Source organism: Amborella trichopoda, chromosome 4 (genome assembly GCF_054954075.1).
Source record: "Amborella trichopoda isolate Santa Cruz 75 chromosome 4, AtrichopodaSantaCruz75HAP2 v2.0, whole genome shotgun sequence".
In the NCBI taxonomy this organism is placed as follows: domain Eukaryota; kingdom Viridiplantae; phylum Streptophyta; class Magnoliopsida; order Amborellales; family Amborellaceae; genus Amborella; species Amborella trichopoda.
The window spans coordinates 48,485,876-48,539,705 of NC_142339.1; the positions used below are offsets into that span (position 1 = coordinate 48,485,876).

The 53,830-nt window shown below is 34.7% G+C and overlaps 2 protein-coding genes across 4 annotated transcripts; one reads left to right on the plus strand and one right to left on the minus strand.

Moving 5' to 3' along the window:
- Window positions 1–14,743: 14,743 nt before the first annotated feature.
- LOC18431032 (protein CURVATURE THYLAKOID 1D, chloroplastic) lies at window positions 14,744–52,029 on the minus strand. Of its 3 annotated transcripts, XM_088865421.1 has the most exons (7): window positions 51,922–52,029; window positions 49,369–49,446; window positions 48,688–48,760; window positions 22,100–22,287; window positions 15,372–15,476; window positions 15,192–15,263; window positions 14,744–15,111 (listed from the first exon to the last, which is right to left on the minus strand). In XM_088865421.1, exons 1-7 carry the CDS (start codon window positions 51,991–51,993, stop codon window positions 15,040–15,042), a joined length of 660 nt encoding a protein of 219 aa, XP_088721547.1. In that variant the 5' UTR covers window positions 51,994–52,029; the 3' UTR covers window positions 14,744–15,039. The 3 variants fall into 3 exon arrangements, with proteins under 3 accessions (XP_088721547.1, XP_006841228.1, XP_011622169.2); XM_006841165.4 differs by lacking the exons at window positions 48,688–48,760; window positions 49,369–49,446; window positions 51,922–52,029 and adding an exon at window positions 24,581–24,936; XM_011623867.3 differs by lacking the exons at window positions 14,744–15,111; window positions 15,192–15,263; window positions 15,372–15,476; window positions 22,100–22,287 and adding exons at window positions 42,875–43,353; window positions 43,482–43,555.
- LOC18431031 (Pentatricopeptide repeat (PPR) superfamily protein) lies at window positions 33,906–36,505 on the plus strand. Its single transcript, XM_006841164.4, has one exon. It carries the CDS (start codon window positions 34,463–34,465, stop codon window positions 36,008–36,010), a length of 1,548 nt encoding a protein of 515 aa, XP_006841227.2. The 5' UTR covers window positions 33,906–34,462; the 3' UTR covers window positions 36,011–36,505.
- Window positions 52,030–53,830: the final 1,801 nt, after the last annotated feature.

Consider the following 53,830-nt stretch of genomic DNA (forward strand, 5'->3'; position numbering starts at 1 on the left):
TTATTGGAGAAAATTTTTATAAGAAAGTCATACTCTCCATGGAGCTGCCCAGCCTTTTATGTTGAAAAAGCGGCAGAACTAGAAAGAGGAGTTCCAAGGTTAGTAATCAATTATAAGCCATTAAACAAAGCTTTGAGATGGATTCGATATCCAATCCCTAATAAACGGGATTTACTGAATAGATTATTCAAAGCTAAGGTTTTCTCCAAATTTGATATGAAATCAGGATACTGGCAAATCCAGATCGCCAAAAAAGATAAGTACAAAACTGCATTCACAGCACCGTTTGGACATTATGAATGGAACGTAATGCCTTTTCAACTCAAAATGCTCCTTCCGAATTTCAAAATATTATGAATGAAATTTTTAATCCATACACGATTTTTACAATAGTTTATATCAATGATGTACTGATATTCTCTGAATCTATAGAGCAACATTGGAAACACTTGCATCTTTTCTATAAAATTATTATGCAAGCAGGTTTGGTAGTCTCAGCCAAAAAGACTAAGCTTTTTCAAACTAATATCTAATTTTTGGGACATAATATTTCTCAAGGTACTATAACTCCTATCGACAGAGTTTTGCAATTTGCTGACAAATTTCCTGATGAAATCAAAGATAAAACTCAATTACAAAGGTTTTTAGGATCCCTCAATTATATTGCAAAATATTACAAAAATCTGGTGTTTGACTGCAAACCCCTTTTACAAAGACTTCAAAAAAATTCGTTAAAGAAACTGATAAATCTTTAACTGAAAAATCCCAATTTCTCAATTTCGTTAACTGATCCCAACCTTTTAAAGGTTCTAACATTAAACCTTAAAACTCACGCGTTTGATATGGAATTTAGTTCGCAAAACATCTGGCGGCTGATTAAAAAGGGGTTTGCAATCAGCGGCCAGATTTTTGTAATAATCCGCAATATAATTGAGGGATCCTAAAAACCTTTGTAATTGAGTTTTCCTATATATATATATATATATATATATATATATATATATATATATATATATATATATATATATATATATATATATATATATATATATATATATATATATATATATATATAGCAAGAGAACCCCCTGCATGGCTACCAAATTATCACATGAAGCCTCCTAAACTAGTAAAGTGAATCTGCCCCTAGATAGTGAAGATACTAAAGAATTAATTGCAAGGTTAATATACAGGAGGCAACCATAAATGTGACAACCTTCTTTGGGGATCTTGTGCAGAAAAATTGCATTAAGCATGTATAGGGAAAAAAAAAAAGGGATTTGTCAAGGATTATTTATAAAGCACGAATGAAAAAAAAAAAAAAAAAATTGCATGAAGCATAAGTACTGAAGATCCCATGGAAGACCCATCAATGCATAAAAAGATTGCCACTCTCGTTTGCCTTACAGTGCAGCTTCCTATCTTACATTATTATGAACCATTCTATCTAAGGAATGACTTCTGTAGACACAATAATTGGCTCAAAGTCCAGCAACATGCATATGAAGTATGTTAGTTACTTAGACCAAAGAACTAAATTGACTCCCACAAAGACGCATTCAACAAGAACATCGCACCCATCCTACTTCTGTGGCTTGGTGTGGTAAGTGTAGAAAAACTTGGATCGAACAAGATTTTTAAGATGGACGCAACCTTTGTCAAGTAGATCCAACAACTTTTCTTCTTACATGGATTTTTGTATTTAGTGGGCATAGTCCCCAAATATAGGATTTTATAGAGGATTTTATAGATAAAAAAGAAATTGAAACCTAACCCAATGAAGTAAATGAAACTACAAAAGCAAAAGAATAACAGATAACTCACAAAACCAGCAAACAGAAACAAACAAGAAGTTGAGTACATACACAATTAGAACATGGCAGAGTCTACATAGACAGTAAAGACAAAACATCATCCCTTCTCCAAAGGGGGTACAGTATCACCATCATTTTATTTAAACTAATTATCAAATAGCTTTTTCTATAATATCTGGTGAACAAATCACTTTCTGGACATAAAAAATTTTCAATTACTTACAGTAAACAGCAATGTAAACTAAATAATTTGAAGCATTAGAATAATATGTGCAATCATAACGTATATAAGAAGGCAATCCCGGTGCACAATTTCACTTGTAAGAGTAAATATGACTGCAAATAATGGTCATATATATATATATTAAGGTAAAATATATTGACAATAGTTCAACATTCACAATAAAGAAACCCATTATAAGTGTATATCGTCATCCATTCCATTTATGATAAAAATTTTATTCTTTTCGCTTCAAAATTTATAAACTTCCAATATTTGGCTTATTAAAGAGAATATACATACTAAAAATAAAAAAACACTTATATTAACCACAAGCACAAAAATGTAAATTCATGCAAAAAAAGAAGCATTGGTCTCGAACCAAATCAGCCGCACCTTATGATCAGCTGTGATGGCTAATTCGAAAGTTAGGGCTTCACAGAGAGATTGACGCGTGGGTATGTAACTTAGAGATGATCTGCAGTGGTATAGAGAGAGAGAGAGAACACTATGGCCAAGTTCAGGGAGGATGAGAGAAGAGTGAGCAGAGAGAGAGAGAGAGCAGGAAGAGAGAGAAAGAGAGGTTAGGTTTTTGGGGAGGGATAGAAGGCCTAACTCCAAATTTATGAGGAGTGCGCACTTCCAGCACCTCAACTTCAAGGCATGACCAAACAACAAACTGTAATGCACGGCCTTTAAAGGCTCGATTGGTTTGTACAAAATAGTCACATGTAAAACAGTTTTCCTATATAAATAGTTTGCTATGAAAGAATTATTTAATCTTATTTTTTTTTCACATTTGATTCACATGTCTGGAATTTGTGTGTAACCTATTTAGAGCTCATTTGGTTCATGCGTAATAGTTTCCATATGTAAAACAGTTTTCATATGTGAACAGTCCCGTGTGCAAGAATTTTCCAATCCTATTTTTCCCAAGTTTGGTTCACATGTGTGGAATACTTGTGTACCCAGTTTTTTATGTTTGGTAACCCATTGGTAAAATATCTCCCAAAATCTGGATTAATACCAACTTTTAATCGTTCTATTGCAATATAGATTATTTGATATCGATGTCCATCCAATTAAGATGATTTTTTTAAGACATTCAACATATAATATGTTTTAAAAAATTGGATGGTTTAGATCATAAGTTTGGTTCACTTTATTAAATTAAATAATGGTGGGGCATGATATATGGTGTAAGTTGTGACTACAGATGCATTGAAAAGAAAAGAAAGGTTCCATGCATCTAAAGAAAATGGCAACCATCATTATTAACAAGAATCATGCCAACTAAGTTCAACATCCCTTTTCAAATATTACCAAATAACTTACATAGGATGGCCCCCAACACCTCCCCAAGGAACAACAAGGATGAACTCGAACATACTGGATGAAATATATACTTCCTCCTGGTGCAAGATATTAACAATATTCAAAATGGAACTTATAGGGCTTGTTTGACAATCGGAAATTGGCAGTATTTAGAACCTGGAAGTTCCTTCTCCTTGAGAAGCTAGATGATCTTTCTCCTTATAGTAGAAAATACTGTGTTTGGTAATTTTTTTAGAATTTAGAGGGAGCTGAGAAACTTGTGTTTGGTACCACCTGGAAGTTATCAACTTGGAGACCGGTTAATTAACTGATTTAATCCATAAAGAATTTGTATTGGCAGTTGTATTAATTTACTATTTAGATCATCCATAATAGACCAAGGATCATGTTGAGCAGTTTTCCCAAGCATTCATCTTCTTCTTCTATATGTTAAGAAAATGACAATCACCATATGTTGGGACAAATTTATGGATTCCTCAAATCCTGGATCAGTGTGTGAAAATTATTTTGTCTTCGTTTATCAAGTTTGGATTCAGACACATGAGGTAATTGCCATGGAACACAATATTTCCTTGTTAGTAAAAAAAAAAAAATTCAATATTAAAAGAAAAAAAAGGAAGAACTGGTTAACATATCCTGCTAAAACCACAAGAATTAGTATTGAAGGAGCAAGTAACAGATGAATTGGTATAGGCAGCCTTGTAAAGAGAAAATTAAAATTATCAAAGGAGGTAACCAACTTTCCAATATTATATTACTCCAATTTAGTGGATTATACACCATTGTCAAATAACTCATACCTCAGTCTAGTGATCTTTTGAGGTTCTACATTACAGTTTTCCATGAGTATTACTGCTTGTGTCCATGATACAAAATTCAAAAATTAAAAATTTAATTAATTGTATAATTGAATAAGGCCAAATAATTGCCAGCCACGTACTAAATTGCAACATCATGCTTTCCCATAAATTCAATTTCATTATCATAAAATTTAGCCTAATTCATTCATCAGGGAATTCTTGTAAAACTGAGAAAAAACCACTAACATTTTAACATGTACAAAACAATAAAAATTCCCCAATCATAAATCAGGACAGAACGAATTGAAAATGATAAGACATCAACCTTCCATATCCCTAGCTGCTTTTTTGGAAATCCAAATCTCTCAAGAGAGAGACCGGTAAGAAGCAGGCGTCAATAAAAAGACGGCTTAGAGGTTGCTTCCATATCCCAACTGCTTTCTTGAACATCCAAATACTCCCTCTCTCTAGAGAGATCGGAAAGAACCAAATGCCTTCGCTTTCTCTCTGTAGTTTCTAGAATCAGACCTCAAATCATTGCTTGTCAGTGCGATATCATCAACCTATTGCGTGTCTCACCGTGTGAGATCAGAGACAACGAGGAAGGGGAGGAGGGGCGAACAAACTCTTGCTTTTTTAGGGTCAAGTTGAGAGGGAAGGGAGTAAAAATGGTGAGGCCTTAGGTGCACCTTGCTCGTGGTTGACACCTCATATTAAGTTTTTTTTAAAGTATACAGTTAAGACTGGTTTAAAAATTGGATTGGTGTTTGGGATGGGATACCCTAATAACCCATCCGGATTGGTGAATCATCAATTTGGATTGAAAATCAGTTAAATTGATCGGATTTAGCCTTAAAATAATTCAAAACAACTATTAAAATTCATTATAAATATTGAATTTTAATAACCAAATAAGAAATGAGGTAATCCATTAACAACTTTCATTTTTTGCATGAATATGCGAATATTGAAATGGTTGATTTTTAGGAATCCAATAAGAAATGAGGGTTATCCATTAAGAACTTTTATTTTTTTGCATCAATACGCGAATATTGAGATGTTCTTTCCTTGCATGAACTACGGTTGACCATTAAATTTACATCACACAAAATGATAAGCATAGAATTATCATGGATGAAGTATATTATCATACATAGACTACAATCAATAATAGATTAAATCAATTAAAAAATAGCCACAAACATCTCAAATTGGCGGAAAACCTTAATCCACTAAAAAATACCCAAAATATTACAACCTAACTAACTATAATCCAAAATTATTACAACCTAACTAACTATAATATTATATACTTAAATTAAAGTTGTTGGTTTACATTTTATAATTATTTTACTATACAAATAATAACAAATCCAAAATATCTTATAATATAATCTAATTTTAAATATATTATTAACAATTGTAAGAAAAAATAGTACTTATAATGCAATTTTTTTTCAAAAATCTAGTTTTTTAAGTTTCTAGAATAAATTTAGTGGAAGAGATTTGTAGTAGAGAAAGAGATTTCAATCAGCCTCATTGTATGAACCTTATCTTTAAATTAATATTCTTAAATTTATGTTAAAGACCACCATGTTATAAAAATAAAAAATATAATTAGACCATTTATTCCTAAGTAAAAAAAAAAAAATCTAACGATAGGTATTTATATATAAGAGAGAAAAAAAGAGCTAACAAGCTTCAAGCCTATATTGTATTACCTTTACATATCTAATTTAAGCTAACGATAATCGCAGCTAAAGAACTAGCATACTTCAAGCCTATATTGTATTACCTTTACATATCTAATTTAAGCTTACGATAATCGCAGCTAAAAAGCATGTTTGAAAAACATGATACTTGTTGTTTTACCTTTTATTTATTTATTGGCAAGACATACTTGTTTTTATTTATTTATTGGCAAGAAATACTTGTTGTATTACATTTTCTTTTTTTTTTACAAGAAAAATAAGAAGATGGTGTTGCCCATGTACCTTTTATTTTATTTTTTGACAAAAAAAAATATTTTTGGACAAGAAAAATAAGAAGATAATATCTTTTATTTTATTTTATTTTTTGACAAAAATAATTTTTTTTTGACAAAAAAAAATAAGAAGATGGTACATTTTATTTTATTTTTAACAAAAAGTTAGTTTTTGACAAAAATAATTTGTTTTTGACAAAAATAATTTGTTTTTAACAAAAATAATTTGTTTTTGACAAAAATAATTTGTTTTTGACAAGAAAAATAAGAAGATGTAACCTTTTATTTTATTTTATTTTATTACTATCAACAAAATTTGTTTTTGACAAGAAAAATAAAAAGAAGGTACTTTTTATTTTATATTATTTTATTTTTTGATAAAAAGAATTTATTTTTGACAAGAAAAATAAGAAGATAGTATGTTTTATTTTAGGGAAAGGTTTTTATACTTCCCCTACAGCATAGAAGTTTCCCCTACCATCCAGCCGTCCAATTTTGATCAAGAGAGTCACTCACCGTTTGATCTTAGATATGACGTTTCAAAGTATTATATTTTTAGTTTTTTTATACAAAATGTACGAATGTGAAATTTGGTACGTGCCTTCTTCTCATTGGGGCACACCTATAAAAAATATTAAAAATAAATTTTTGATAAAATATGATGACCAAAATACCCTTTGAAACTTTCAGGGATATTTTGGTTGTTTTATTTTATTGAAAATATTTTTTTAATATTTTTTACTAGTGCAAGTTTAATAGATGAATGGACATCCAAAATTTGGTATCAAAATAGTTTATAAAAAAGAATTAAAAACAAAATAATGGATATGTGACATTGTGATTGGGGTAATCTTAGCCCTCCATTCAGAATGGACAGTTGGATAAGGGGAAGTATATAAGTTTTATACTGTAGGGCAAGCCTAGAAAGCTTGTCCTTTATTTTATTGGTACTTTTTATTTTATGACAAAAAGAATTTGATTTTACAAGAAAAATAAAAAGATGGTACGTTTTATTGTTTTTGACAAGAAAAATAAGAAGATGGTAAGTTTTATTTTTTTAAAAAAGCTTGCCCTTTATTTTATTTATGGGTACCTTTTATTTTATTTTATTTTTTGACAAAAATAATTTATTTTTGACAAGAAAAATAAGAAGACGATACTTTTTTTATTTTATTGGTACCTTTTATTTTATTTTATTTTTTGATAAAAATAATTTGTTTTTGGCAATAAAAATAAGAAGATGGTATATTTTATTTTTAAAAAAAATCTTGCCATTTATTTTATTTATTGATACCTTTTATTTTATTTTATTTTTTGACAAAAATAATTTTTTGTTTACAAGAAAAATAAGAGGATGATACTGTTTTATTTTTTTAAAAAAGCTTGCCCTTTATTTGTCCTTTATTTTATTTATTGATACGTTTTATTTTATTTTTTGGCAAAAGTATTTTTTTTTACAAGAAAAATAAGAAGATGATACATTTTTTATTTTATTGGTACCTTTCATTTTATTTTATTTTTTGACAAAAAGAATTTGTTTTTGACAAGAAAAATAAGAAGATGGTACGTTTTATTTTTTAAAACAAGCTTGCCCTTTATTTTATTTATTGGTACCTTTTAAATGTTTATTTTATTTATTGGTACCTTTTATTTTATTTTATTTTTTGACAAAAATAATTTGTTTTTGAGATACGTTTTACTATTTTTAGAAAAAATGTTTATTTTATTTATCGGTACCTTTTAAATGTTTATTTTATTTATTGGTACCTTTTATTTTATTTTATTTTTTTACAAAAATAATTTGTTTTTGAGATACGTTTTACTATTTTTTGAAAAAATGTTGTGTAGGTTCAAACTAGAGACCTCTAGCGTGTAAAATATACTTCATAACCACTACATCATAACACTACTTTATGTATTAAGTTTCATAATAAAAGGCTATATTATCTTTTCAAACTATTACAATGGGAATTGTCCCGCATCGAAAACTTCAACAAAAATTAACGTGTATAAAATATATGAGGACCAGCACATTAATAACAATTGAATGGGGCATGGGTCTCGCGATGATCAGTGTGGTGACCTCAGCTCGTAAGGATAGAGTCCCCTTATTTTGAAAAAAAAAAAAATATCAATTACTCTTGCAAAAAAAATTGATTTATCAGCGGAAGAGAGGAAAAATAAAGTCTGGTTTTAGAGAAGAGAACCGAACAAACCAAACCGGGCGATCGTGGAACCAGACAATCGCGCCATTTTAAATCACTAATAAAATCTGGTTCTAGAGAAGTCAGTTTGGAAAATTCTTTGAACACAAGGAAAACTTCTATTTTTTATTTCATTAATATACCCAAGTAGCATAAGACTAATCATCAATAAAAATAACAAAATATTTAAAGTGGGCATAAAAATCAACTGGGGTTGGTCCCCACACATAAGAATGTATCATATAAAAGGGGTTCTTTTAAAACATGCATAGAGACTGAAAAGGAAGTCTTGTATGTTTTGAAAATTTAAAGACTTCATAAGAATGAGAGTTTATAGATAGAGAGCGCATAAAATTTTTTAAAACTTAATCTGAGAGGTGTTCAAATCTCCAATGACACAATTTATTAATATCAGAATTATCTTGAGTGACCACTAAAGCCTTATTCTTCTGATTAAATAAATATAGCCCAAGAGACAATTTTCCTTCACTAATCTTCCTCCCCGTAGCTCTGTCTTGGAAATTTACAGAGTTTGGAGAAAAAATAATACTACAATTCAAGTTCTGAGTAATTATTAACCAGCATCAAGTTAGATAAAAATGATGGTATAAACAGAACTTCAGAGTTATGAGACTTGGAAAAAAAACTTGGTATTATCAACACTGTGGACGTGAATCAATTAACCATTAGCAATAGACACATGGTTCATATTTCTATTATTCTTTAGGTTAGGCACTGTAAATTGTTAGTCATATGATCTGTGGCCCCTGAGCTTATTATCCAAAGAAAAAATATCATGAGAAGACATAGAAGCATAAGGGTTACTTGCGTCCGAGAATAAAGAAGGAGGATCCTGTGTGGAGGAAGAGCCAATGTTGTTACTTGGTTGTTGATAACGATCATAATTATAGTGACAGGTTTGAGTGGTTGTGGTCTGAGTGGTAGATTTGTCAGCCGTCCTATTATTAATAGGCCTTAAGTGTTGGTATAATACCTAATACTTATCCTTCACATGTCCTATATTGTTGCACTGGTCACATTTACGACGTCCTGTATTACTTCGACCCCTTCCACCATCGCAATAATTGTTAAGTCCCCTACCTCTACCATTATTTTGAGACTTTTTTATTTCATATTTCTCATTATTAACAACCAGAGAATATTTCTCAACACTTTTTTCAGAGGCTTTGAAATCAAAATTCATAATTTTCTTCATAGTTATGAGTCAAAGTTTAGATTTTCCAAAGAAAGAATAATCAATAACTTTCGACCAAACAAGATAATTAAGTCCATTTAAAAAAACAATATTAAGCTTCATGCTAGAGTTAGGTTTTGAATCTCTCATCACAAGAGATAAAATGTAGTGGAATACTGACCTGATCAATAGAAAAACATAAGAAATTGTTTATTCGAAACCAGCCAAAGACCCAGTGATGGTTGAAGTTGTAGCCGAATATTTTCAACGGCTACAGATGAAAACACGATCAAGACTACAAAAGTTCCCTTTGCATCGATATGGCGATAGATCAAGAGACGCATGGGGTTACCACTTCACAGAGCGCTTGATGAACTCCTCAAGATTTGCTTATGTGCCAGTGAACCCAATCCTTGCTAGCAATCATGGATTTAAATTTTCAAGATTTGCTTATTTGCCAGAGAACCCAATCCTTGCTAGCAATCATGGATTTAAATTTTTTTTAGCAGCATCTTCAATCGACAATTGAGCTCAACTTGCAACATAAATATTCGACGTGGTCAAAACTTTGTGCTCAAGTTTGCAACATAACTATTGCGTTAAAGATAACATATCAAAAAGCTTTGCAATATGCTACAAAGACGGTGAAGATACTTCTCAAAAGCTTTGCAATATACTCTCTCTCTATCTAGGGCGTGCTCAATGGACCAACAAGGATAACAATCAATAAAGTTGTTGAAAATAGACAAGAATTTGATAAGAACAAAAACCTTGCTATAGAGCTATCAACCGCCATCAATAAATCACCTCATCTGATATCATGTAGAATTTACAATAAAATCAATAGAGACGAACGAGAGAAACAAAGAGAATTGACAAGACATATACGTGGTTCGATAATAGTACTTACGTTCACAGAGGATAAACCACTATCTCATTTATAGGGATTATTCTAGTTTATCAGATATTTATAGAATTACAATTCTTATTTTTTAAGAAACAAATCTCACTATAATAGTAAATCCCACAAAATAGGAAACTCAATATAAAAAATTTAATATATTATAATATACAAGAAACTCAATCTCTAGTTTCTATAATTATCAACAATAATTTTATAATAAAAACATTTGAACTGTTTGTTTCAATTGTTTTTTGATGGACCACCTATTTGCATCCATGTGTAAGATGGATGCTTTATACCTTAGGACCGCGTATTCAATCTTATTTTCAGTACTTAAACACTTAAATCTTGCCATCCAAAAATTGCACCATTAATATTCAATCTTGGTATTTCAATTTTTCATGCACATAAAGTATGCAATTTAAAATATATTTCTTTTGAGGGAAAAATTAAACAAACAAATAGATAATATGCTCTCTTGTTTATTTATTTATTAGTTTGGATCAATGGTTTAAAAAACGGATCGGTGACCCGGATCGGGCACCTCAAAAACCGATCCGAATCGACGAATCGGCGATCCGGATCGGGAATCGAGTGAATCGGTCAGAATAAAGCTTCAAAAAAATCCGAAAAATTTATTAAAATTCATTATAAATATTGTTTTTTAATAATTCAATAAGAAATGAGGGTACCCCATAAAGAATTTTTATGTTTTTGCATGAATATGCGAATATTGATATGTTCTTTCCCTGCATGAACTACTATTCAGCATTTAATTTACATCACACAAAAGGATAAATATAGAATTATCATGGAATAAGTATATCAACATACATGGACTACAATAAAGCATACAATTAGTAACATACGATCTACAAATAAAATGACAGACGACGTTGTTGTTCTTCTTGGTCTTTAAAAAATTCGATCATGGATTAAAAAAAAATAATCACAAAATTTCAAAAAATTCGATCATTGATTACAAAAAAAATTTGATCATGGATTAAAAAAAAAAAATCACAAATTTTCAAAAAAATCGATCATGGATTAAAAAAAAAAAAATCACAAATTTTCAAAAAATTCAATCATGGATTAAAAAAAAATCACAAATTTTCAAAAAATTCGATCATGGATTACAAAAAAAAAATTGATCATGGATTAAAAAAAACAAATCACAAATTTTCAAAAAATTCAATCATGGATTACAAAAAATTCGATCATGGATTACAAAAAATTCGATCATGGATTACAAAAATTTCTATCATGGATTACATAAAATTCGATCATGGATTACAAAAAAAAAACAAAAAATTCGATCATGGATTACAAAAAAAAAAAAAAACAATTCGATCATGGATTACAAAAAATTCGATCATGTGGGATTCAGACCTGAAAATATAATATGGGACTTGAACTCGGACCCGATCATACCCAAAGATCAAAATATCTATATACTTAAATATAACCCTTTACCCTTAAACATATTCATATTCGGTCCATAGGACCCCAACTCTTGACTGTTAGTTTATACTCGTATTGAGATTTGGATATCTATAAGAAAATATAACCGGACAACCGGTAAAAGCACCCAATTAGCATTTATATATTTTTAAGCCTATTTGCGCTCCTCCGGCCCAACTTCTCCCTCTATCTCCACACTAATGGAAGAAGTAGGGGATTGGAAGCCCATTAATCATCAACCCGTTGAATCAATCGCTCATTCAGTGTCTCACACACCAACAAACGGTTTAGAGGATTGGAAAGAACCCCCCTTCCTCAACCCATTGAATCAATTGCTCTCTCTCTCTCTTACCCTCTCTACCAACACATAGATTAGGGTTTCCAAACCCCTTAAATCTTCAGCCATTGACACCAACTTGAGGATTAGGAGTTTGGAAATCCCTAATTCCTCAGCCTATTCAATCATCCTATCTCTCTCTACCAACACAAGAATTATGGTCGTTGGAAACCCCTTAAATCTTCAGCCCATCGTCTTTCTATCATTGGGTCAATCCCTAAGGAGAGCTTTCCTTGGGTAATAGGATGCCCATCATTGGGTCAATCCATAAGGAGAGCTTTCCTTGGGCAATAGGATGAAAGGTGTCTTACCTTATCATCCCATAACACTCGAGAAATGAAAAAAAGGAAAATTGTTTCATGAGGGCTGGACCGCATTTCTACATTACGGTCTAGAAAGTGTAAAGCATCTATTTTAAAGATGTATGCAAGTAGGTGTTCTATCTAAAAACAATGGAAACAATCAATCCAAATGTTTTCTTACTAGAACTATTATTTTTAGTTTTTAAAATTTATTTATTTATTCATATTCATGATCGTCATATTAGAGATTACATGGACTTAAAAATTACCTTAAAATCCATCTCAAGAATAGATTTATTAAGAGGCTTGCATTTCTACATATGCGGGCTTGGCCGCATAAAAACCAAGTGCATGAAAAAAATAACTAATGAGGATGCGGCTAAAAACGAGAGAAGCGATCTCGGCATTTGGAGAGAGATAGCAAGAGCCGAAGGGAGAAAGGGCAGTCGGAAAGAGTAGAGGTGGGGGCAAGTAGAGAGGAGATGAAAGGTCGTAGAGTGAAAGGCAGGAGGAGGAGGAGGAGCAGGAAGTTAGATGGACCGCATATTTGCATCAGTCTTTCAGATGGATGCTTTATACCTTTGGACCGCATATTGTAGAAATAGGGTCCAATCAACATGAAACAATTTTCCTATGTTAAATATATACATTTATTATTTAAATATTATGACTAAAAATATAATAGTCATATTTAACTAAATATTATTTAGATATCATATATTAATTTTTTTAAAAATATCAATACTATTCAGGTCAAGTCCAAGTTAGGGCTAGATGGACTAACACCCGTACCCAAGTAGTGTTTACATCCAAGATTTGGACTTGGATCCCACCCATCGAATCCAATTGAACCATAGCCGAACCCGGGTCGAGAATACCGGTCAGGTGATTACCATCCCTAATTAAATTAAAAGAAACCATTCATGAAACAACCGGCTTTATGGGTTAGGAAGATAAGGTATATAAACAATTTTGTAGATAACGGTACCTGACCTTTCACAACGTTATCCTTTAAATGGGATATTAAATGAGTAGATTAGATCATTGTTGTTTATAATATCTCATTATATGTGGTTTTATTTAAATGATATATTACTAGCTAGAAATAACTTAAAATGATTGATAAAGCCTCTAGGAGCGGTATGCATCCCTATTTCCTTGTAAGCGAGGCTATATTGGATTTCCTTTTGCAATATTCTGCGCAATTAGCACAAACGTACCTCCTAGATCTGCATGTCATTCTTTCATTAACCTAAATTCATGTTAAATAAATTATTATAAAATGTTTGAATATCACTATGACCATTTTCCAGCATTAACTCATAACGATCCACAACAAATGTGATTTTTCTCACGAAGTATATTAACGAATTGCTATACTCACCCAAGTTTTTGCTAATCCACTGGATAAAAAAGAAAAAAAGAAAAAAAAAAAAAAAACTAGCATTCAAATGCTCCATGCCAAATTTTTAGTGGCCATAGCGGTTACTTATCAGTATGGACTTGGGAGTTAGGAGCACCAACTAAATACAGGTCTTATCTTTTTGAAAAGTCGTTTCTTCCTTTATACTAAGTAATCTACTGAAACCCACATGCTTTTCGATAGAAATAGCTGAAAATTGTTATAAATCGACAAATAATATTATATATGTATCAAAGAGCTAACATAATAATATGGGTAAGGTTTGTATAGAGCCCAGGTTCTAAACAATCAAATTAAAGCCTACCATCAAGTAGTGTAGAGATATGTGATTTCATGAAAATCTTTGTGATGGTCTTAAAATATATTTTCATCTTTATTTATAAAATTTAAAGCTTCAAAAATAATGTAGATCGACAAATCTATGAAAACTTGAAAATCCTGAAAATTGACGGTCCAAATATGCGTTACAAAATATACTATTTCCAAAATTTGAAATCCATTTTTTTTCTCGTGTCCATGCATCTTGGTGTCAAGATTATCAATTTGAGGATATTTGGGCATCAAAACAACCTCTTCTAAAGAAATTTTTGAGGTAGGCTCTAATTTGATTGTTTAGAGCCTCGGCTCTATATAAACTTTTCCCTAATAATATTGTCTAGATTAAACTGGTATCAGATAATTGTCATCAAAAGATGCCCTAATGCAAATTTAGCAGAAAGAGAAATGCCAAAATAGACCCATTCAAGAATTAAAACAGAGTAAAATGTGATAAATGACTTCAAATTGCTAAAAGATCTGTTGATTGTCTTTCCTTGTTTGGGCTTAATCTTGGTCTGGGCCATTAATGGAGAAAATGGAAAATAGAACATGAACATCCCCATAACAGGTTAAGAGCCAAAAGAATATCATGCTAAAAATAATTTCAACTAGTGAAGATCCAGTTGATGAAATCATTCGAAAACCATTCTTCAAAAGATGAAGCTAAATGTACATATGGGTGCGCAGCAATTCTCAGACAGGAAGTCGAAAGAGCCAAAATTGATAGATAACATTACTGTAGTCAATCATCAGGTGACCCTATAACCTGCTGCTTCAGTTCTTCAATTCTAACCAACAGCTCGTCCCTGCTTTTCTGTTATATGGACACATGTCAGATTGATTACAAATAATGAAAAGTCGACTGTCTAGAAAGGTTTGCAATTGAAAGACCACCTTAAAAATCAGATAGCGGTAGCTGAACCAAGCAGTGAAACCAAGGCCTACAACTTCCATCACCTGTGGGAACTGAAACAATATTCAAAATACCAAAAAAAAAATCATCAACAAGAGCCCTTGTAAACAGAAACGGTGCCCAATGGAGTGATAATTGCCTGCACTACTCAAAAGACATACCAGAGGAATAGAGTCTAGTGCTCTAACAATGACTGATGAAATCCATAAAGCCAACAAAGCTCCACCACCATAAAGGAAGATGCTGTATGTGTTTTCAGAGTCCAGCTACATGGGAAGAAAAAACAATTCAGTTCTTATGCAAATTCTAGTTCCTAATTTTCACACTGTGGCTTAAACCCGAAATCAATGTCATGAAAGGAAAGAGAGAAGATGGGATGGAACATATTCAACTAAGAGAGAAAATACTAGACCATTGATTTTCATGTGAATATTCATCCTACCAATTAGACATGGCAGAGTGAGTGTACAATGATGAAACAGTTAAGCTCCATAGCATGCCACGTGATTCTTTAAATAAATCCATAAATTACATAGGAAACAACCTCAACCTGTTCTATTCCCTCAAATCCATCCAAACACCCTCCATGAGAAGTTTTAATTTGATTTGTATATTAATAATCTAGCATTGGCTGTTTTTTTTTTTAATAATCTCACTGAGGATACCTTGATAGAGCAGAATGGCGGAGCAAGATTTGTGTAGTCAATCCCTAGTAGTTAGGAAAGGCCTCTGATGATGATGATGATGCCGATGATTTGCAAAGTTGGGTTAGCAGCTTCTGTTCCTAAGTAAACCATCAAGCCGAAATCGAGTATGGAGACAGATAATGAAACAATAGAGAAAGTGGAAGAGAGAGGCAATTAGCCCAAAGGTATGGGATCCCCTAAAGAAAATGGTTTGTAATTCATCATCCTCATATCATAAACTTCTCTGAGAATGTGGCTAAAGTGAACTCGACTGAACAACTGCAGTGGATGGTCTCCTACATAAGATGTGACTTATAGGAGTGCACTAAACCTCCCAGGCCCAATTGTCTACACAGGTGCACCTTAGAAAAAGTGCAATGCACTCCTTACAAATATATTAAAGGTATGGTTTATGTGCGTCAGGGGACACATAATGTGGTGAGTCCACCCTTCCACAATCCATCTACGAGATGGATTTTGAATCCAAAATTCTACAGGTAATCTCAACCGCTCATGAATCTGAGAAAACAAAATAAATACAAAAATAAGTTGAGCTTAAAAATGATCTGTCTTGTACCCTCTCTTTCGACTGTACATTTCACTCTATCATAGATCATCAGATCTGCACTGTTTTTGGACCCCCAAATTCATGAATTTGAGGTGGGCGATGGCAGTGATTTGGAGCTCCAAATTCATGAATTTCACTCTAAAAATTTTCCCTTAGTTCACATACATTATGATTGAAGCTCAAAACAGAAGAAGAATGCAAGTGATGCATTTCCAATATCGCTCTTAGAAGTTATACCAACCAAGTCTGCACAAACCAGCTCAACCATTGCCTTAGTACAATCTTAGTTTTTGGAGGCTATATCTATGGAATTGAAATTCCAGCCCATAAAGAGTCACTCAGAATGGAACATTATCCTCCATTATAAATATTTTTTTACAATCCATCCTATGTTAAAAACATTAAGGAAGGCCATCATTTGACTCTGTATTGAAACAATAATTGTGCAAGAATTTTATCCTCCTACCAGGGCCCACGTGCAAGGCAACAGAAAACTATAAGCAACGGTGGCAACAGTAAACATCAGATGAATCGTGATTTTTAGCTTCTTGAATGAAATAAATTATCATCAAGGAAACAATGTCTAAAGACTAAATAGTGCCAATTCAAGAATGCCTCAGGGGATGGAACAAGTAAATTCATACATAAAGAAGTTCAGTCGCCTGAATGGTTGGTAAAAAAAATTATCATCAAGGAAACAATGTCTAAAGACTAAATAATGCCAATTAAAGAGGATTTATTAAGCCATTAACAACTTAGAGAAACCTTTAACAACAAAAATGAAGCAATCTAAATTGCCAACAATGAACATTGAGGACAAGGTGAAGACTGTTGTGAATGAATGAGGGGGTGGCCTAATTTGGTGACCTCACTTCAAAAGGAATCTTGGGAAGGGAGAAACAACAGAGCTTTATCAGTTGGTGGTTGAACAAGGGACATGCTTCACTTGTGGAGAAGATAGGGATGACAGTATTTTATGGTCTTGGGACACTAATGGGGAATTTACTATTAGAACACTCCACAACAAATGTCCTCCTATGTGAAGAAATCATATTTGGGCTCCACCAAAAATTTGTTTCATAATTGGAGATTATCTCCATGACTATGGACTCCAATTCCCCTGTATGTGTTTAATGTGCTGGGCGGGTAAAGAGATAGTTTCCCACTTTCTCATTCACCTTAAAATTTTGAAGAAGATTCTTTGGAAGCTTTTGCTAAGGTGAGCCCATGGACCCATGCCCATCTGGCTCGTCATAGTGGCAATTCTTAGGAACATAGTGGCAATTATTAGTAGGCTATAGGTTGTGGATGGTCTCAGAGAGGACCCCTGAGATTCCTCATTTCATGGGCTCTAGATGTGGATGACTTTCAAGGATTTTATGATGCAAGTTTTTGAAAAAATTGGACCTATAGTATTGACCAATAGTGACCATAAGAGTCAAACAAGAACCCCCACCAAAAGGAAAACTCAAGCTTAATTTTGATAGAATTTCTATAAGTAACCCAGGAACTAGTGGGCTGGGAGGAGTTATCGAAGTGTGGAGATGATGAAGATTTCCTTGAGGTACAGAGAGCATTGAGGACTCTACTGTTTCAAAGAGTTTTAACTCTTCGTTCTGGCCTTAGGAAGATATCTTCTCAATACTCAGGCCCCATTATTGTAGAAGGGGGTTCTCTTAAAGTACTAATATAAGCCATTGGAGAGTAACAATATCCCTTAGAAGGTGGCAGACAGCTCAGCAGACCTACAAGGTCAAAAAGGAGTTTAGGGACCACATCGCTAGAGAAGTTACAGCAGTTAAATTTCCCTTTTTCTTTTTTTCTCTTTTTATTTTTAATATCTCCCTTTGTCTTCTGGCTTTTCTCTACCCCACCATCAATAATATGTACATCTCGTCTGTCAGTACTCCATGCACAGCCTAGTGCATATATTTTCAAAGCAGTGAAAGACCATTCACTATTAAGAACATGTCAGCCATTAAACTCTTTACAGGTTTGCAGCCAATAAACACGGTTGAAGAAGTTTGCCGGACAGAAAATTGTCACATTATCACAAGAAAAACTATGTGTGAGGGCCGATGTTCAAAAATGCGAATTCGGGCGCCTAGGCCAATGTTAAAAAATTATAACTTGTAAGACATTAAAATGCTTGAAATCCCAAATATCATTGTAGGAAACTAGAAGTCTAGACTCTAGACTAGTAACGATACACAAAGTCAACAAGGCAAAATCAAAAAACAAATACATCAAGTTATCAACCAAACATATAAATATATCGTAAAAGAAAAAACACATGATTCGCAACATAATATGTTGTAGCAAAATAAAATCAAAACCCTCTTTCAAATATAATAATACTTTAAAAATATCAATATCAGATTGATGTCGGTGCAAACTTCGTCTGTTGGGTCGCCAAAAATCCTCAAAATCAACTACTAGAAGCTCTAAATCCACCCATGAACTATTGCCTTTGTTTTGGGAAGAAATCGCAAAAGTCAAAACTTTATCGATCTTTCGATAAATCATAAAAGAGTAGTTTTTTGGAAAGTTTTCTTACCTTAAAAGCCACGGTTTTTGCTCACCTTAAAAGCCACGGTTTTGCTCACCTTAAAAGCCACGGTTTTGCTCACCTTAAAAGCCACGGTTTTGCTCACCTTAAAAGTCACGGTTTTTTTTGGCCCTTCTGCAAACTATCACTGGGCAGTGCCTAGGCGGGCGCCCAGACTGTAGCACCTAGGTGGCGCCTTGCCCGCCTAGGTGCGCATCTGGAGACAGGCTGCATAATTCCACCGCCCAGACAGCACCTAAGCGTTTTTTGAAATTTTTCGCCTAGGCGGTCAGGCCGCCGAATTTTTGAACATTGCGTGAGGGTACCATGCAATTTCTAGGACTTCATTGTATTCGTTAACACACTATGACACGAAAGTTTATGTTTTTCCATAAAAGCATACCATCAAGCATCCAACCATTTTTCAAATGTTGTTCAACTTGGTATTCAGTTTGTGAAATAGGTTTCTGTTTACCATGGCTTTCGAAAATTTACATCTTCTACTCCCATCAGTGTAGCAAAAAGCGCCAGGCGGGTCCTAGGCGACCTGGGGGGTCCAGGCCACCCAGCGCCTAAGCGGGCGCCCAAAACCTGGGCGGCTGCCCAATTGACAAAACATACCAAGTTACCAAATACCATATTCCAAGTTGAAAAAAAAAAAGATAGATGTCGAGAAGAGAATTTTGATAATCCATATTGTTAAAACAGAAAACTGCAAAACCATACAAGTATAGGATATAAAAGTCAACACTCAACACAACAGAAATATACAGAAATTTAGAAAATATACAGCCTAACAAAAGTCAACACTCATGACTCAACACAACAAACAACACTCAACACTCAGAACCAAGAGGCAAGAGTCTTCAGTCGTCGTCATCATCATCATCAGAAGGAATATCAATAGGGCAAGCCTTATCATATGCATCAGAGTCGAGGCCATCATCATCAGAGTCATCTCCCTCTTCAATATAACGCTCGTCCTCCTCTGTTTCTTCTGAATCTGCCTCTTCCTCCTCATCTTCTTCTACCTTCCTCTTACTAGCATGTGCAGTCTGTGCAGATAAGGCCCTAGGAGTCTTGGCTGCTCTACCATTTTCTTTGTGCTTCTCTGAACTCAAATATTGTATAATTTTCTCCCTGGTAGCCTCAGAAACATTTTTACATGGGGCAACATCCCCCTTAATACTGGCAAGATATTTTTTAAACCGGTAAATGCCCCCACTAGTATATTTTCCACAATAATTACATTTAATACGATTTTTATCACTTGAATTCGAGTTATAACCATACTTCCAACCCGGATCACCACTCCAACTAGAACCTGGAGAAGATACTTCAATAGAACAAGGCTTATTTTCAACCTTTTCTAGTTCATCTAAATTCAGAAGATCTCTAATCTCATCCCAAACTGCTTCAGGAACATTTGTACAAGAAGCAACATTACCTCTAACACCAGCAAGGTGTTTTTTGAATCGGCTAATACCCCCATTGGTATCTTTTTCACAAAAATTACACCTTAGACAATTTTTATCATTTGGTTTTGGGTTGTACCCATACGTCCAACCCGGATCACTTCTTTTAAACGTAGCAGAAATAGATCTATGATAAGGATTTTGTTCCTGTTTTTGTTTTCTAGAACTCATATATTGCTTAATCTCCTCTCTGATAGCTTTAGGAATATTTTTACAAGGGGCAACATCCCCCTTAATACCAGTAAGATGTTTCTTAAACATGTTTATGCCTCCTTTTGTATCTTTTTCACAAAAATTGCATCTAACGCAATTTTTGTCATTTGGATTCGGCTTGTATCCACATTTCCAACCCGGATCTCCACTCCGACTAACTCCTCAAGAAGACATATCAAAATAAAACAATCAATCTTAAAAATAAAGTTTTGCACTTACTTTGACTGCTTGAACTCCAAACTTTGAGACACTTCAATCCAATGAAATGTAGTTTTCTTGAAGTTTCTTTCTCTCTAAAAGGGGTTCTTGTAGGTTTAGGTTTTAAATGAACCTAAATCCCCTCCTTCTAACCTTTTATATCTTTAAAAAAAAAAAAAAAACATTTCCGCTTCTAGGCGGGGCGCAGGCCCTAGGCGGCCACCCAGGGACCACCGCCCAGTTTGGCCGCCTAGGCCTAGGCGATGTGCCCGGGCCTTCTAGACCGCATAGGCACTGGGCGGTCCATTACCCTTTGATAATGTAAAGGGTAATGTAAAGTTCAGTGTGTGATCATTCCCATTCATGAAGTTAAGTGTGTGATCATTCCCATTCATAAAGTTAAGTGTGTGATCATTCCCATTCATGAAGCAATTTGTGGATTCTGTTTGAAGATTGTTGAGGATACTGTGATTCAGTTAACTATGTCAGACACGTAATGCCTGCATTTAAAAACTTGTAGAATGAAAAGCAAGCTTCAATATGGAATTGGAAGAATCCATAATTACTTGGATAGCACTGATTTAGTTTTTTCTTTTTTTTGTTTTTTGTTTTTTGTGTTGAATTCGAAACACATCAAATAAAACCAAGAACACCTCAAAGGGGGATTGGAAGCACAAATGTTCCAAAATTTAATTTCTCATAAACAACAGCACCATATGATCATTTGGGGGGGGAGTTTTAGGAGCATGTAGAGAAGGGTAGCTAAAGCCACAAAAATAAATTTGGAAATAGACACAAACTGGAGGCAAGGCAACACTACCGACAATGAATTTGGGGTCATAAAATGCGCTCCAAAGGGAAAAGGAATCCATGGGGAGAAGCATGAAGAAAGCATTTTCCAGAACAAACACTTACAGATATCCCAATAAAGAGCTTGTTACTTTTCTGGATTTAAAAAATCTAAAGCAATTCCCTGTTTCCTTTTCCACAGAAAAAGTGAAACATAATTGTTTTACAGAAAATTTGGAAAATCTGATGTATCTAGCCTGGAACTAATTGACAACCAATCAATTAAACAACATTAGCTCACACTTGGCGCTTCTTTCATAAATGCACAACAATTGAAAGATAGAATTAAAAATTAATTTTTCATGGGTTTCATTCAGCCACAATACGAAAAAAAACTTCTAAAAGCACCAACCTTTAAGTTAAAGGCATCCAAAAGTTCATTAGCTTGGAAGTCACTGCCAGCAGAAGCGTCTTCAGGGATTTTTACTTCCTTAGTAGGTGCAGCTCCCTCAGATGAGGTGTCTGGCTCTTCTGAGGTTGTAGTTGAAGTCTCTTCTGATGTACTGGCTCCAGGAAATCGAGAAGAACAATATAGAAATCCTAAGTAAAAGAAGAAACAGTCAGCACTTGAGGTCACAAAAGATGCTCAACATATGGAATTCCAATTTGCAATTTGTGATGACACATCCTTAATCTTGAATGCTTATAGAGCATGAAATCAAAGAAAGATGCTGTTTAAAAATAAAATGCTTTCTGAAAGACCCCTCTTTGAAAGTAGCATCCAACAGTATAAAAGATAAACAGAAAACACAAAATGTGCATAACAAACTTTCAAACACATACAAAAATTTGCTACGAACAAGTGCTGAAGGAGAAATGCCATAAAATTCACCAACAAGCATAATCTATAATTGCCACAAAGAACACATGATGATCACTAACGTTATTTGGTTTTATGCTTGAGCTCCTATGAAGCTCTTTGGAACACTTGAATTCTCTCTTTTTACTTTCTGCAGTTAGAACTTAGATTTTCGTATGGAAAGATGAAAATAGTGTGACAAGTTGATCATCTAAGTCTGGTGATACAGTGCACCCTATCTCAATGACAGGGTTCAAGACTGAATCCCTGATAGAAACAATGAAAACATAAGAATGTAAGAAAAGAACAACAATACTGACGCCTTATAGTAAAGACAGAGTATTCGCTTCTAGAGAGATCAGCAGCAAAAGAGCAAGATGAAGCACTTGAAATGGAATATCTGTCACTGGCTGACATGGGGACTGGCCTCAGTGAACAAAGTCAGATAGTTAATTATTTCTTAGGCAAAGGGGGATACAAAGTGTCTTTGAGTGTTTCGGTGACTCTGTTTAGAGCCTCTATTCGTATCTCACTTTTTCATATCATTTGTTGCATTGCATTTATACATAAACTAAGATTCCATTAAATTGCAACTCAGGGACCTCACAATACCATTCTGTTCTATAAATTGAATAACCTTATAGACCTTCTATGCACCATAATAGCAGAGAAAACTGGCAGTATGTAGAAAACATGTTATCAAGAAACATATTTCAGAGACCACTATGATCTTATATCCCAACTTTAGAGAAACATACATGTTCTGCTTTCTACCCTATTTCTTAGAATCAGCTCTCATTTCTTCAAGGATAATGCATTTAAATTTACTATGCTGTACAATGAATGTAAATACACAGATTCCATGTATTTACTTATGGCTACATTCCATCAAACATTCAATTTTGAGTTAGTCAGGTGTAAATTGACCATTCATAGACATGTAGGGTGATTTTGCAGCTCTCTTTTCAAATCCATTGCTAGTTTTTTTTTCTTTTTGTGTTAGTTGAGAACTAATTCCATATAAGAAATGATAGACACCATCTGTTCACTTCATTATGACACAGTAGAGAAAGCCACAGGCCCACATCTACATTTTCCTTAGCAAAAAAACACACGAGAAGAGAAAACCGCATACATGTTCTACAATGATCTTAGATCACAGTAATTTGGACACTTTCAGGACAATTAACATCTTAATAAAATTAAAGATCCATACTATTTGGAGTACTCCTATCTAACTCAGACCATGTTAGAGACTAACATAAATTTCCAATGAGAAAAATAACTCCAAAATAATCAAGTTTCATAAAATTCTTTATTTCCACATCCCCTCAATCACTGAGAAGTGAGTAACAAGTGAGAAGAACTATAGAAATTACTTACCTATTCCGTCAGTCCTAAGAACAGCAAGTGAGAAGAACTCTTAAGAGCATTAAACCTCATTTTGATAGGAGATTTTTTTTTTTTGAAGTACTACATTTTGATAGTAGAATTGAAAGAGCTGATTAACAAAAAAACACAGTACACACAAGCTTTTTTGACATATATCATCGGAAATTGTCCAATTTAAAAGGGCATGGCAGTCTTGCTCAAGATAGTTCACGAAGCCCCCAATTGTGCAGATTGTCTCAAACAAAAAAAATCCAAAGGAAAATAAAAAAGAGAATGAAAACCGAATCACACGAGAAAAAGGATTTAGTCCATCGGCATACATAGAGTAACTAATCCCAGGGCAATCAGATGAAAATACAGAAACCGCAAAATATTCAATGAGACACCAAAGCAAAATAGAGAACAATTCCTGGCTCCTATTGATGCTATTGATCACAGTGTCAACTAGCAACTAGAGTTAAGGAATAGGAAAATGGCAATATAAAATACCAGAAAAACGTCAAGAAAAATAACAAAAAAAAAAAGAACAAACACAGAAATAGCTAGAAGGGGACGGGGAGAGAGAGAGAGAGATTAATATGATGAAAAAAGCGGAAACTGAGAATGGTGAGATAAAGTTAAGGGGAAAGCATGAGAGAGTACCTGGTTTTTTGCATGATAGGTTGGGTATCTCTCTATGGAACAGTGGTGTAGAGAGAAGAGAGAGAGATGACGGAGAGCGAGAGGTTTTAGGGTTTACAAGGAATGGGGTAACGGCGATGATGCGAGGTGTACAGGAAGAAGCCATTAGTGAAGCAAGTCCTAAAATCAAAGAAACGAGCGGGAGGTTTGGGAGATAGAGGGTCGTTTACCGCTCATTGAGAGGCTAAAAACTGACAGGACTTAAGACAGTGGTTCATCAGAACCGTCAGTTTATGCCATCGAACAGTTTACGGGCAAGAGGACTGAAAAATCAGTGGCAACGTGAAATGTGTGCGGTCTAAAGTCAAATGAGTTCCTGTTCCCGCGAGAGTATACTGGCTATTAGGAATCGACCTTGGACCGGAGTGCTGCTACCTGACGGTCGGTCAGCAGGCTACATCTCAAGTTCAATTCTTATATCCAAATCATTGTTTAAAAAAACGCCGAGTCGAACCGGACTCGTCCGGTTTGATTCGGGAATCGACAGTAGGCGTCTCAAATCATTCAAAAAATCGGGAATCACCCAGTTCTAGAGAGAACCGGGCGACTCTGTACAGTGACTCGCCGATTCACTGTACGGAATCGGCGAGTCCCGTGAAAAACACGAGGCTGCACAGTGTTCTTCACGGGATTCTTCAAAATTTGTCATTTTTTTATCATTTTTCTTGTTTTTTTGGCATGTGATCTAATATGCAGGCTTTAAACAGCTTTATTCAGCTTTTTCACGAATTAAATGGTTGAAAAATTTTGTGTTTTTTTATCACGAAAGTTGCACTTTTAGGGTTTTCGCCTTTCCTTGTGTTTCATGCCAAATAGGGCATGAATCTGTCAAAATTTGTAGGCATTTTGATCGTAAAGTTGTTCATCAAAACTTTCTGTTACGAATTTGTGATAATCGTTGAGAAAAACAGAGTTATTTGAAGATTGAAGGCTCCGGTTCACAAAACCAGGTAAGAAGTTTGGGTTTTTTTTTTTTCCGCCATATGATTAATATCACTGCATATTTTGAAGATAATGAGTTCAATTTGTATGGTTTTTAATCTTTATTGTGCCTATTATGATTTAACATATTCAATTTTATGTAATTTGATCAATTACAGCATGAATTTTTAGATGAACACAGAGATGTCTGTGGAAAAAAAATTCTACTGTTTTTTTTTTTTTTTGTCCGCCTTTCGATTTTTTGTTCATGATATATTAGAAATAATGTGTTAGATTTCTAACGTTTTTAATCGTTATTAGATGTATTCAATTTGATCTGATTTATTCAAATTGAGCTTCATTTTTTAGATTCAATGACTGTTTGTGAAGAAAAGAACTGCGTTTTTTTTTGTGCTCAATTTAATCGATTTGATTTGATTTATTGATGATAATGTGTTCAAAATTTATGGTTTTGATTCCTTATATTGTTATTTATCAGAAAATGTACTCAATTGGATGTAATTTATTCACTTAGAGATGGATTTTTTGGTTAAAATGGCTTATGTAAGATGGCTATGTAAAGAACAATTTTTTTTTTTTTTTCAGGTCTGGATCCAATCCCGACACAATCTTACCTAACCCAACCCATTGCCACCCCTATATTAAAAAATGAATCTTAAACCCATTTGGTATTGTTAAATGTCATAGTGAAGACCAATTTTCAAAATTATTCTAATGGATATGAACTTAATTCTAATTGTGTAATAATGTGAACATGACTCTCTTTTTTTGAGTAAAACTCTTTGAAACTAACTGAGCTTTGATATTATTATTTGAAGGATGCAGTTTTTATAGGGCTGCAGCCCTATTAATTGGAATTGGGCTGCAGCCTTCTGACCTGCTGATTTAAATAGGCAGCGTCTATTTGTCACACAACCCAACAAAAAAAAGGGCAAGCTATATATGCTTCCCCTACAACATAAAACTTATATACTTCCCCTTATCCAACTATCCATTTTGAATGGAGGGCTAAGATTGCCCCAATCACAATGTCACGTTTGTACACATCGAATCCTCTATTAAACTCACACGAGCAAAAAATATTTAAAAAATATTTCTAATAAAATAAAATAACCAAAATACCCCTAAAAGTTTCAAGGGGTATTTGGTCATTATATTTTATCAAAAATTTATTTTTAATATTTTTATAGGTGCACCCCAATGAGAAGATGACATGCACCAAATTTCATATTCATATAATTTGTATAAAAAAATTAAAAATAAAATATTTTGAGACGTTGGATCTAAGATCAAACGGTGAGTGGCTTTCTTGATCAAAATTGGACGATTGGATGGTAGAGGAAGCATAAATCTTTCTATGAGGGGAAGGGGAAGTATATAAACCTTTCCCATAAAAAAGTGCAAAGTGAAAAACCCGAAGGCCCGGTGTTAGCGCCTTTGTCATTTTCAAAACCCGCTTTTCTTTCAAACTTCACTCTAGCACCCATTATTTCCGGTCCACCAACTCGCCCAGTCACCTGCCGAGATGCCCTACACCCTCTCTCTCCAAAGCAGGGTTTGAAAACTCGGCGAGTCGAACCGGATTCGCTCGGTTCGACTCGAGAATCGGCATACCCCGTGCCGGTTCCACTTGAATACCGGGAATCGCCCGTGTCTAGATAGAACCGAGTGATTCCCAATAGTAAATCATCGAGTCTCACCATTAACTCGCTCAAGAATATGGGTTGCACAGTGTTCTTCACGGATTTCATCTTTTTTTATCATTTTCTTATCATTTTTCATCTTTCAGTCAATAAAAGGTAGTAAAAATCACCGATTTTGATCAAAAAAATTTGGATCGAAGAGTGAGTTTTAGGGTTTCCGCCATTTCACTGATTTCAAGCGAAAGAGGGCATCATTTTTTTGTAAAATTTCAGGGTGATTGATCGTAAGAGTGTTGTTCAGAAGTTTTTGTTCATAAGTTGTGTTTATTTTGGAGGAATAAATATCAATTTTGAATTCGAAGGCACGGGTGCAAGAAAAACAGGTAAGAACTGTGTTTTTTTTTTTTTTTTCCCCGCCATTCTATCAAATTCACTCAATATTTTACAAATAATGTGTTAAATTTATAGGGTCTGATTTAATTATCATGTTGTTTATCATCACATGTATTTAATTTGATTTTATTTATTCAATTCGAGCTTGAGTTTTGAGAAAAAGGACTGATGTCTGTGAAGAAAAAATAGACGGCTGTTTTTTTTTTTTTTTTTTTTCTGCCATTCTATCAATTTTACTCAATATTTTACAAAGAATGTGTTAAATTTATAGGGTTTTGAATCCTTATAGTCTTGTTCATCATCACATGTATTCAATTTGATCTGATTTATTCAATTTGAGCTTGATTTTTGAGCTTGAATGACTGATGAAGAATTGGGTTTTTTTTTTTTCCCTCAATTCAATCGATTTTATTTAATTTTTTTAATAATAATGTGTTAATATTATAGGGCTTTAATTCCTTATAGTGTTGCTTATCAAAACATGTATTCAATTTGAGGTAATTTATTCGATTTGAGGCGGATTTTTTAGTTGGAATGACTGATGTTAGGTGGGTCTATGAAGAACTGCCTTTTTTTTTTCTTTTTTTTTTAATTCATTATTAATTTTTTTGAAAAATCGTGATTTTTCGAAAAATTGTGAAAATCGTGACCAGGTTTTGATTATCATGAGGAATTAAACAATATTTTAAATTTTTATTGTTAAATTTTTAGTTCAAAAAATTGCATGTTGATAGATTATTTATACAAAAAAATACATGTTATTATATTTTTTAATGCAAAACTATATTTTTAAATTTGTCGTTAATGCAAAAAAATACATTAACAAATACATGTTGTTAAACTGTATTATATTATTAACGCAGTTTTGAATTAAAAAATGTATTTTTAATTTTTTAAATTTTTAATGCAAAAAATACATGTTGTTAAACTGTATTATCATGAGGAATTAAAGTGAATATCATTGTAAAAAAATCATGGCATGTATGATAATTATATTATGTTATATTTTTCAATTTTATTATTAAATTTTTAATGCAAAAAATGTATGTTCTTGATAATTGAGTTGTAGCCATGTTTGGAGCTTACATTTTTTATTATATTATCTTGCATATTTGTAATTGAGATGTACGACTATTTGTGATCATTTCAATTGAGTTGGGATTGTGCCCACTATATCATTGTAAATTTTATTTGTGGCATTGTGAATGACTATATCATTGTAAATGTTTTTTGTGTCAAATATACGTGTAGTGGCATTATGGATGACTATATTATTGTAATTTTTTTCTTGATTCTAAGTGTGACTTATACAAACTTTTTTTTATCTATAATGTTGCATAAATAATTTTTTTTTCTCAGTAGGAACTAATTCATGTTTGTCGAAATGAAGATTTGTGACAAGTCCATATGTATTGGCATTGTGAATTATTATACCATTGTAAATATATTTTTTATTGATACTATATGAATGTAAATTTTTTGTTCTATATGTAGTGGCTGATATAGGCTATCTTTATCTATAATATTGCATAAATAAATTATATTTCACAATAGGAACTAAAATATTTTTATCAATAGAAATATTTTGCATTAACAACAAATATAACTTCATGAACTACCCCTATATATTATCACTATACATGGTGATTATTTTTCATGTTGAACTGCAGGTTAATGTTTAACCATTTACATATTGAAACAGTTGAACTATGGCAAGATCTGTGGAAGACCCTGCATGGCAGCATGGAGTCAGACTTGATCCCAACAAAAAAGACAAATTATTTGTAATTACTGCTAAAGAGTGATAAGTAGCGGGGTACATAGGTTCAAGCAACACTTGGCAAGAGTTAAGGGAGATGTTTCTGCGTACAATAGTGTCCCTCATAATGTAAGAAAGGATATGACGGCATTTCTCAAGGCTACCAAAGGCAAAAAAATTGTAAAACAGAAGATGGATGATGAGATAGCTAGTTTATATACGCTATCAAACGGGAATGATCCAAAAGAACAATATAATAATGACTTGGAGATGGCCACAAGAATGAGTTTACAAGAAACATACCAGAGGGAACACGTCTTTAGAATGCCTGGTGGTTATGACATGGGCATGCATGGTGGGCCTAGCTTAGACCTGCATGACGTGGCTTAGCTCGAGCATGTATGGCGGGCCCAGCTCAAATATGTATGGAGGGATTGGTGGCAATATGTATCAAGAGGAATCAGATATTGAAGAAATTGTTTCTAGCTTATCTAGGAGTGCCAGTATTGCAGGTCAGGTCGTATAGACCCATTTCTCTCAAAACCTAAGTCAGAACAGATGACCCTCAAAGGCATGGTGACAGGTACGGGAAACATGTTGGGCAGATATGTTGTTAAATGATTCTACAATAAAGGGCTCCCCTTTGATGCATCCAATAGCCCATACTTTCCACCAATGATCAACGCAATCCAGAGAGCCGGGCCCGGGGTAAAACCTCCGACGACATATGAGCTCAGTGGGCCAATATTGGATGAAAAGGTGGAGGAAGTTAGAAAGTGAATTGAAGAATATAAACAGAGTTGGCCAAGAACAGGCATTACTCTCATGAGTGATGGTTGGTTAAATAAAGTTAGCAAAAAAGAGTTTTTAAACTTCTTGGCCTATTCCCCAAAAAGGTTTAGTTTTTTTGTCTAGCAAAGACGTATCAGGGACGAAGAAGGATACAAACTTCTACGTACGACTATATGATCAGATAGTAGAGGAGGTGGGAGATAAGCATGTAGTCCAGTTTATTATAGACAATGCGCACGCATGTGTTTCTGTGGGCAGTAAGTTGATGGATAAGAGAAAGCATCTAGTATGGACCCCGTGTGCTGCACATAACATTGATCTTATGTTAAAGGAGATCGGTGAGATCAAAATTGTAAAGGAGACTCTACAAGAAGCGAGATTGGTGTCAAGAATTATATATAACCATTATAAAATTTTATTTTTGTTTAGATATCAGTCTAAGAAAAAAAAGATAATCAGGCCAGGCATAACCCGATTTGCAACATATTACTTGGCTGTGGACTCCATTCGAGAATTTGAAGGTGCAATAAAGAAATTGTTTACCAGTGGGGAGTGGTTACATAACCGCCTCTCGAAGTCCAGTATCGAGTTAAAAGTCGGCATAGTCTCAAGTAGGAGGTTCTGATCTCGATGTTCCAGTATCGTAGAGGCCACTGTCCCTTTGGTCACGGTGTTAAGAATGGTGGATGCTGACAAAAAAGCTACCATGGGCATCCTTTATGAAGGTATCGAGATGGTCAAATCAACTATTGGGGAGAAATGTAGTTTTGCTAGTAAAGTGATCGAGATTATAGAAAGAAGGTGGAACACTAAATTTGGACGTCCAATTCATTATGCAGGTAAATATATAGTTATATCATTAGAATGTTTCATTCTAAATTATTTTTTTATGAAATTTTAAATGATATTTCTCTATCTATATATTTTCTCGGTTACTACTTCAACCCAAAATTTTTCTATTTGATACCTGAATATCCCCATAAGATTATGGAAGGGGTCAGATACATTATTGCCAGGTTGGAGAGAAGCTATCGAAACCAGGTAGCAGCAATACAAGAGGTATTATTTAATATTTGGGTAAGAACTTGATTGAGTTGTTATATTTGTGAGGAATAATACACTAAAACGAAATATTTTGTTTTAGCTTGCAATGTATAAGGATGTTATAGGATCTTTCAGAACTAGACTTGTCAGGAATTCTCGAACTAAGATAGATCCAGGTTATCCCCCAACTAATATTTTGTTCATTCATATATGTAATCTTATGAATTGTTCTTGCCTTTACAATGCTTTTTGCATTTTAATCCAGCTGAATGGTGGGAGATATATGGTAGTGATGCACCTCACCTAAAGAGGATAGCAATCAAGATGCTCTCGCAGACATGTTCTACTGCTGGCTGTAAACGAAACTGGAGTACGTTCCAATGGTTGCACACTACTAGTAAGAATGGACTCGCTTCTGAGAAGCTTCATAAACTAGTCTACGTTCATTACAACTTAAACCTCTGAGAGAGACAAATAAGAAGGAAGCTTGAAGACTATGGGCCGATAGATTTTGACACAATATTTGTCACAAACACAACAGAACAATGGGTAGTAGAAGAAGACGAGCTAGTGTTGTACAAGAGAGCGTTACTTGAGGCTATCGGTGAGGAAGATCTTGAAGAAGGTGATGAGCAGCATGAAAGAGGAAGCAGCCCGCCAACATATCCACAATTCGTCGGAGCTGTCGGTGATATTACACCTAATGAGGGAGAGTGGGAAGGGGGTCCAAGGGGAAATGAGAGAGATGATGATTCTGAGGCCACCCAATCCCAGCTAAATTATTGACATATCGAGTCCCAACAACAAGAGGGTAGGGATGAGCACGATAGTGTAGATGAGCATGAAGGATGGACAAGCTTTGGGGATTTTGGATTAGGACCACAAAAAACACTAACACTCAAGGATTTGGGTATAGTCAAGTACCCACTAATTTGGATGATTCGTTTTTAGAACGAGTCAATGAATTGTCACGCGAATTCAATCAATGGCACCAGCGTGACCAAGATGAAGAACGACGTCGTCTGTCATTTTATTTTTGGATCATATGTTACGAATTGTATGCTTTATTGTAGTTCATGTATGATGATATACTTAATCTATGATAATTCTATGTTTATCATTCTGTGTGATGTAAATTAAATGGTAAATAGTAGTTCATGCAGGGAAAGAACATATCAATATTCGCATATTCATGCAAAGAAATGAAAATTCTTAATGGAGTACCCTCATTTCTTATTGAATTCTTAAAAAACAACATCTATAATGAATTTTAATAATTTTTTCGGATTTTTATTAAGGTTTAATCCGACCGATTTTCAATCCAGAATGCCGATTCGCCGATCTGGATGGGTTTTTGAGATATCCGATCCGAATCACCGATCCGTTTTTTAAACCACTGCTCCAAAGTGTCCACTTCTCCTTTCTCCTGCCTCTCTCTCTAAATTGTCCGATGAAAAGAGCCTTAAAAACTTCTGCAAACAAAGAGACCCAACAAAATGTATTGACGCACAATCCACCAGTAAATATATTTTACTAAAGAATGCCAACTCTGTATGGTTTTTCTATTGAAACAAACGGATACTGGATAATGACCAGCATAGGAGGAGCGATAATCTCAAGAGCAAGCGTATAATTCAAATTTTAATTGAAGATGGAAGAAACAATCCTCACTGAAATAGTAAAACAGAGAAACTCAAATTCTCAGATATTTATGTGCTCTAGAGAGACTTGCACTTTATACGATCCTGTCTAACTATTTGATTCTAGAGAGACTTGCACTTTATACGATCCTGTCTTAACTATTTGATTCTTTGTGAGAGAAACAGATGGTACTTTTGATCGTAGAGAGCTCAATTTATTTGCATTATTGATGGTGTACGTCCACTCCTCAAGAAGCTCAATAGATCCTATGGTCACCCTTCTGTTGCAAGAAATAGAAAGTATAGTGAGTAAAGAAAGAGAGAGAAGTACGGAGATGAGCTCAACAGATCCGATGGTCTCTCTTCTGTTACAGGGGTTACTAACAAACCCATGATCATAGCCATGAGCAGTTGGAAGAGAGAGGGAGAGAAGAAGCATGGAGATGGAGAGGTATGGAGAGGAGAGAGAAAATAAGAATTTGATTTTTCAAAGAGATCTGAGAGGGAAATAAAGGGGGATCCATAGAGACAATCAAAGAGGATATCTAGAGGGAGAGCAATTCTATGGTGCGGTAGAAGGTTTTAAGAGCAAAGTGGAAAGGAAAAAAAAAATCTATAAAACACACTGGTAACTGGGGCTTTGGGTGCGCTCCGGTTTCGCCAGTTCACCCACGGAATTAATTGACAGCGTGGAGGACTGCAGCTTCTTTACATATTTGTAACCAATTTGCAACCAATGGGCTTCACACCGAACCGAACCTTGATTCTTCTCGGTTGAATTAAACTTTTCTGTCATGGCATTAACCGCTCTTGATATTTTTGAGATTTCATTGCATCTTTGAATTCAAAGGTATCATGAGTATCATCTAAGTCAATAGAGTTTTCTATGCCCTCATTCATATAGACACAAAAATCATCAAGATAAAAGGTTGGAGCTCTAAACTTGCTTTGGCCACTCAGGATGTGTTGTCGTTTCAACACCATCATTTTGGTTATGGCCATTACTATCTATTGATAGTGATTGTTATACATCAACTATAATCTTAAGTAGATCATCGTTATTTTCTATAGGTGAATTTTCTACACCGAGTTCTTCCAGGAAATCAACATCTCTGTAGTGTTAAACCTACCTTATCTCAATCTCTCTAGGTATTTTTTTCAACTTTTATTAGAACTCGGACCGGGCCTAGGACAAAGGCCGCCTATACCAGGCCCAGTCCGTCACCGGGCCTAACAGAGTTAAATCCGCGTTCTCCAATCATGCAACCTAAATTGGTGGTTATCATCTCCACCTCTCTCTCTGGCTTTCTCCAAATAAAACGCTTTATTAACTCCCCTAAAACCTCCTATACTTCTTCTGGATTTCACTCTATCTCCTCCCCAGTTCCTATATCTTTTTTTTTCACTCTAAACCGATAAAAGCAAACCACTGAAGAAACAAAAAAATCGATGAAGCAAATCTGTAAAATGGATTTATGATAACCCAAGTTTTGCTGACTGCTGACGCTTTCTCAGTTTACAAGTGAAGAGCTTAAAAGGGCTACCCCAAAGGAAAAACCGCGATCTTTTCTCTCATAGTAAATCTCAGTTTCTCTCTCGCTCGCTCGCTCGCTCTAGAATCCCGATCTCAATGATACCCCTACTCAGAACCATAACCAGAGGCCTCTCCTCCATGCCTTGGATTTCTCCTCTCCATCACCCTCCAAAACCACCACCCTGCACCTCTCTAATCACTCCTCCTGAACCCCCTAAACCACCCAAGTTCGTTAACCATGAAACCGCAATCGAGCTCATTAAAAACCAGAGAGACCCACAAAGGGCCCTTGACATTTTCAACAGAGCAAAGGCCCAAAGAGGCTTCTATCACAACCACCAAACCTACTCCACCATTCTCCACGTTCTTGCAAAGGCTCGCAAATTCGATGCAGTGGAGGGCATTCTCCGGCAGATGAGCCTTGAGCCCTGTCGTTTCTATGAAGGCCTCTTCCTAAACCTCATGACCCATTTCTTCAAATCCCAAATTCCAAACAAAATTGTTGAAACTTTTTACAAAATCACTCCTTTTACAGGTTCTCGCCCCTCTCTTAAGGCCCTCAGCACTTGTCTCAATTATCTTGTTGAGCTTTACCAGCTCGACATGGCTAAGACCCTACTGACCGATCTGAAGAACCTCAAGTTAACACCCAACACCTGCATTTTCAATATCTTTGTGAAATATCATTGCAGAAACGGAGATATGGATAGCGCATTCTCAGTTGTTGAGCAAATGAAGATGAATAATTGCGCCCCTAATGTGATCACATACTCCACTCTCATGGGTGCATTGTGTGATGATGGTAGGATTGAGAATGCCATTGAACTGTTTGAGAAAATGATTTCTCAAAACATTTTGCCTGATTCTGTGGCATATAATGTGTTGATATCTGGGTTTTGTCGAAAGGGGAACATTGAGGGGGCCAAGAAAATCATGGGTTTTATGAGGAGAAAAGGGTGTGAACCCAATCTCTTCAATTACTCGACCTTGATTGATGGACTGTGTAAGGGAGGGAGGTTAGAGGAGGCGAGGTCAACTTTCAAGGAAATGAAGCTAAGTGGGTGTTGGCCTGATTCCATCACATATACTGCCCTTATCAGTGGGGTTTGTAGAGAAGGTAGGGTTGATGAGGGGCTAGAATTGATGAGAGAGATGAAGGTGAGGGGGTGTAAGATTGATGTTGTTGTTTTCAATGTGGTGATTGGGGGCCTATGTAGACAGAATAGGTTTGAAGATGCCATTAAGATGCTGGAGAGGATGCCCCATGAGGGTGTTAATCCAAACAAGGGCAGTTACAGGATTGTGTTAAATTTCTTGTGCACGGAAGGGAAGGTTGATTTGGGATATGGGCTGCTGAATTTGATGCTCGGAAGGGGCTTCTTGCCCCATTTCGCCACCTCAAACCAGCTACTGGTTTCTCTCTTTAAGGAAGGGAGAGTGGGTGATGGAGTCAAGGCTCTGCACAATTTGTTGGAGAAGGGGGTTATACCTGATTCGGGTTCTTGGGCATCCTTTGTTGAATCAGTTTGCAAGGAGAGGAAAATTTTGAGAGCAGTTGAATTGCTGGATGATATTTTGGATCACCGAACTGAAATTATCACTAGTGTGAATTCATCAATTGGTGGAGAAGCGGTTTATACCTGATAGGAATTTGTGATCTCCCTTCATTTCTGAGTTTTGGATTGTCACAGGGAAGTATATATATTTAGTTTATTGTATGATTCATGAAGACTCGGTTGAACATGCATCAAATGGCTCCCAAGAAATGTAATTGGTGGGAGGGTGTTGACGTAGCATGAAATTGCCCCCTCAGATGCAACTTTGTTTACTCGTATCTCTTAACAACGGAATCTGCTTCAATATCATCTGTGATACATCAGCTTCTTTGAATTTTATCAAAGCTAGCCAGTCTCATGTTTTGGCTGAAATAAATTGCGCAGTCATATTTCACACATGATATCAATGTAAAACCTCCTAAGAACTGATTGAAAAACACATTCGTGTTATAGTGATAGATAACAAAGTAAATTTTTCTCGCAGATAACTGGGTTCTTATTCATTTGGTTGTAATGGAACCTATTATATGAACAGTTGAGTAAAAGAATGCATCATATCAAGAAGGATTTTGCGTTTGGTAAACTTGACATATGACATCGATCTTTGATTCTCAATTCTCATACCTTGAGCTCACAAAGCAATGGGCTTATTGGCCTAGAGGTTGGCATGCGATGCCATGGCTGTGGTTCCAGTCCTAGCTTAGCCACCCTGAAACGGGAAGCTCAGCAGCAAACTGCGATGTACCATAGGAAGTTTTGAGGTCTCTTACTAGATTGTTGTAGCCATGAGAGTTACTCAGTTCAACATTTTTGGGAAATGGGTTCGATTTTCTTCACAGCAGCACATTCACCCAACTTATAGGGTGAGTCTAGAGCAGGCACCATGCTTGTTGCGAGTTCAAGTCCGAGTTAGAGATTTTTCAAACACTGCGTAAAAATACGTTGAGAGTTGTTTCGTTTTTCAGAATTTTACATGGCCTAAGGTCTTACACCGAATGAGAACCTCGGCTCAGTGGTTTTCAATATGCCATGAAGATGCAAGTGCTTGACCAGATTAAAGGGTTTTCTCTTTGCCTAAAGATTTTCCCATCAATTGATGAAAAAGCAAAATAAGGGTGATATGGACATGAGGGAGCCTTGGGCACAGAGGCAACGCCTGCCCTCTCACTAAAAGATCATGTTACTCGAAAACTTGTTCTGATCGTTAGACAAAGGTTTTAAAAAAAATTAAATTAAATTAAATTAAATTAAATTGGATCGGTGACCTAGATCATCCATCTGAAAAGCAAGTCAAATCGGCAGATCGGCGATTTGGATCGGAGAATAGGTCATCGGAAAAGCCAGTTAGATCGGCAGATCGGCAATTTGGATCGGAGAATAGGCAATCAGCTAGATCCGACCTCAACAATTGTTCAAAAAACCAGTAAAACTCATTATAAATGATGCGATTTGGGTTTCCAAGAAAAATGGGGTGATATACTATAAATTATCATTATCCTGTAAAAATAGTGAATATTGAGATGACGTTTTTATTTGAATATGTGTTGATCACATTCCAGTTGTGTTTCCATCCATTATTTTATAGGGTTTTTCTCTCTCTATAGATCATTAGGAGAGTTTGTTTGAATATTTATATAATATTCTCTGATTGTGTACTTGTAACTTCCTGTGAATAGATCATACAATTTAGTTCCTAACGATAAAAAGTTTTATTGTGAGAACGAGTGTTGATGGTCTTTTTTTTGTCCAGAGAAGACAAAAATTTTAACAACAATTTCTTGTGTTCCCATTTTTCAAGAAATTTTTTTATGTGAGATCAACAATCTTGTTTACATCCATTCTGTTTTAACAATAATCTTGTATGTAATATTTATTCTATGTAGTATCAATTATCTGTAAGCTGAAAAAAACATATTTATTTTCCACATCTCCATCTAGTAAACATCATATTTTTCTCCATTCATACTTCTAGTTATAAATTTTCTCAATAAATTTGTCACAAGAAAGAATTTCCAAAAAACACACTCTTATATCAATTTTGGTTTTTCCTAAATAGCAAAATTTTGAAATTCTTGTTTGGAAATCTAGAGTCACTAGTTCCTTGTCAATTTTCGCATGGTTTGAAATCAAGGGCATTGCACTTAAATAATTGCAAAGTGATTTATTTGTGGAAAAGTGTTCGGTGAGTAGGCCGACTCACATTATTTTTGTACAATCTTCCTACAAAATATATCTAAAGGACCGGTTTCGATGTAGCCAAACCCGCATACGTAGAAATACGTGCCTCTTAATAAATCTATTTTTGAGATGGATTTTAAGACTTAATTTTAAGGACATGTAGACATGAAGATCGTGAATATAAAAAAATAAATAAATTTTAAAATTAAAAATAATAATTTTAGTAAGAAAACATTTGGGCCGTTAGTTTCCATTGTCTTTAGATGGAACATCTACTTTCATCCACTCTCTGGACCGCACATGAAACAATATTCCATATCTAAAAGATGTATTTTCGATCCAAAATTTTAGGTTGGGATAATCTAAACCATGAAAATGATCTAAATTTGATTTTTTTTTCAAAAAAATATAAATATTTTTTTAATTCCTTTCTTCCACAGTCTAATTTAACTTTTAGTGGATGCAACATTTTTGGAACGTTAGATAGATAAGCGACCGCATGATAATGTATCTTACAATTTTAGAAAGATAAACTATATCAATTTTTAGATAGAAAACTACTTGAAATTTTTTAGAGAGAATGCCAATTTCAAATTCTAGGCACTCTATAGCAGTTTGAGATAAGGTATTAGAGAGTCCAAGTGAAGTTGGATCTTTAAAAACCGAAATACCTGCCTATAAGTGGTAGGTTTACATTGCTAAGTTCTTGTTTAGCTAATTTACCACTCTACTTGATGTCTCTTATTCAAATGCCAGCCTTAGTGATAAAGAAACTTAAAATAATGATGCGTAATTTCTGTGGGGGTCTTTTCGAGAAGAAAGGTAGTATCACTTATTTACGTGAGATCGTGTTTGTACCCTTAAGAGTGAAGGTGGTCTTGGCATTAGAAAGATAAAATATATGAATGATGGTTTTATTTGTAAGTGGTGATGGAGAAGTTTTCAGTAGATCAGCTTTAGTTTCAGGATTTGTCTTCGAAATATGGCCTGCATAGGCAGTGAATGTGCTTAGGAGGGGGTAGAAATAGAGATATGTCTTCTTTGTGGACGTCTATTTACAACTATAGGCCGATGATTGCGAGTTATTTTTGTTGGAATATTGGTTGTGGTGACAACATCTCTTTCTGGCATCATAAGTAGATAGGTGATGCCCCTCTGAGGCTTACTTATCCGAAACGTTTTGCTAAAGTTTCGCAACCTAATGCTAAGGTTTCTGATATGGTTGAAGTGAGAGATAATCGTGTTGTTTAGAGTATTAATTTCCCATATAATAAACTGAGTGAAGATATTTATCTTCAATGGAACGGTTTGATGGGTATCTTGGATTCAGTTTATATTTCCCAAGGGGCAATAGAGGAAGTGATTTGAGAAGTTGAGTGCGACGGAATATTTTCGATCAAGTCTAGTTATAAGTTCTTTTTTCATGATAGATGAAGATGGTCTTGACCTGCCGCAGCCAAAATGTGGAAATGACCTGTTCCCCATAGGGTGCAGATGTTTTTATGGTTAGCTATCCAAAATAAGATCCTGATGGTGGATAATTTGATTAAGTGGGGTAAAATTTTACCTAATATATGTTTGATGTATAAAGCGGATGAAGAATCTGGGGAGCATCTTCTCATCCACAGCCACGTTGCCTCAAGAATTTGGTACTGATTATTTGGGCTACTTGGGGTTCATACTTCACTACCCCAATCTGTGATGGGTTTAGTGTCACAGTTAGCATTTAATCATTTACCTTCCAGAGGTATTTTGGTGTGGCAACTAGCGAGAGGGGCAACTCTATGGGAACTATGGAAAGAAATAAATAAACGGACTTTTGAATGAGAGAGTTTATCTTTGAAGGGTACTAAGTAAAGTCAAACTGTCTATTTGGTCTTGGCTTTCAGTCACTAAGGAGGGTTGGGGAATTTCACAACCATATGTTCTGTTGAATTTGCCAAATTTATTTTTGATGGGTAGAATAAAGATGAAACCAAGGAGTATTTGGGTGGCACCAAAGAGCGGAGGATTTAAGTTAAATTTTGATGGGAACTCTCTGGGCAATCCAGGTTTAGCAGGCATTGAGGGTGTGGCGCGAGACTATTTTGGAGAGGTCATCTTCTTTTATGCTAGCCCTATTGGTATAGCCACAGCTAACCGATCGGAGTTATTGGCTTTGTTGCATGGGTAAAAAAAATTTATCTTTAGAAACATCGGGAATAGCTACATTATTGAAGGAGATTCAATAAACGCAATTAATTGGTGCAAGAAGGAACAGCATATTTCATGGGAACTAAGGTCCAGCTGGTTGCAGATTATGGATCTGGTTGTTCCACTTTCAATTTCTTTTTGTCATGTCTTTCGCGAGGCAAATTCCCTCGTTAACTTTCTGGCTAAAGGGGGGACCTCTTTGTCCGCTCTAGCTATCTCCTATGATGTAATTTCGTTTGAGTAGATTTTATAAATAAAGTAAAGAATATTTGTAAAAAAAATAAAAGAATTTTAGAGAGATGAACTATACCAAATTTGAAGTTCTAGAGAGATAAAGTATCTTAAAAATTTAAAGAGCGAAACTACATCAAAATTTAGCGAGAAAAATTATCTAAATTTTTTTAGAGAAACTATCTCAAAATTTATAGAGAGAAAACTATATCAAATTTTAAGTTTTAGACAGGAAAACATCTTAAAAAAAATTTACAGAGAGAAACGATCTCAAATTTTTTAGAGAGAAACTATCTCAAATTTCAAGTTTTACGGAGAAAAAGTATCTAAAAATTTAGAGAGATTAACTATATCAAATTTTAGAGAAAATTTGCCTAAAATTTTTTAGAAAGAAAACTGTAGCAAATTTTAGAGAGAGAAACCACCTAAACAATTTTAGAGAGAGAAACCACCTAAAAAATTAGAAAGAGAAACCACCTAAAAAATTAAAGAGAGAAACTATATCAAATTTTAGAGAGAGAAACTATCTAAAAATTCAAATAGAGAAACTATCTCTATATTTTTAAAGAGAAACTATCTCAAATTTTTAATTTAAGAGAGAGAGTATTTTAAAGTTTTAGAGAGAGAAACTAATTGAATTCTTTGAGAGAAACTGTTACAAAAATTTTAGCAAGAGAAATTATATAAAATTTTAAGTTTTAGAGAGAGAATATTAAAATTTTTGAAAGATAAGCTATATCAAATTTTAGATTGAAAAATTATATCAAATTTTAAAGGGAAAAATTACCTAAAATATTTTAGAGAGACTTCTCAAAACTTTAAGAGAGAGAAACGATATCAAATTTTAAGTTTTGGAAAAACCATATTAAATTTATAGAGAAACAACTTGAAATTTTTTAGATAGAGAAACATCTCAAAAATTTTAGAAATAAACTATATCAAATTTCAAGGTTTAGAGAGAGGAAGTATATTAAAATTTTAGAGTGAAACTATATCAAATTTTAGAGAGAAATTACCTAAAAAAATTTACTGAGAAACTATATCAAAAATTTTAGAGAGAAAAACTATCTCAAAATTTCAAATTTGATGTATCCTCTCTGTGCATCTGTTTCCACTTGTGTTTGCCAAATATGGAAAAAAGCATGCTTAAGTATTTTTTTTTCCTATAAATTATTTGCGTATATAACTATTTTCATGTCAAACTTTAACGGGTACCAACGATCCCTAATAGCAAACCAGATTATACAAAAACGATGATCCAAATTGAGACTTGCATAACCTCGATACCATTCAAAACCATTGGGTATTCAAATCCATCCAAACAAATCCTACTTGAGTAGCTTGACATAATAAAGTTTTGAATTTGATTCAAAACCTGAGTTTGTTAACCCATGGAGCCAAACGAACCCTTTAAGGTGGGCCGTGGGATGGTAAAACTGCCGCACCGTGGGATGATAGAACTGCTGCACCAGGCTGTGGGCAACAAAGGTGGTGCCAGCCATAATAGGGTGCAACTCAAAAGTAATAATAACCCTAGCCAACATGCTGAAGAGGTACTCGTGATTGTATCCACGTACGACCAAGTGTATAAAGCAATATGAATAGGCTCTGTCCATTTATGAATATGAAACACTTGAATTACACAAGGGGTTGCATACTTGTTTGCTCCATTCTTCTTGTGATGCTTCACACAGTTTGACTACGTTCGACCAAATGAGAAGTTAACCCCCTTGACACCACCCACCTGAGCCCATGGTAATGTGGATAAGTACAGGGTGAAGACAACCAGTAAGGGAGGGAAATTTTGTACAAACAAGAGGATGAAAGAAAGATTGATATTCTTTTTTGAAGAAACAAGGGACTAGAAATTATCAAAAGTACCAAGGACTTCCCAACCTAGGTTGAAGTCAGTTGCGGTGCATATGGAGGGGTTACAAACAAATGTGCACCCCATGACACATTTCATGCGATTGAATGAATAGGCAATTTACAAGATGATATCAGGGACACTTAGTATCCTTGCAGATGTAAGAAAGTCTCAAAACACATAGTTATAAGTGCTGAATGACATTCAGACCCATCTTTAGAGTAAGAACATATACAATTTCCCCAGTGTCCCCAGTAGTCCCAATGTCCACATCAACTCCAAAAAATGCCAAATGGTGATGATATTACTAGTAACAACTAGAAGAATTGTGTGAAATAGGCGAATTTATCCAATTGAGATATAATTTCTTTAGTTGAAATTAAATGGTTCTAAATTCCTTCCTGACAGAGTTCTTGTATGAGTAGTTAAAATATATAGAGAGGTTGTTCAACAACGGAAAGCATGGGAGAGAGAGAGCATCCATGAAAGAAAACCTGATGGAATCTGCACGAGTGAATGTACACTGTTCATGAGTTTAAATGAGGTCAAGCGAGCTAATAACCACTATGAGACTAGCACACACATTCATGGAACTACTGCACAACTTTCTTCTAACAATGCTATCTCGAACAGATGATTAAGATTACATCAAAGATTACGTCAAAATATATGCTCAGTTATCTTCATGTTTGCATGGCTCTACCACAATTGAGTGCATCAACTGGAAAAGAAGATCTTCAACAAATCCCCACCTATACAGGCCATCTCAATTGGTTCACCCTGAGCAAATTTTTTGTACTAAGCATGGTTACAACACATCTTCTTGCTACACAACAAAATGCCCTTCTTTGCCAAATCCAGCAGGTAATCTAAACTACACAGCCATCTCATGATACAGGGAAGTCTCTCATCCCAAGGCCATTGCATGTGAGGATTAGCCCCTTGAATCGATGCAGATACTCCTGAGTAGGATAGGGATGATTAGGCCAAGGAACATAGACATCTCTCTCTCTCTCTCTCTCTCTCTCTCCACAGAGGAAACAACGCAGAAAATTATTATAATAAAAAAAGGAGGTTCATAGTATCATACAATGCAACTGTAATCTTGGATGTGGAGGACACCATGCCTATCGTATACCCTCTTTTTTATGGGGTCGCTCAGTACTGCAAATGATCCAATGTCCATTTCTATCAGTGTTAGCAACACGGTATGAGAAAGACTAGTCACTAAATATAAAAGGACTTGTGAAAGAGCACAAGATTTCCCACAAAATTTGGAAGGGAAAACAAAAAAAGAACAGTGTACCATGAGACCATTTATTTTTGGTACAAAGTGGTCAAAATTAATCTTGACCATTGGATGTGAAATTAGATGGATGCATTTATTGCATAGACCAAGCTCAAACTTCAAAAGAAATTTTCTCAAACTTTGTAACACACCCAAGCTATCAAATTTCACATCAGATGGTTGTACATAATTGCAATCTCCTTGTATAAAAAGTAAAAGGTCTCATTGTATACAATCCCCAAAAAAAACCATTAGACAATCATCTATACCTTGAAACAGAATATTTCATTCACAAGATACATCTGTTGAATTTTGTAACAATTTTCATCTTCATTACAAGTCTACTGCAGTATTACCTTTGAATTGTAAAAGCTCATCATCCTAAATAGCACAATGAATGCAGCACATCAAACTTAGCAATGCACATCCAACTTAGTTATCTTCCATAATCCCCACTTGAGCTGGTCGAATATTGCAAGAATTGTTTCCCAAGTACTCGATATTCTAGATAAATCTCCATTATAACCATATTTTCCTGGTTAAAGTCGCTTTCTCAAATATAGAATGAAACACCAAACATATGCATGTTTGGTTTCTCTTTAGGCATCAACATATGGAAGGATCAAAGAGATTGTGTTCTCTTTTTAATAATTTGCAGAAGAAAATAAAATGCGACCATGACATGCTCTCAAAATGCATAAAATGCCCCAAATCCTCAAAATTCATTTTCCAAAGTTCAAGATTCAAGCCTCTTGAACCTTCCTGACCATAGAAATATCAGTCTCCCAACCAATTGAGGCAACACCATGCCAAACCACCAGCCTAGACACTGAAATCCCATTTTAGGAACCCAAACCAAATAATTTTACTGAAAAAGTTAAAGGGTCCTGAACACACAGAACCTCAAGAGATACCCCAAACCCCAAAGAGTAGCGACACCTAAAACCCTAACTTAGCCCCCAGGATTCCAAGAAATTTGACAGCGCGAGTTACCCCAACATGCATGTCATGACTCCATATATAGGCAAAATCAACCAGTTCTGTTTTCTCTGGCTTTCAAAAGATGACCAGTCGTCTAGAGGATATGTGCCACTGTAGCACAAGTATGTGCACAAATACATCTCTAACGCATGTATTCAACACATCATACAGTTTACTCATATAATACATGTCATACTAGCAGTAAATTCTTGGCTTCCCTTCAAAAGCTTCACCATCATATTTAATGGCAACAATTGTTACAGATGGTTCCTATCCAAATCATGGTATTTCTTACATGCTCAATAAGCCCTTCATACCACATTGTTTGTTAGCACTACAAATGGACTATTCACCTTTATGACAGATATCAACTGCTTGGGTTCTGTATTTTTGTAGACATGTTTCTCATCTCATGAAGTTACCTAAGTAAAAGTTCCCCAAATTAGCTGTGAAGGTAAACTCCAATGACATGCATTCCATGTAGTGAGATTTACATGGATAAGGACATTGAACTTCAGATGCCCACCCCCCCCCCCCCGGACAACTCTTTGAACAACAATATTGATGCCTAATAAAGCATGTCATCATCATCATCATCAAAGCATTTTCCCAACTAATTGGGGACTGCTACATGAATCCTCGTCCGCCATTCTACTTGATTATTTACTTTGTGGAAATTCAAACCTCGAAACATCACTCCGCTCATCTTTCCATTAATAATCAGGGTGCTTGTTTGTTCACTATGGTAGTGATTCATGAAGGATAAAAGCTTTCAGTGAGCGAATTCACACCACTCAATGGATGCTCCCCAGGATTGTTTGAGCAGGGAGTTAAAGCTCATGAGTGCATTCTATTTATCTGTATTGCATGTATACACGAGTCCTGACAACTTTAGCAGTATTTTATGTCATCTTGTCTGTCGTCATGCATATGAGGTTGTCTTAAACACATCTTCACTCATTGAAATCATTCCCTTTATTCTTCTTCTTTGATGCAAAAACATTTTTTTGAATAAAAAACATTACTTCACATCATGAAAATAATCATCAAATAAGAAGCATGGAGACCTACATAGAGACAAGGTCATCCTTCACTTGTCCTCACATTAGTAACCATCCCAGGAACATGGTCTATTATTCGACAACATACAAAACTAGCACGGTATACTTTACTATCTAAAAGCAGTTATAAAAACTTCACCCACTTTACCAGTAAAAAATAGTTCAATTCCCATGATATTTTCTCTTGCCACCCCTCTTTTAATTAAGGGTACCCTAGTCATGAACAAATCATATGTACTTGGATTGCGGCATTGTTTTTGTTGCACCCATGTTCTTTACAACCATAGTGGTTTATCGCAACATAAACTCTGTGTGCACACTATTAATTGATGTGCCAAAAGGTAATTTCTACAGAGGCATGTCAAACGTTAACCGTGAAAATGCAGTTCATTAGCCAAGTGCATCCGGATGAATTACCTAGAGACACTATGCAAGCTGTGAAGGCAAATGAACATTTGTTACTTGTCAAAAGAACCGAAGCTTTCAAAATCATGATCTTTGCCACACCATATATTAGAACGCAGACATGTAAATGATAAGTCCTGATTATGTTCTTGGAAGTTTCATAATGAAATATAACTGTAAGTAGCATCATTAACTTATGAGCATGCAACTCAAACACGTCCAAGCGTTGCCCTGTTGCTTTACTAAGCAGCATATAAGCTTATAAGAGTGGCAAAGTTAACATTCCATCACATAGTTAATGGGATTGTGACCGAACCAGATCCAGGACTGGGACCGGGATTCGGAGCATGTGATCTGCGACCAAAATTGGGATCAAATGGTCAATTATACAGGACCAAGCTCTATCTATTTAAAAATCAAGACCCCTGAGCACTTAACTAGCATACTAGTATAGTATATACTACTGTAACATACCACTCTTTATCCAATATTCTACTGCTATACTGTAATACGATGCCATATATACTATCTTTTATTATACTATACTATGTGCTACTAGATTTAAATCTACTACATAGAACAATATAATCTATATTATGTAGTATATGCTACTATACTACATAATCTATAGATGAGACCCGAAACGGCGTCAAGACAAAGTTAGAACTTTGGAGGGATGCTCTAGAATCCAAAAGTTTTAAAATTAATCGGACTAAGACAAAGTATATGGAGTACAAGTTTAGTAATAATAGAAGTAAAGAAGATGAAGTAGTTAAGATTGACGGCCAAGAAGTACAAAAAGACGTACTTTTGATATCTTGAGTCTATAATCTAGGAAAATTGAGATTTTGAGGAAGATGTCACACACAGGATTACAGCTCGGTGGGCGAAGTGGAGATGTGCAACTGGAATTTTATGCAATTGCCGCATACCGATGAGTTTTATAGGATAGCGGTGAGACCAGTTTGCTCTATGGGACGGAATGTTGGGCGGACGAAAAACAATATACTCATAGAATGAGTGTAGCGGAGATAAGGATGTTGAGATGGATGAGTGGCAAGACAAGAAGGGACAGAATTCGAAATGAATCCATTTGAGAGAATTTAGGCATGGCACCAATAAGCGATAAAATGAGAGAGTAGATTTAGGTGGGCTGCCCATGTGTGGCGTCGACCAAGTACAGCACCTGTTAGGAGGTGCGAGTTAGTTCAAGTGGAAGGATTGAAAAAGGGAAAGGGGTAAGCCCCAAATGACGTAGTTAGAAGTAGTCCGAAAAGATATGAGAACTTGTAGCCTCATTGAGGATATGACCTTTAATAGAGCAGAATGGAGAACCAGGATTCATATAGTCGACCTCAATTAATTGGGCAAACGCTAAAATGATGATGATGATGATGACGATACTACTATACTATATCACATTGCTATACCACACCATATTGCTATACTATAATGCTAAGAAACTGAATCTCGTGCAACTCATGACCTTAATCCCTAATAAGAAGGATCGAGATTCATAATTTAAGAATCATGGACGAGCAAGCTCTCCTTCCCCAGAGCAACGGATCAAGATTTTGGAGTAGAGTTGACCCCTTGGTAAGTGGATTCGGAAACTATGTCCCGGTGTGCCCACGGAATGTTTACTTGAGAAAATGAGGTCCTCAAGCACAAAATTCATCCATTGTCCATCACATGGGAAATGTTGTGCACAATATAAGAAGATTTCAATCATCATAACTCGTACTTTTCCTTAAATATAATCTTATTGCACACATAATAAGTCCATCTTGGAAAATAGAGAAACTATCCAGAAAGCAGCCTTTCGGATATGAAGGCCAACATTAAGGCTTTGAAGTCATGAAGTGGACTAATGGAGTCAAGATCCAATTCCCTAGTGACGTATAATAACCGCGCATTTATAGAGAGATTAACAAAGGGAAAATAGAACATGATCAATACAATCAAAATAACAACCACGACCATCCAAACAAATGCTTGATGGGTGATGGAGAGGAAGTAGGAATGTACACCTCATTAATTGAATTGTGTGATGGGACCCACTCCCCTCCATTACTCCCCATCCGTTGATGGCATCGTGATAACCTCATTGTCATGGTTATGATGACATATGGATCATATTATAGAGTCCCTTCAAAGCACAGATGAAATAAACTTATGCTCATACAAACAAGGTTATAACACACAAATATCAAATAAGTCAACAATAAAATAAAGATTCTAAAATAATCAACTATCCATCAAGAAATGATACTTAGATAATCAAACAGAGACAATTTGGAATGGGGTTGAGGTCGCGGTGGTAGCACCACTTAAGCCTCAGCTACCAATCTAGGTTTCCATTCCCTCTGACGCAGTCGAAAACCGCTAATTATTTCTAAAAACAGGTAGGGGCCCGTTTTCCCCACTGATCTACCCAAAAAAAAAAACAGAGACAATTTGGCAAAATGTCACCCCAGTGTCCTAAGCTTCAGCAAAAAATTTGCATAGGGGGGCAATAAACCACATAAACATAAGCACTACTCAATTCGTAGAAAACTCACCCTTATAAGCCTCATTTATCTCTTGAAATCTAATGGTTGCACCATCTTCACTCCTCTTATCCGGATGCCATTTCTGTTAAAAAATGCAAAGACTATCTGAGTCTTAAATACGTTAACATGGAAATCAACCTGGATAAAGTATGAGGTCATGTTGGTCACCTAGGGCTGCCTTAAGCAAACGGAACACACATAATTAATTTTTTAAAATAAGCCATAAAATCCTTTTAATTAGTGTGAGTGTAGTCCAAGGTTTAAGGCCCAAATAAAAAGAAACAATATTGTATGGCTCCAATTTAGAGAAATTACCAAGCAAAAAAACCTGATATTAACCAAAAGTTTGCTACTAGATAGCATCAAACTATAAATAAACCTTGAGATGGACTGAAATATACAAAAAATGCTTTTTTTTTTCAATGAAAGAAACATACAAGAAATTCTAAGAGGATGGTGTTGACCAAAAAAATAAGTATTACCAAAGTGAATATGCCACCAAATATTCCTAATCATCCCAGATTACTACTTTGGGGAACAGTGCATATCCCAATTTTGCAGGCAATATCCAATAGTTTATGTTAATTTTTCCAAACAATACAATTATTCAAAGAGGGAGACAGAGGAAAAATGAACAAAAGGAACAAGAAAGACAAATAAAAAGTTATTCTTAATAGACAAAATACAAACCAGAGCAAGGCGGATGTAGTTGGATCGAATGTCATCATTTGTTGCATCATAGTCAACTTCCAATATTTTATAGTAGTCCTAGAAAACAAGGCATATCAATTCGTGAATCATAAAGAATGAAAACTTGAAGGATTAAAACGACCAACGATAGCATCTTCTGAAGATATAGGATACTAAAAGAGCAAACAGAAAAACAAAACCTACCAAGGAATGTTCCCTTGGGCTGGGTGGTCAGGGTGGTAGAGCCACAATGTGACATCAATGGCTCGATCCCCACCATTTAACATTTCAGAAAAAGAAAAGGAGGGAAAAAGAAAAAAGCACCTACTGAGGTGCACCACAACATTATGAATATAGAATTACTGCATTACGATTATCTTTATCCAAGCGTAATATAAAACCTATCCATGAAGGTGTTTGTCATTAATTTTGCTAAGTCAATAGTCTAGCATTGTAGTTGTAGTATAATATGCATTACTATCTATACACTAGCTCCTTTTATTGCTTTTCAGAATTCTCAAATGTTTTAGTATTCTCAGGTGTAAGACAAGCTGCAAATCATGACCAAAATCAATTCTAGTTAAGAGTCAAAATTTCAATTTTTAAAGCATTTAATGATTGTCTAAGGCCCGCTCTAAATAAGCGCAACCAGTGTCCAAGGATTCAAGAATCGATGACTCAGGTTGAGTCACACAGACCCAACACATATGAAAATCCCAAAAATTGAGCGATCTATTGAGCATCAAGTTTCCCTTTGTTATTTCCCCAGAAAATCAACCATGTCGAACCTCTGACTCTAACTCACCGATTCACTAGCTAAATCCGGGTCAATACACTGGTGAGTCCAAGCCCAAGACCTTGTTTACAAACACTGCATGTAACCATCATATTCCTACATTAATCTCACTTATTTCATGAGCTTTTATATTGGTTTTTAAAATATGAAATGGGCTTTTATATTTGCTTTCCTAAGATATAAGAGTCAGGGAAAATAATGGAACCTATGTCGTGTGGAGGATGGATAGTAAAGGTTACCACCATGCCATGCAAGCACATATTTATACCGCTACCGAATAATTAGTTATATGATTGTTATTAATAGGAGCATTATTTGATTAGAAAAAAAAATAGCTAAATAGATGAGAATAATTCCTTGCGCAAGGAAAATGTCAAAAAAATTTATACAACTTTATTTTATTTTTTTTTAAAAAAATCCTATATTCTGAAATGTTAATTATATTTTGCTGGAATTTGAGCTTGGTTCATTCTTGGAAAATATTAATAATTCTACAAATGTAATTATAAAAAATATTGACAATATTAAGCAAAATATTTTTTGTATTACTAAACAAGCTTTAAAAGCATCATTTTGAAAATAAATACAAAAAGAAACATGTATGCTTCTTATCTTTTTTACATAAAATATAAATATATTTCCATGTTTACACATACACACATGCATGTGCGGACGTGTCAGAGCTGTACTGCATTTTTTGGCCAAAGTACTAAACACTCAAGAGATTTACTAGACATAAAACTCGTGTCTGTGTAGCACCCGGCCTACCACATATGACCCTCTATGCTTGATAACGGATGCAAGTGTACATCCTTACAATCACCAAAATTCTTCAATAGCTCATACAAGGAAGCCAACCCTGAACATGGACGAGAGAAAGAGAGATTCCTACATCCATAACAGGCCCCCATAAAACCCAATCTTGTTGGCTAAAAACTTAGAATCCTTGGTTTTAAAGGAGCTTCGATGTGCTTTGGCCACTTAAACTCATTGTTCCCAAAAGAAAAAATAGTGTGCATTCAAAAGCAAATCAGCAAATTTTCAAAAAAATTTCAATGCTTCGTGAACAATCACTACCTGACCTATCCGGGAAAAAAAAAAAAAAAATATATATATATATATATATATATATATATATATATATATATATATATATATAAACAAAAATAAAATATTAACAAGCACAAAATTCTTCAAAAGCTCATAAAAGGAAGCCAACCCTGTACATGGAGGAGAAAGAAAGAGATTCCTCCCATAACAGGTAGCCGTAAAACCCAATGCCATTGGCTAAAACTTCAATCCTACGTTTTAAAGGAGCTTCGATGTGCATTTGCCACTAAAACTCATTGTTCCCAAAAGAAAAAATAGCATACATATATACACATATGTACTCAAAACCACATCAACAATTTTTCAATGATTCATGAACAATCACTACAGGAAAAAAACACAATTTAGCTATTTCTCCAAAAGAAGAAAAAGAAAAAGGCTCCTAAACTAAAAGAAAGAGAGTAAAACCTAAAATCAAGAACTTCGGATACTATCAAATGTTTGCTAGGCGCTTTGGGTATGAATTCAATAACCAAACTTTCACAAGTACAATATAAACTCCCAAAAATAAATCACTATATTGATATATCAATATACCATTTGTAGTTACTGGTCAGAAGTTAGGGTGAGAGATAAATTCAATATCATGGTGGATTAAATAATTTTCATTGAAATTGCATAAGTTAAATAACAAATTGCAGACTTACCTTTGATTTAGAGAGTATAGAGAGAAAATCGAATTCGACTGGATTATCTTGCCAGGGCTCTTCCCAAACCATTTTTCTCCGTAGCCACTTTCTCTCTCTAGATACCAGATTTTTCCGTAGCCACTTTCTCTCTCTGGATACCAGAGGGATTCAACGGACGAACAGGAGGAGGGAGCAACGTTCCCCACCGAAATGCCTAGAAAATGGAGTTTCTCTCACTTAAATTCTTGAAGAAGATAGAACTCTCTCTCTCTCTCTACAGAATGACTTTGCCGCTGAAACGTGTACGAATACGGCTGATGTCTGTCTTTTGAATGAACGGCTGCGATCATCCACCAATGATACACTGACTTCGGAGAATCAAACATGTAAAGGAAAAAGTTTATATAAGGTTGCAACTTTATACTATTGAAATAACGCGCGTCTCAAAAGTCCTACAGGAGAGTATTCCCGTCTTGGGGAACCTTCAAATTAATCACCTCGACAATATGAACGTATACGCAGAAAAAAAAAGAATTTTAAATCCAAAAAAAGTGGTTCATCAATTAACAAATTATAAAGATTATCTATTTTCAAAATTTTCAAAAAATTATTTATATGTTCGGTATCATTTTTAAAATTTTAAATCTTATAACTGAGAATAAAAAAAAATTTTCAAGTCAACATAGGCTTTTGACAAGGAAACAACATCTCTAACTAAATTTTGTAGGTGCGCCTTGCTTTCGGGCTTGAGTCAAATGTTTAGACCCGAGACTTAAAGTTCGGGTTTGGGTCGACCCGACCTAGGATTTTATATATACTAGTTGAATAACATGCGTTGCACGTAGAACATAATGATCATTCATAGAATTCTTTGTTATGGTGAAATAACATGTGATTTTGTAATTTATTTTAAGGGTGCGATTTGTATAGAGTCGAGGCTCTAAACAATTAAATTAGAGCACCCCTTCAAATATTGTTGAGAAATGTTGTTTCAATGTTGGAAATCTTTGATTAGCCTTAAAATATATTTTCATTTTTAATTATAAAATTTAACGCTTCAAAAATAGTTTAAATCAAGCAGAAGTATGAAAACTTGAATAACTTAAACATTGACGATTCAAAAATGCGTCACAAGGTGCATTACTTCCAAACTTTGAAATCCATTTTTTTCGCAAGTCCATACATCTTGATGTCGAGATGATCAATTTGAGGATATTTGGGCATCAAAACAACCTCTTCTGGTGAAATTTTTAAGGTATGTTCACTATATAAACTTTTTCCTTATTGTAATAAAAAAATATTTAAGAATAATATGTAAATTTATGATAAAATATATAAGACAATAAAAGTTATTCTAACAAAAAGAAATTTGGAGAATTTGAATAGCATCTTAAAAAACATTCAAATAATTTGGAGATGTGACCTCAGACTGAGTTCAGTCTTTACAAACCACACAAAATCCTCATTACACTTGAGTTTCACTTGTTTTGAACAAAATTTGCAAGAACACCAGATTACATATCACTTGTTTTGCACAAAATTTGCAAGAACATCATATTACATAAAATTGTTGTAATATTTTGATTCAAACTCTCTCTTAACATTAATATTTTGATTCAAACTCACTCTCTCTCAATATTAACAACCTCTCTCTTAACAGTAATATTTGGGATCATATACAATAGGACCATTTGCCTTTTGGGATCATATACAATAGGACCATTTGCCTTTAAAATAGGGAGGTCACAATTACTTACATCCAATGATTTAAAAAACGGATCGGTGACCCGGATTGAGCACCTCAAAAACCGATCCAGATCGGCAAATCGGCCATCTGGATCGAGAATCGGCTGAATCGGTCTGATTAAAGCTTCAAAAAAATCCGAAAAAATTATTAAAATTCATGATAAATGTTGTTTTTTAGGAA

Bases quoted from the DNA above. Each gene is read 5' to 3' on its own strand.
- LOC18431032 (XM_088865421.1), bottom strand. From the start codon at position 51,993: ATGGTTTGGGAAGAGCCCTGGCAAGATAATCCAGTCGAATTCGATTTT. The intron at 48,761-49,368 runs GTTTGTATTTTG...ATTTTTTAACAG, and splicing joins ACTACATCCGCCTTGCTCTG to AAATGGCATCCGGATAAGAG. The intron at 22,288-48,687 runs GTGAGTTTTCTA...TCTTTTACTTAG, and splicing joins GATAAATGAGGCTTATAAGG to GATTTCTATATTGTTCTTCT.
- LOC18431031 (XM_006841164.4), top strand. From the start codon at position 34,463: ATGATACCCCTACTCAGAACCATAACCAGAGGCCTCTCCTCCATGCCT.